Source organism: Saccostrea cucullata, unplaced genomic scaffold (genome assembly GCF_032062105.1).
Source record: "Saccostrea cucullata isolate Sc308-1 unplaced genomic scaffold, CSIRO_AGI_Scuc_v1 ctg373, whole genome shotgun sequence".
NCBI classification, from domain to species: Eukaryota; Metazoa; Mollusca; class Bivalvia; order Ostreida; family Ostreidae; genus Saccostrea; species Saccostrea cuccullata.
In genome coordinates, this window is record NW_026928348.1 from 199,928 (window position 1) to 264,148 (window position 64,221).

General features: G+C 31.0%; 3 protein-coding genes across 3 annotated transcripts; 1 reads left to right on the forward strand and 2 right to left on the reverse strand.

Moving 5' to 3' along the window:
* Nucleotides 1-4,487: 4,487 nt before the first annotated feature.
* Nucleotides 4,488-39,948, reverse strand: LOC134277289 (single-minded homolog 1-A-like). The gene is made up of 11 exons (XM_062759606.1): nt 39,495-39,948; nt 28,434-28,621; nt 14,758-14,858; nt 14,118-14,207; nt 12,613-12,748; nt 12,249-12,322; nt 11,852-12,039; nt 7,495-7,601; nt 6,470-6,611; nt 5,197-6,357; nt 4,488-5,083 (listed from the first exon to the last, which is right to left on the reverse strand). The coding sequence occupies exons 1-11, from the start codon at nt 39,530-39,532 to the stop codon at nt 4,879-4,881; spliced, it is 2,430 nt and encodes an 809-aa protein (XP_062615590.1). The 5' UTR covers nt 39,533-39,948; the 3' UTR covers nt 4,488-4,878.
* Nucleotides 39,949-50,948: 11,000 nt separating this feature from the next.
* On the reverse strand, nt 50,949-51,419 carry LOC134277281 (achaete-scute homolog 1a-like). The gene has a single exon (XM_062759596.1). The coding sequence runs from the start codon at nt 51,417-51,419 to the stop codon at nt 50,949-50,951; it is 471 nt and encodes a 156-aa protein (XP_062615580.1).
* A 6,964-nt stretch (nt 51,420-58,383) lies between these two features.
* LOC134277279 (dentin sialophosphoprotein-like) lies at nt 58,384-60,084 on the forward strand. The gene has a single exon (XM_062759593.1). The coding sequence runs from the start codon at nt 58,401-58,403 to the stop codon at nt 60,063-60,065; it is 1,665 nt and encodes a 554-aa protein (XP_062615577.1). The 5' UTR covers nt 58,384-58,400; the 3' UTR covers nt 60,066-60,084.
* Nucleotides 60,085-64,221: the final 4,137 nt, after the last annotated feature.

The following is a 64,221-nucleotide window of genomic DNA, read 5'->3' on the forward strand; positions in this document are numbered from 1 at the left end:
TGAAGGTCAAATGTCAAAAGAATCTGCACCAATCAGACTTGTCAAAGTTGCGGTCTTGTTGCATCACCTGAGCTTAAATCATTGTTTTCTTTTTGTAAGAATACCACCCAAACATTGCAGCTTATTTCCAGAGCATCTTACGCACCATTTTATGATCTTTATCTCAAGACATTTTAGAAGGAACAATGAAGTTCGATTGAAAAGTTATACACTTACTTCAGATTTTAGTCTATAGAAACTGTCAGATAATCACGCATGATAAACTTTAATTTGAAAAATACATTTCATTTATTTTTTTTTCTAAAAGTGTACAGATACAGCTTACATTTACGAGGCGAAGAATGTAAATAATTGGAAGAAATAACTTTTGGTGTTGCTTATATAAATAATAGAAATAAAAGTTTCTCGTAGAGATCAGTGAATTCATGAGAGATCTAGAGAAAAAAGTAGTTTTATTATGTTGTGTTTAAACAATATTATCAATGCATATATAATTGTAATATATAATTGTAATATATATTGTATACATATGAGAATGGAAAAAGTGTATATTGCTATCATTGACATTTTTAAGAATTGAATGATTATTTCTAGACTTCGGTCATCGGTCGTAAAAAGCCTCTATCTGCATTGTTATATGACCTACGACATCCAAAAAATAAATAAAGAAATAAATTTACTCCTGATATTTATGTTTTCTAATTTTCCTTCGTTATGAATGTTAATATTAATTTTTATTTAAATTTAGCGGCTTTCAGAACTTGTTAAAGTCTGGACTGATCGAAGAGATGTTAAACACGGGATAATTTATATAACGCAATATGTATGCTTTATCAATAAGAATAAAAAAAAAAACTTATGCCATAAATTTAATCGAATTGATAAAAAGAAAGAAATCTTCAACCGATAAAAATGTTTTCATTTTGCTTTTATGACTACGTTATAAAACGAGGGATGTAGCATTGTATCGGCATCAACAATCAACAACATGTATAGGTTTTTTTTCGGGAGGGGGCAATACTTCTGGTATAGTATAATATAAATAGTATAGTATAGAGGTGATCGTTAAGGGGGATAGGGGCTATTATTTTACACCAGATACGAGAACCTGGTCTTCTTTTACTCCAGTCTAGCCCTCATTTACTGCAATCGTTTCCAGACTCTTAAATACATTGAAGTGGTAAAAAATTCCGTTCGAATGGAACGTTTTCAGGTATCTTATGCACATAAATTGCCATGTGATGACACACTCATTTCTTAAAAAAGGTAGAAAACGGTAAAGTTGTTTATTTGAATACCTGTGGAACAGGTTTTCCATAGATATAATAGACAATAAGATTGGTCAACGGGCTAAATAAATACACAGTAAACACGTATTTGAATGGCACTCGTGTTGTAGTAACTCCATTAGACATGATAAGTTCAGGAATATGAACATATTCGTTGCAATTCGTGTTTTACAGAAGCGGGGAGTTTCTTGCTCTCTCTTCTAATTTTGAAAAGCTCTATTTAGTGCATCTCATTTTGCTAGTCACAAAGAGTGGGGTATCCTATAGCACTACCACGAATATTTCTTTGAAGTTTTGAAAGAAATGGACGTGTCATTAAGTAACAATTGACGTCCGAAAAAATGTACTACAACATAAGACAATCTCAATGGTAAACTGTAAGAAATTGACATGTATACATCTATTAATCGCGGACAAACAAACAAACGGGGAGTTTTTAGACCGAATAATTATTTGCGAGGGCTTATAATGGAGAATTCAACTACTATGTATGGTTCAAAAGTAGCCAAATATGATTCAAGTTTTGAGCAGGAAAAACCGAATAAAGAATTATGTCATAAGCATAAACTTTGTCGATGCATAAGATTAAGTTTTGCATTTAATATTGAAAAACCTTATCCACTGGCCAGTAAGACTTGTTGTCCTTAAAGACTGTTGGTGTAATATCCGAAGTCATCGAAATGATCTCTAACCAAGAGAAAAATGGCCGGAAAAATTCATATATATATCAGATAAACCGTTACATAATCGTTCTATAATGCTCCTGTTGGAGCTAGAGTCATGCACATGACATGCAATTAAATTATTTTAGATGAAATTAGGTTATGCTTGTGCGGTTTTTTGGCAATAGCGTTATCTGGTACTCAGTGTTAGACTGTACAAGACGAATATCTGACTGTCACGGCATGTCTGCATTTCGCTTTTTTTGAATATTAATTTCCACCGTTATACGCCATACTGTGATAATCCTACTGCAGCGAATTTCGTCCAATTTTCTTCCAAGATTGATGCGGTTTCTTGTAAATTAAGTACACCCAAGATGGTCAAATAATGATTTCTTTTCCCGTCGAAAAAATGCAATCAGTTCTTCGGGATGAAAGATAGAATTGTTATATTTGCTGCTCTTTGGAATACTATTTCTGTAATAACTCTATTCAATTTTAATTCAAAAGCGCTTCGTTTCCCATTTTTGCTCATGTCCCCCGAGTGAAAGAAAATTGATACAGGGTTACCAGTTATTATACACATATTAAGCCTTGCGTGCCAATTGAACAAAATTTATTCATCCGCGGCAACTCTGGGACTACATTCGCGTGTTAAGATACAGACGATCAGCTATGGCGGACGACAGCTGCCCAATATTCCATTGGTCTCGACAAAGTCGTTCGTCTCCCAATTTATTTTTGTCATTTTCTATGACTTTTTCCAGCTTTCCATCGGAAGAAAATGAAAAACCTAATGCGATGTTACGCCTAGCACCTTTTTATTTGTCGACTTCTTCCGATGAAATTTTTCACAATATTCCCGAATATTATACCCATCTTTTGTCACGATAACTTATCCAAAGGATTTCTGAGGATCGCTGATTAATTAGAGTAGTTTCTGTACTCAAACACCTCGAGTAATCAACACACACAATTTAACAAAATTATGTTGTAACTCAATTAAGCCTCACTATGTGTCAATAACGTTTACGTAACATCAAGAACAGTTTATTTACGGATGTCACTTTTCCATTGTAGGGTACAAAACGTTTCCTGAACTTATAATAATTGTGAACAACCAGGTATGCACACATATTAATTAATTATTACACACTGGATTTATTCTGGATTTCTTTTCCTTTTGTCATTGTTTAAAGCTGAAAAATCATTTTTAATTCTAGATAATGTCTCAGATATTAACGATTTCTTTGAAATTATTATTTAAAAAAATGTGTCGAAAATGAAAAGGTCTTACAGTCATAGAAAATTATCGTAGTAAATGTTAAAAGAAAATTTTATTAATTTTTCTATTATGATTATGCAAGATGTTTATTTATAGTCAATAAGATCAGTATCTTTGTAGAGAGCAGAACTACATGTATTAGTGGTGCAATATCAAATAGTATTTTCATTTTTGTTTACTTGACTTCTACAACATTTCATTACAAGCAGAAGTCCTTATTGATTTTTCTAGAGATGTATTTTAGAGAAAATGAGTTTCATGTACTTTTTATAAATAAAATAAATTTCTGTAAAAAATATGTTGATCGATAAAGTTACGTTTTTATGACTATTCTGTGAGCTTAAAAATATACGAAAGGGTTAGACAAAATTTATTGTGCTTAGGTATGAAAACGCCCTGGGAAAAATTTCTTAAAACTTGTGAATTTATTATTTTAAAAAATCAGTATAAATTATATTTTAATCCCTGGCCAGTATTTAAAGGTTGATATGCTTGTTAAAAGTAATGCTCAATAATATGAGAACATAAGCTGTAGGTGTGTGGAGGACCCTTAAGTTTAAGATCTTTCATGATCCCTGGGCAAGATCATCAATACAAAGCATACTTGTGATGTATAATTCAATCAGAAAATATGAAGACATTTTTGATAAAGAGTTTCAAAAATCTAAAAAATGTCTAGTTATTAGTCTTTGATTCCCAAATTGTTGAGCCACTAATTTTACTTTGACATAAAATTTCAAAGACCAAGAACTACAATTATTCCTTGGTCTTTACTACGCATTCCCTTCATTCAAAAATTACTTCTTGTAATGCTGGAAAAAATGAATGATTATCCGAATTCTAAATACACTTTCCAGTCACTGCCATAGAATATGACTATTTCTCGTATTTTGTAATATTTTATTTAGATACATATTTATTTCATATTGTTACGTATTTTATATGGCAATAAACATAAAAGGACAACAAAATATGCAATAAATTTCAACAATAAACGTTACGAAATATTTAGTACGTTTAATATCATTTATAGACATATACAATATTTTACTATAAATAAAAACACTAGTTTTTCAACAAAATAAATTACAAGGCGTTTTGTTAGATATTGAACAATATGATGGATTTACATTATGTTGATACTCCATGGATATGTATAAACTTAACAATCATGATAGCAAGTAATTTTATTATGAAATAACAATTTATGAAACTTGGAACATATTTATCTATTTTATTTTAACTTGCTATTTGAAATAACTTAAACTATAACAAATTAGTAATAACATGAACATTAATTATAGGTTAAATTTTTTTTTATTTATATATACCTGGTTTTTTAAAAAGTTTAAAAAACATATGAATAATTTCAAGAATTGCGCTTGCTAAATAAAACGTGTTTTGATATTTATTTCCTGTAATTGAATTGCTTTCCATACGTCACTTCTACTTAAGTATGCTGTACAAATATATAAAAGCTGATTTCATATCATGATGAACCAATGGCAAATCATACATTTACATGTTGGAATAGAAATAAACATCAATAAATGATCTTACCAAATTGACTTTATATGAGTGTGAACACATATTTATTCAATAAAACGTATAAGAAGCACATAAACAACAACTGACCCATCCATCATGTAATTGTGACTTTGGAAAGGTGAGACATATTATCAGAAATAATTCCACGTTTTTGATGACAAGAGTACATATCATCCGCTTGGAGTGACCAGTCCTTTGGATCGCCATATGCAGTGTGGGATGATGGGTATTGGTACCATGGTGATGTTTTAACAACGGGAACAGGTATTCCGCCTGTCATGGGCTGTTTGTCGTACATTCTGTAAAAAAAGGTGAAACCATTTAACTACTGTCAAGAGAACTACACATGATATAAAAAATCTCAATGTTTCCTTAATATTTTCTAGAAAATTGGGTTTCATCAAACACGAACCTAGGAGGTGTTCGATTTGAGATTGCTGAATGTATCACTGAGGCGGGGGTGGCGCCGGTGACGGGACTACTAGTAGAAAGCATGCCACTGTCATTCTTATTTACACAGTTCACTTTCGGACTCTCCACGGGGTCTGATCTAGGTGTAGAAATAGGGCTGGGGTGAACATTCTGGTTTGACTTTGTACAGTGCCATGAGGCTGTATTGTTTATTACGTTTACCCGCGTGGAGTTATTGTTGTATATATTCACAGGGGGACTTCCCATATGGTCCGAGTTCCTGGAGGATTGAAGAGACCTTGGACTAGCAGCGTTTTTGATCACTGAACTGTGATGTAATGGCATCGTTGCACTCATTCCCTGATTTGGTCCAATATCAGATGGAGAACATATCACTTTAGTTTCTTTAAACAAGGATGACGTCGTCGATAGACATGGATTATGCCCTACAATTCCGTCCACTCCATTATACATGGCTGACGATCTTAAATCGACAGGTTCAAGTGACCCATTTAGTCTTGTAGGGAGTCTCTCGTTGCCATACTCGTATGCATATTTTCTATAATCGTTGTCATAGCGACCGACATCTTCACCGTAATGGACCTTTTTGGCAATGTCCAAGTCATAAGAATTGAATCCGTATTTTGTCACATCGTAACCGAACTTTGTTGGCTGAGCCATCAAGTCTGAATAACCATTGCTCGGATAAGTTAGAGTATGCTGGTATTGTCTATGAGGATCTAAATAATATCCATTAGTGTAGGCGTGCTTTTCTGTGTCCGCCAGACGATAACTATCCGCTGTGGAATATACAGATCCAGGAAAACTAGCGTAACCTCGATAAATGTCGGGTTCGATTGGTGACGGATACGGGTATAAGATGTCGGGTTTGAAGTCTGCACCTTCGTATCCATTGTATTGTGGGTAGCCCGCATATCCATTTAGCACCGGTTCACGAGCACATTTTCGCTTTCGACCCGGACTTTGTATGTAGTTTTCACGCACACAATTTTTTTGCTTTTTGTTTTTCACATTCTTCATTTTTGAAGCGATTTCGTCATTTGGAAAGTCAAAACCTGAGCAAATATCTAAGTCTAGTAATGGATACGGCAATTTAAACTCGTTTCCTCTCTTGTGAAAAAGATCAGCTCCTTCATCGTCCCTATAAAGTGCCACAACAAAACAATAATCTCTTGTCTTGATACAAAGTAAATCAAATATAATAGATTATTTTATGCCAATTTTTCAATTTTCAGAGTTGGAGGTAAACTTACGTTAGTTGTCTATGAGTGCAAATCACGAAATCAGGTTTGCTGTTTTTGTAGATGACTTTGCAGCTAGACTGAAGCCATAGCCATCTAAACTCTTTTGTACACCAACGGTACGCAATTAAACCAGAACTACCAGTTTTAATCACTGGAAAGAAAGATAGATATAAGGATACATTTGAAATTTATACCATATATTTTATACTGGTATGTTGTAAACAGAATTAACATCATGCATGAACAAAATTTAAAATCAGTTATAAATTGTTAAACAGTTTATATGTACTGCACTGTGTTTCGTTCAAGTGTACTAAGATTTATGAAGTAAGTGCAACTTAATTTGTCCATATGTGAAAAAGTCAATGCCTAAACTACAGTAAAAAATAACTCAGTCAATAATACATGTACCATATTTTTTATTTTCAAGATTAGCAACCTGGATAAAACTTAATTGTTATAACAATAAAATAATTATCCAAATCCCTCTTACATAATATAAAGACAAAGTCAATCACATGCTACTATTTATGGACCATGGATCAATTTTCCCCTTACAAGAGAAATGTGTGACAAAGGGTGTCAGTCCTGTACTCTATACTGACTACTGGCGACAGCCTGGGAATCCCTTGTCTTCGTCGGGGGATACAGATACCAGTAAACAAAGACAAGGTGAAGCATGAAGTTCTACAATTAGCTGCCAGGTTGATTTTAAACAGCAACTGAGAGCAAAGGATATGTCAAATTGTCAAACGTCTGTCTTTCACGATATAGCATTTCAGTTTTATTTGAAATTTAATTCATTGTTTAGGATTATAATACGCTGGCAGTGATAAAAGGGGTATTTCATAGAAATTTTTTTAGTTGTAATTGCAGTGAAATAATCTTACAGTTCTAAAAACCAGGAAATTTGCTATATGAATTTAAGGTCTATTTTATATTTGAAACTCATGATATGGCTTAAAATAATACGTATTGAACATTTAAACATGTACTGGTAAACGACATCTGTAAATTTTTTTTGAAAAACTTACATTCTTGATGAGCAGAGGAGAAATAATTGAGGTCATCTGGATGAATAAGGTCATATCCAGATTTAGTGGCCAGTTCTCTATCTGAAAATCCAAACATGGCTTTTCCTCTGTAAATAAAAACAAAAACATGTATTCACTTGTAAATGGATTTTTTCTCTGAAATATTGTCATCATGTCTTTTTTATATTAAAAAAAAGACGACTAATGTATTCTTGAGGACTTTGATAGTCCTAACATAATTCAGAGCTGGGATCATGCGCCAAGTGCTTAGAAGGAGTAAATTCCCTTGAAGACCAAAGAAAAAAAATAAATACAAAAATAAAGAGAAAATTTAAAAAAGATCAATGCAAACCTTTCTTTAATTTTCCCCAAATGTTGTTGTTTTTTTTTTTTTTTTTATTTTACAATTTGTCATTAGTGGGTAAAGTAAAATGCATGAAGGTCATTTTATCATCTGCAAGAAACAGATGTACATAATTTTTTACCCAAATTTTAGGTAAAAGATATGTGACGCGTCAAAGGGGATGCTGAATCCTCCTAGGCATCTGGCCCAAAATCTTTACGAAATTCAGTTGGTAGATGTTTTATTACTATGTTGAAAAATTGTATTACTAGTATTTATATTTTGTAATCGATTGCTTTTAGTTATCTTCATTTACTATACTTAGTAGATCCTTGTCTTCATCTTTTTTTTTTAGAGAGAGAAACATATTATAACACAATAGAATTTCTTAGTTACAGTTTAAAAATCTATATAAAGGTAGGAATAGAATACTCCCATCTTTCTTTTTCAGATTGTAGGTTGATTCCGAAAAAAAATATCATTGCATAAATAAACTAAAACGTTTGCTTCTAAATCAAGGTTCTTTTCAGAAAGATAAGACTTTTTAGTATTTAATTTTTTTCTTAAAATCGTTACCAAAGCTTTTAAAAAAAAAACTGTGGCCAAAAGTTTCTTTGTCCATTTTTCACATTAAAATAAAAAATCTGAACCTTAGAGTGACGTAATAGAAGTTTAAGATTAGTTTGTTTTACAACCATTTTTATTTTGGTATTTTTGTAGTTTCGAAATTCTTAATGGAGTGTGGGAGGATATTAATATGTAAAAAAAAAAGTATTAAAAGTACCCTGCCTTTCAAATTTTGACAATATGTAAACATGTTTAAATTAAGATATTGAGGTCAGAATATTTAATTGCTTGTCTCACGTCAGCTGGTGAAATCACCGTTTTATTAGGTTACAAATTAAGAATATATTACAACATATCAAAATTTCAACAAAGTTAAACAACAATAGAAGTCACAAAAATATACGAAATGGGATCTGTTTAAAATAATTTGATTTACAAGTGCATAGTTTTCCCAAATATAAACAAACATATCACCAACAAAATTTAGCTGTGTCATAGTAAAAATAGAGCGCTATGATCTTATGTTACTATAGATCGACCTTGAGGGCGTTACAAAAATCTTCATATTCACATAAGAGATCAAGGTTTGAAACTTAAGTAAAGGTTTTAGAAAGACATAATATAATAATATATGAGAAAAATTTCAAGTTTTCAAATAAAATAAAAAACATGCTATAGACTCCTTGTGATGAAAATATTATAAACAAATTAAAAAATAAAGATATTAAGAAGATTGAATGGAAACAATCACATCTATTTAATTTGAAGCATGTCATTTGCTGACCTACAGATTCAGCTAATATATTTTAATATCAAGGATCTGTTTGATAATTTTGGTAAAAAAAAATATCATCTATAGGCGAATTCCAAAAAGACTGAAACTTCTAGCTCAACTTAATTTGACTATGTTAAATGACATCGGCATTCCTGGATGAATAATGTACAAATATATCGTTATTGTAGAAAGTTGTTATCAATATTGTTATCAATATTAAGATTCTATATAACTCGTAATTATATTTATAAAAAAAAATTAGATCAGAATAAAATAAAATCGTTATGATTACCCGGTATGTTGATCAATTTATTTTTGAGCAACATTGAACCTCTCCATTGAGGAATTTTTATAACTATTAGGAATTAAGAAGTTTCTCATGAGTCGATTTTCACTCAAATTAAAAGGAAACCCTTATCCTCTATGTTGCATTTTATATATATTAAGACTAACTGGACTTATTAAAAGACGTTTATTTCAATAGGAATAATCTTAATTAAGTTAATTTCTGATAGATTTACTTGTTGTAAACAGTTATATACACCTCAAGGATAAAAAAAAGCTTTCCTAAAGGGGCGGGTCTATTGATTAACCCTGGAGTTCATAATTACTGTCTCTTTTTAATTTTATTTATTCCATGTGGAGTAAGTAACGAGAACTATAAAATATCCATGACAGCTTTTTTGTGCATGTCTCTACCCATATGGGTCCATTTTTGCTAAGCTTTTAATATTACTCAGAAAAATGTAAATAAACCCTAAACGGGACCTTCCACTAAAAACAACAATGTAAAAAAAGTTGAAGAAATTTATGTCTGCTTAATTGATTATTTTAATTATATCTTCGAACATTTGCTTCCCTTTTTCATTTAGTCGGTAGAGTGAAAAATTTTATTTTAAAGACAAACGTTTAATTTATTCAGCAAAACTAGAAAATTCTTTTAGACATTAAAGACCATTTAGAAATAATTTTCATTATTTGATTCAAATTTTTAATGCCTACGAAGCACTGCTATCAACAAGCAAAGGTGCCGCAATCTTGGAGGGTCAATGCATTTCAATGCACTCTGAACTTGACTCTGTATTATATTTTAGGTGTATTTTTTCATAAAAGTTTCATGCAATTTGTAACAGCAAAGTAACAATATTTATTTGTTTGAAGTTGTTAATTATTAACACCTAGTATTGAGTTTGTAATTTGTATCTTACAGCTCGTAAAGTATTCATTATTTAGTCACTACATATCTCTTGCGTGATTCTTTTTTTAATTTTGCAGAAAGTGTTTCATCACCAAGTTGGCTACAATTTCCAACACTTTACCAACACCTATCATGTTGAAAAAGACTAGACGAATTAGACAGCTACAAGTCAACTACAAAGTCGTGACAGAAAACAATAGCGCGTGAGAAAAAAACACAGGTCACGAAAATTTCAATGTCAGTTACGACCTTCTTTACTACGACGCGAAAGTTTTCATTCATAAAATGCTCGTGTAACATTCCCGTGATCAAATTGCCAAAATGGACAGACAACAGGCGATAAATATCCCTAATTCATTCATAAAAATAACCCATCCTTCGTGTTTGTCGGACATGCTTGGACCCGTGAAAATTACTATATAATGCGGACAAGATACAAACATGCAATGTTATATCGCTTGAACGAATCTTGACAGTGTATCCCATACGTTCGATGTTTGTAGCCGAAAGTGGTTACACTTGTAGTATTTCGTCTTCATTTTCCCCGTCTTTGACTTTTTCTTTCATTGTTTGACGAGTATATCCGGTTTTCATTTCACTCTATAGAATTTTATTACAATTTGTATACACGATACATATCTATTATAATAGTGAAGATTAAAGTTTTCTAATGGCTGAGTTTCAATGCAATTATCTTCCCAGTAAACAGCCATTAATGTGAAAGTAACACTGTTTTTTAATATCAGATTTGAATGAATGTCTATTTAAAACATTTTGAATGTAATCCAAAATTTCTCAGCATTATCTTGGGTTCATAAAATCTTAAATCCGTTTAGCATAATTAACTTGTTCCATCGTTAAATCTGTAAAGTCATCATCACATAATGATAACAGATATCTGATATGGTCAAAGTTATAATAATTCACCATTTGAAGGATACGAGATGTCAAAGAAAAATAAATTAGAATGACAACCAATATAAAATACAGAAATTCAAAAAAGAATTTAAAGGATCGTGTTTGGAATTATGTCATCGAAAAGATATGATTAATGGCAAAGGTTACAGAAAGCAGCTTGCTAGTCTTTAAAACTGATATCTAAATCGCTGTTCCCTAGATTTAAATTTTGTAAACTACCCAACCTCTTTCCATATCAGCATTGAAAACTTCTGACCTCAAATTTGTAATATTTCTATAAAGTCTTCTTTTGTGGTATTTGGTTTAGAAATTGCACAATAGCACTGAAATTTTCATCTAATGAGTAATCTAATTTGTGCGGTTTGTGACCGTTGCTGTGTTCGAAAACAACCTTTTCTACTAGATAAGATGAATGGATTTTTCCAACAAGCACCTGTGCATGATTACACACATTCAAGGTACTTACTAGTCAAATAAAGATGCTCAAACCTTACCATATATTTTTACTCCAAAAGAAATACATCAGTATTAAAACAAAAAAGTATATAACACTTACCTATTGTCCATCGACATGGGAGAAAAGTCCATCTTATGTTTGGACTTAAAAGTGAGTTCTCGTGAAGGAATGTCCATGAGAGAGAGTGGACCGAAGGGACAGCACGTGGCAAATAAAGCCAGCTGTGGCTCTTCAGAACGTGCATTCTGTCCATGTAACATCCGTATCCATCCACTTATCTCTAAGGTCTATAGAAAAATTCAAACACACACTCTAAATGTTACATAAAATATTACAAGAAAGCTTATTTCAAATTTTGTTTTTCAATTGACATCAAATCTCAAAATTTGCATTTGAAAATAACATGTCACACAAAACAGGTATTGGAGATACACTGTATGTATATGAAATGCAAACACATTAATTGTTCTTAACATTGAAAGTGACAAAAACTTACAATGAATCCAGAGGTGTTGTCCAATAAACATCTAAACCTAACAGTGAACGATCTATGAAGGTGTCTAGAGTTTTCTAAAACAAAGAAGGAGAAAAATTAAACCAAGAGGTCTCTGTTTATATATATATATATATATATATATATATATATATATATATATATATATATATATATATATATATATATATATATATATATATATATATTTCATAATGTTTAAGTTTTCCATTTTTTGTTTATTCATTGCATGATAATTGTTGCATGCAAGCACTATATGTTTTGAATAAGATAAATATTAAACACCAATAATTAGATTTCAAAAGTAATGTTTAATTGTTGTGTTTGATACACTATAGAAACTAACCAGGCATCATGAGCTCGTGGAGGGACATGTTGGCTTTATCCTGGGGAAGAGCCGAGTTCCAGGAAAGCTGACGCTTGAATTCCTCCCTGTCCTCTGAATGGATGAGCTCCATAACACTTTGGTGGATGATGTCCGACTAAACGTGAAATGAATTTATATTGTACCAAAAAAATTATTTGCTAGCTATGAATTAATAGATGATCAGAGTGTAGAACATTTTAATTGATATTCAAATTTTATTATTATAAATATATTTCAATTTTACTTTTAAAAAATCGAATCATAAAATCAATTCTACATGTATAGTGAAAATAAAAAAAAAATTATAGTTTTTTCTTATGGGATAATCACATTTCTTTATCTTAACTTTTTCATTGTAAACTTACATATGGTGTTCACATTATTCAAAAATATGCCAATCAAGAAAAGAAAATTTTGACGAATTAAATGTCTCCTATAAGGTCAGTAAAAGAAATAACACAGGACGACTTTTCAGCAATATTAATGTTTGTGTTTCAAAACATCATTTTATATTTTTAAAAACCGATCCAAAATATCTGTTATTTAGATTTCGCTGATACAATGTACAATACAGGCCTTTTCTATAACAATATTACTTTTAATTTTTGCAATGACGATGCCAATGGCAATGATTTTAGTCTCATTAATGCACAAATATACATTGTAGAGAGGAGGGAAGAAAGTGACATCATATTCCACACTCGATTCTGAGGTCGCATTAGGAAAAATACTTCGCTCAAGGATCAAAGAAAAAGAAGGATTTAAATTTGCACGTTCATATCACCCAGTTGTAAATTTATGATTAGAAGATTTCCTTCGTTTTCAGCTCAATTTCCAGAGACTTAAAAGAGAATGGAACAAAGATGTTTATGACGATACAAAAACATTTAGGAAGATAATTACTGTCTTCAGAGGCCGTAGTTACATGACATTAAGTTAAATCATTTGGACGGTAAAAAGATATTACTTAAAGCGATTTTATCTGTTACTTCGAGGAGGATCGGAAAATTGAATTTTTGTTGGACAATGCCGTTAAATCGAGCATGAGCAAAAACAATTCAAAGAAGTTGTCACAAGATCGAGCTCAACATCTAATCGATAGTAAGTGCATTACAAACATACATTTATGGAATACACATGACGATTTTCTTTAATATGCCTAAGACTTATATAAAAACTTGTGCAATTATTATTTTGTTCTTTCATTTTCTATCATCAAAGAGGTAAATCCCATATATATTTAAATGTTTTTATGTACCTTAAACTTACTTGTTGGAAGAAATCCAACATAAAATAATTATAATCCCTATATTATATTCATGTGCATTCCTTTCCATTTTGGAGGGAGAAGAAACCTTATTTTGTTTCTCTGATATCTTAGTATGTCTGTATATTGCAAAGGAATAATTCATTTGATGTTTATAGTCTCTTCCTGCTACATGCTCCTTCTGTGTAAGTACATGTTATTATAAAAGTAAGCCTACCTGATGGAATCCCAGGTACTGTTCAACCGTTCTGGAGGCATAGAAAACCTCGCCATCACACGTGATAACTACCATGAAGCCATATAGCGCCTGTGGAAGGAAGGAAAAAGGTAGGTGATATTTTAAAATGACCCTTCTTGAAGTACATTTCCCTTTTATTAGGCATATTGTAATGAATTCAAATAACTATTTATTTGCAGACTTACATATTTGCACAATCAACTAAATATATTTGGAATATACTATTGTGTAAAATTAAAGTTTATTATCTAAGCTACCAAATTAACTGATTCTCACGATCCAAAAGTAAATATACATGTAACAACAGCAAAATAATTAAATTGTTTTCGATAGCTTTATTTTATCAATATCCTATATTGTATATTTAAAAATATCGTATAATAAAAAATCACTGCATAAAAAACTATAGTATAACTAACCAGGCCTAGACAACTTGTAAAAATTTATAAATATACATGTAACAATTAAATAATACCAAAAATTCTTCAGATAGATGTGCAAGTATTGTTTGAAATGCTTGTTTGACCGATATTCCAATAATGATAGAGTTTTTTACAGAACATGTAAAAGCAGCAGACTTTCTATCCTCATAAGGCCTACTCTACAAGCTGCTTAATACCTGTAAAATACTGTCTCCTTCAGAAAAGCCGGGTTCATGAAAGAGATGGGATCTTCCAATGATATGATGGCTATCCAAGTTGTATCGATCGGGTAACACTGCTACAACAAAAAAAAGTATTCAAATGAGATGATGATTTTATTTTATTTTTCAATAATAATTTCTTATGTCACATGAAGTAATTGAGCATGTATGCATTCGTTTAAATCAAACAAGTTTTATTGTATTATTTTTAATCATTTTGTTGGAGAGAAAAATCTTCCTAGTTTCGGTAAATTCTTTAACGAAGTTTATCTTGGCTTGTCTTTTTTAAAATAAATATTCTTCCCCTTTCATTGATGTTTATTTCAAAGGGGATTGGTATTAAGTATTAATTTGCAGTCACATTTTCAGGAATGCAACCCCTCAAATACCACCATATGAATATCAGTACATCAAAAATATTGGAGGAAAACTGATGCAGTGGATGAATATCAAGTAATTAAATACAATGTGATTCACCCAAACATCCAAAACCATATAAGGTTGTGCCATGGTCATTTACGACATTGTATTACCACTCCCCAAAGAAATACAGGGCGGATCAAATTTTACCAAGAGCGGATAAATCTTGTCTGAAATGAGGTGTAACAATTTAAAATGTTTATACCTGAGAAAATTTTAACAGAAAGTGGTTTGTCATAATGCAATTAGATCAGATTGGGGAACGAAGTTGATATCTGGACAGAATTCAGCTTGTTCTTATATCAAATTATGCGAAAGATAAAAATGGTAGCTGACATTATATCTACTGTGACAAACATGGTTTTGTTTGCTTCCTTAAACAGAGCAGCCGGGCCAAGAAATGGAAGGCCGTAGTTTCGCGCAAAGATAGACGCTTGTGTTTGTTCATTTAGACGGAAAATGCCCATAACCTCTGCTACAACCAGCGAGAAATCTTGAGAACTAATTATCCACAATTTTTTCAGAGTGTTGTTAAAGGTCAAGAATGAACGAGAGATACTCATATCTAGTTTCCATGGCTTTAGGTTTATTTGTAAAGTTGGAGGTTATAGAGATTATGCATTTTGTAGAAGGAAAGCTACTACAATGCATTATTGTTTGGTATAGAGAATATCGAGAGATATTATCTCTTGATATAAGATGTTCATCAGGTTTATATAGCATATTAAAGGATAAATGAAATAGTAAAGTGTAATCAGCTTTGAAATTCCAAGCATACATTACATGTATCTCTAAATTCATCATTTCTATACATGGAATAAAAAAACACATTAATTCTTTTCTTTTATATGCAGTATGTTATGGGGTTTAATCTTGTAATTTGTGGAACCAAGATTACAAGAACACTGTAATCCCGATTTGTTCATAAGGCAAAAATATTATATAAAATTCTTTAAAAATAAAATCGGAAATATAATGCTATGAACTATTTCACAGTCAACATAAGAAATGACCCTGGTAAATAAAAATGAAGATAATATAAAATATGTATTTATTTTCTTTTTATACATCTCAAAGTACTCTCTGATACTTTTACTAAATTGGAACACACTTTAAATGAATATTACTCCAATTGACTAAGAGAGTTCCAACACGCTAGCTTGATAAAAGTGATAACTATATCAAATAGCTTGAACTTTCTTACCACTGTTTGCGAGTCGTCATTATGACACATACATGCTGTTAACCCTTACAAATGCTATGGCAAATCATGATTTGTTGCAATCACGCAACTAGTTTCATTTTCCCGTTCACAACGTGTTACTATTGCACGCATAGTAATTTCAACTCTCTATAACGTTACACAAAAACATTTTAGCGGAATTTGAACTGCTGCATTGAAACCTTTTCCTATGATTTTATGCATGATAAATAAAATAATTATAGAAATTTGAAAAAAAATACTTTCTCTTAGTCATACGCCAAAAATACGCAATTCTATTGTATATAAAAAGGATAATTTGTCTTCAGCAAGGAACCTAGGAAAATTATATGCACTTTAATAGTACATGCATTTTAACCTTCTGCATCTCTCTGTTGCATTAAAAAATTACGTCACTTTATATCTTATTAAAAAAAGACAACTGAGATAGGGTAGAAGCAATGAATCTAATTAAACAACAATATAGAAAAAAAAAACAAATTATCGCATACATTATTCAGAAAAATTCTCAAAATGAAAAAAGAAGACAAGAAAATGTTCAAAGTAGAGGACTGCCGTCTTTGGTCGTTTCATCTACAACTTAATTACTTAATCAAAGACGAAAAACTAAGACAGCGAAATTATAGCAAGAAGACAATTCAAGCTTAAATTAAGGCAAGGCCGGCAATTTTGTCGATGGATTTAAAATCGGCTAGTAATAGAAAACCAAGATTGATGCTCGGCCGTCGTAATTATGCAATAAATCACAGACAAATTTCCGCGCCATTTAGTTATGACGGCTTTCGCCTTTTTTAATGTTGACTCTTTCGGTTCAAATTCATTTTCTACAATGAAAAAAGACACTGTGCCGATGTGTTTGTGTTCCTCTCTCAAAGTCTGACGTTCTTTTCTAATTTAATTTTGTTCTTGTTTTTCCCTTTTTGGGATCTCTGAATTTGTTTGTGATATGTATAGGGTACAAGCAAAACAGTCGAAAATCTTGTTCCTGTTTTAAAAATTGAATTTTATCGTGTGGTTGACTGCCGTATATGCATATGCTTGCACAACATTAATTGCAAATAATTTTTTTGATAAACAAAAAATTTTCTTTGTTTAGAGTTGTAACATAAGAGATAAGAAACTGAATTAGTTAGTTTTTCTTATGGCTTCATATGTCCTTTGCAACCACTGTGTCCTGTCAAAAGAAAGCCTCTGTATGTAATATAGTGATTTTAGATAATATCGAAATCAGATATCTCACAGTTATTTCGTGTCCAGTCAGCAACTTTCTTGGCATAAACATATCAAAACACCAAACACCATTCGTAAAAAAGACGTGATTACAGATCATTAAAACCAGCTTGTCACATGCTTATACTTTCTGTATCAATTTTTTAAAGGTGTATGAGAAATGTCATTATCAAAGATGCCTAATCAGTTTATATAATAGACATCAAAATGACAGATTTGAAGCTTTAAATCGTGAAACATTGTGTAATTATTTCATAGATAGTCATGAAGATGACTTAATACAAATGCCCTACATGTAGTTCATGCAATTTGCCTGACTAAGTCTGGTTGATGAGAATAAATTAGTTTTGATTTACCATTACACCAGCGACTTCTTTCATTTAATGTACAAAATTACGTAACTTTCTGGTAAGAACTTTAGACAAAAAATAATTAAAAAACCAGAAAGATTCTCCCAGATAATTAAACTAGGTAGTTTTCGGTAGTTGTTTTTCAAAGTACATTAAGATTTTTGTTATAAACAGTTTACATAAGAAAAAAAATAAATAGCATGTACACAGAAGGAAGTACATGAGGGAATAATGAAAATGTGTTATTAAAGATATTTAATAAACCTCATTACTTCCGTGAAACAAAACAAAAAAATTCAACAACAAAACAGCAAGAGGAAAAATCGTTATGATGAACTCCGACGTTCACGATCGATTAGATAATTAGCTTAGGATTTGTTAAATTTTCAGATGACCTACCAAGCAGAAAAATATGGCAATGAAGTCAAAATTTTTATGAGAGGTGGTGTATGGAAGTTCTGTTCGTCTCCACAAGATAAACATCTAATGTCAATAGTGTCTTTTGTGTTTGCTCTGATTTAGTAAACGCTAAACGTGCTCTAACTTTGACTAATTCTATTTTCATCATCCCAGTGTCGACTTCAAAGTCAGCCATCTTTAAGTCCCGGATGTTATGCAACATTTCATGGCGGTTTGGCAAATACAATTAATTCAACGACTCTAGAGTAAAAAAAAAGTTTGATATTATGGTTTTGATTAGACAATCAGTAAAACCTCTCTATGGACAAAATGCATAATGTTTTCTTTTTATTTTATGATGTGGTTTACTGAACTTATTAGAGGAAACAGCTAGCAGGTACCAAAAAATAAAAACTTATCTTAAAAATTAATTTCTGAATCATAAATTTTTAAACAATCTACATATTATATTTCTTCTTTAAAGATTTAAGAAAATAAGAGTTATAATTAAAATAACCCAAAATTTAAGTTTATTAATTGTAACAAAGGAGAAATGTAAAATCTAATTCCCTTTCGGGCATATTTACAGTTTAGAACTGGGACATGTACTTGCTTCCATCGATGCACAGACAACCGAGTCAAACATCTGTGGATAGTGTTTTGTGGGATATTTTCCGATTCCATTCGCTGAATTAGCACTCGTGCCAATTTCTACCAATTTCCTATAGCCACTTTAATAGAATTATCCCGAAATCAATTGCATCTTGCAATTGTAATGAAAAAGCAACGTAATTAATGTCAAACAGAGAATAAAAATGTACCATTAAAAGACAGGCTTTTCAACAAGAGGCCGAAACTTACACTTGAAAGGGAATTGTACATCACAGCCAAAACATCAATTATGCATAAACATGGCTTTTTATGTGTGTATATGTGGCTATTATCTTGATAAAAAAGAGAACAGTGTTGTAATCATTTGCTTTATTTATTTTAGGTTTTTAGCTTCAATAATTAATTGTAAAGATGGGGAAGGTTGATATATGATGCAGTTTAGGTGGAAGCGATCTACATTCCACCATATAGAATCAGTTCTAGTTCTAACTATTAACTTCAGAATATAATCCATAATAAGACACACTATGATGATTTGTTTTCATAAATGAGAGTGTTTTTTGGTAAGGACAAGTCCCGTTTCTTGAGAAATAGTGTGATCCATATAAATAAAAAGACTGGTATTGGACCTAAATGTTGTAAAACCTTTAGAAAGACCAAAGCATTTAAACACTACGCCACAGGAGTAAAATGATGTCAAATCAGAGTCTACCTATTTTGTTCGAAGCAAAGGTAACAGGAAATAATCTTTTAAAAGTATACACTGTTTAGCTCTATTAACTGATTGACATTTTTTAATTTTTTTTCAGAAACATTTCGTTACAATTAAACTTTATATTTCATTATTAAAATTTGAATACGATCATTTATGATTATAATAATGAATGCCAATGAAAAAAAATTCCAAAATTAATAATGTCGTAGATGTGAAGCCGGATAGCTAAAATTACTTTTTTAAAATGTATCAATGTTTCCCAAACAACAAAGAAAACAATGAATTAGAAGAAATCAATTGACAGGGTTATGTAATTGGTGCAATGATTAATCAAGAAAACGAGAAGGGTGCAAATTATTATATCGGATTTCACCTTCTGGGAGAAATAAAGTGACGTTGTCAATATGTTGCTGATATTTCTATTAATATACAGTATAAAGGAAAAAAACACTTTTTTCTTTATATTAACTTTAGCTATGTTAAGATATAAAGAAAGTAAGAGCAGAGACATGTTTACAAACAAGAACCTGGTCGATTAAATTTACGATCTATAAAAATATTGTTTGTGAGTTTGTAAACGAACCTTGTTAAATTGCGGTTTTTTATGTATACTTATATATATATGCATATAGATGTTCCACAAGGTAAACATCATTTAAAGGAAATAAGATACTGTAAGATATTAACCAATTCCATCTCAGTTAAGGTTCCTTTTGATAATCATAGATACAATGTACAAAAAATTCTAATATTTCAATGCCATTATGAAAAAACAGGAAAAAGATTTTCAAAAAAATGCACACTTAATATAAAAGAATAAGATATTTCACAACAAAGGCTGCATAGCAATTCATCACTTTTCTTGTAAATGTTCCTGCCTTATCCTCAGATATAAATCAACACCTTTAACAAGTGTCACCGAGCCACAAAAGTATCCCCTGGAGGACCATGTCTCCTCTCCAGCAATCTTAAATCAAAGAGCATTATATATTTTCTATCAGCTTTTCAATTAATTACACTTAATTACGGCAACAGTAATCCGGGGATCGATACAATACAACTGCCTCCGAGACATCTCCAAGCGGATCAGTGTTACCTTTACGAGGGATTTTATAAGGGTATATTTGTCGAGCAGAGACAAATCAGATGGAATCGTAAGGGTATGGCATCCCAGACTATGGCTGCAGGCTCTTTGACGGTGATAATGTCAGTCATAACTACTCATCGCGCGATTGATGCTGCTAAAGAATGGCACCGACATTTTTCTGGATTACATTGAGACAAAGAGAAAATTAGTATCTTGGATGGTGAATCTGATAATTAATAGAATTAGATTTCACTGTACTCAGACTTACGAGTATCATCTAACGTTTTATGGCCAGCTTTCATCATTGTGCTCATTTTCTGAATTGTTGTTGTTCTATCGTATTCAATGTCATTTTCAGAAATAGAGAGAATTAGCAATAATAAAAAAAATCCAAATGCTTGTTTCGTTGTGAGTAAGTTTATAGAAGAATTAATTAAATGAAAGCTTAAGGAAGACATGTATTACAAAGAATACAAAGAATAATTAAACGCAAAATCTCCAAGAAAAAGAAGAGTAAGTCTATTTATAGATTCGTAAGCACTGTAGATGCAGCCCAAGGACCGAATATCTTTTCTGAAGAAAACCCCCCTGGGAGCAATTCCTAGACTTAATCAACACCTTTCTTTGTTTCTATCTGAACAATTCTTGGTTCAGTATTACTTATAAATAATATCTAAAACAGTACTTTCGAATTCTTTAATCACAGCATGTTCTTTAAATATATATCGCACTTTCTCATAGTTATTTTCAAGCTTATTTCTAATAAAATAAATTGTGAACTTATATTATCCTCAAAAAGAAACAATTTCATCGCATAAATATATCTGTATACGATGGTTGATTAAAAGATGATGTAAAGATTGCATTTGAATTATTGATAAACGATTTTGTTTTTAACATAACTTTATATACCAATATCTTTATCTTGTATAACTCTTGTCCTTAAATTTCATTCAGATATATACACTTTCTTGTACATGTAAATACTGATCAGAAACAAACACGACATTTGGTATCGTTCATTGCTGATTGAACGGCAAGAATGTATCGATGTCGTAATGATGACTCAAAATCTATACAAAAAGGAACACTGTAAAATCATGTTTTTTCGTTGGGTCAACTTTTCGAGGTTTAAGAAAGAAAAAAATGGTTTGTGAACTTTGTGGGTATTTGATTTCGTGGTTGGAGAAGTTTTGAATAGTACACTGTAATGTATTTGAAATTTTACGTTTTATGGCCGTCATGAATCTGAGAGTTTCTCCATACCTCGATAACATGGGAAATTGGTGATTTTACAGTAAATTTAGAAATAAACTTTTGTCAAATTTAATCCTCTAACTTCGATCAAAACTGTTTTTATCATTTTGAGAGTAAACATTACTAAAAAAATGTTGAAACTGAACTGAAATTGAGTGTCTAGAGGTACCGTGACAATATTAATGAAGGCGATATCATTTTTTTTTTATATCATATAGAATTTTACGTTGATTTTTTAATATTATAAAAATGCTTCACAAAATCGAACGAGATTTTCAGACAAATGAAAACATTTACATTTTTTTAAGGATAACCTTTGATTTTTTAAAGATTTTATAGCAACTGTGACGTTACTTTTATCTAAAATCTCGTAGATAATGGTGTCCTTGTTTGCACATTCGTTGGTGTAGAGTATTTATCAAATTAACCCAGACTTATTTTGTAGAGTTTAATAAAATGCAAATTAAAATTAAGCTTATGTTATATATCAGATTGGAAGGATGAAGAAGTGAACTACACGGTCGGTGAATGATTCATAATCAATATAGAGAATTAATTATAATTAGACGTTTAATAAACAGGAAAAAAAATCATTGGGTTTTCGTTTATGTCTTTAATTTACTTTGCATAATTTTTGAAAAATGGATTATAAGTGAATGATTAAGAAAAGAAGCTATGAACATTTTTACTGTAATTTTACATTTTTTTTTTACAATTCCAGGTTCATATGAAATACAATTTGCAGAAGATTGAAAACAATTTTCAAAATATTGACAACTAAAAAGACACTTTCAATAACCAAAGTCATATCACCCACGTTTAAAACACCATGCATCAATAATTCCACAGCATTAAAGGGGTTGAGTGCATATCTGTCAATCAAGATTAATTCAGGTTCGTCATACACCCTAGCCATTATTGCCTCAGGAAAAGAAAGTGAGGCCTAAAATTAATTACGATTGACCAATGATAAGTCATCTTCAACAAGCTTTGAAAATTCTAGGTTTGCTAGAAGCTTGACATTAACATAAATCGTAATCACTATTGCAAACATCTGCTAAACCTTGTTTCTTTTGTGGCTTATTTGATCAAGCGTAAAAATTACAGATTAGGCACTGATGGTTGACAAGAGAATAATGAGAGAAACACTGCATTTTCTCTATTTTTCGAGTGGTGGCACTCGGAAGTCAAAATTATCAAGTTTGATCACATAATCGATATATTCAGGTAAATTAAAATTCAGAAAAATATTTTTTTAATGATTCTTAAATGTATTTTATATTCTATATAAGATATTAGATGAGGCATTATTCAAGTATTCAATAAAAAGCAAATGTACCCGAGTCTATGACAACAAACCAATAAGTGGTGCGGAATGCATTTTTTTAAACTTGAAGATTATTGAAATGTTCCAAATTGAAATACGTATAAGACTTGCAAACAGATAAATCTGAAAACATGTATATACAAATCGATGGTTTGATACATGTGAATTATTTGAATAGAAGGTGTCAGTTATAAATGTGACTATTTAAATAATCTCATTAAATTAAGATCTCATTTGGTGTATTATTTTTTTTAAAGTGCTTCTTCATTTGATGTTACCTTTCACATAGGCTTACATTGTATCACTCCACTTTTGGTTATATCCGATGAGATAAAGGAAAAAGCAAATAAAAGATTCACAATTTATGGCTAATATGTTTCGTTTACAAGATTTAATAAGAAATCAAGAGGAAATAATGCACATGATTAGGTTCATCTTCTCTAGAAATGTAAGTTGAAGATCAGGTTTAGAAAACAATTCAAAACAAGGCTATCGGGTGATGCAACAAATCCAAATATTTGCAGGTACATAGCTTTTAGCTGACATCAAGTCTAGCACAAGTTTAATTAATCCCATCCAGTAGTATCAGGTGACGGAAATTGAACCCTTATCTAACACCTTTGTACCCCGGATCGTTCCTTAGAGACTGACCTTAATGCTTGCCAATTTGGTGTGTCATTTGTATGGATCCAACTTTTCGCACCATCCAATGAAAAGGAAACTTAATTCTAACCCTTTTCTTGATTTTTTTTTAAATAAAGGAGATTATTTTATTTTTAAACTGTTAGAATTTTTAAAGGAAAAAAAAAGGAAATGTAATGTTTGTACTTTTTTTTTTAAAATTTCATATCATATACATTACCTTGTGGTTTGAGGTCATTTCCAGATGAAATTGTGAGTCATAATAAGTGAAAAGATATCTTTTTTCGTTAATAGAAACCTGGAATTCCCTTAAACCAAATGCAAAACGTGAAGGATAATGTACATGTATCAAAGTTTCTAAAAAAAAATTAAAGAATGTATAAAAGTTCCTATTTTGCCTTAAGAAAAACATGTTTTCAGAATTAAAAATATCAGAAAGAAATCTTTATGATAACAAATAAAAACTTTATGAAAATAATGAAAACCACGTATGAACCATCAAACTTATTGATTTGATTCTTACAAATAGAAGCCTGCATCTTCGACTGTCAAAATAAAAGAAACCACTATAATTTGCAGCCATCATCCTTCAAATTTATTGACAAAAGACTTCCTCAAAAAGCAAGTTATAAATTAGTATTCAAAACATTCCAATATTATGTTTGACAAGCAAAGGTTTCATTTCTTCTGAAAAACCTTGCAATTTTCATCCTAAAAATTTGTCTTTGTAGTAAATGTAATTATTGGAACGTACGCCGTCTTTTCATACAGCGCCCATTCAGTTTCCTTAAGGAAATGAGTTGTCCCAAAAATGCCTGTATAAATAATATTTCATCGCTACTATCCCCCCATAAAACGTGGACTCTGCCTTTCTCCATAATAGCATGTCTGCAGTGCATTATGGGAAAATAGGAAGTAATTAGTGTTCTTCAAAATGCGCTCTAAGAAGTACGCTGAAATAGATACTTAGTTGATTTTAATGTCTGTTGCAAGAAAATATGGTCAATTACACCTCAGATGCGTCGTAAATTTCTTCGGATGTCATTTTCTTGCTGCGTTTAAGTTTTGCGAGCTTTATTAGACATAAGAAAATGCTTCTTGAGTAGTTTCGAAAGTGGAAAATTGATGGAAAAGTGACTTATTGATTGGGTTTTTATTATAGATATAATATAACATGCTTTTAGCTAAAAACAAAATAGATTCGTCTAGAAAATATTATAAGGTATTTTCATCGTTTACTTTAGTCGTTTTAAAAACTTACTAGCAATTTGGTATCAAACGTTAAGTACCCTGCCAGATACATTCGATTTTTATTGCATTTTTTAAGAGAAGTATGTTTCAAAGAGTTTTGAATAGAAAACCAAAAGAAATGAACTCACCGCTACAGCAAATAGGGACAAACATACATGTTTTTTTAAAAACTACTTCTGATATAATATTATATAAACTTTTATATACAAAAGTTCTTAATAAATTACTAATCATTGTACATCAAACACCAGTCTTTATTATTTTTTTTATCTATTTGGAATATAAATTACAAAAATGTGAAAAGGATATTCTACACTGAACACGAAGACCAAACTAACGTCATTGCCAATCAAAGGAACTGTATGCCATAGATTTTGAAAAATCAGAGATTGATGTTGGTTATAAATTCTTGATGAGAAAACGAAATCTTCGTTAACAATATATATCTAAAGTTAGAATTGAAGACATGTACAAATCAGGAAAAAAGAAGAAACACCAACAGTAACGAAGAAAGAAAGAACCGAAATGGAAGATGGTTTGACATTAAAATATCCTCCGAGTAGCCATTGAAAATAATTGTTCTATAAATCACATGGAGCCCGACCATTAGGGACAAAGCATGAGACACTGCATATAATAAGGAACCGAATCCATTAATGAATAGGTAGCAAAAATCGGAAGTTACAGCGTGTAGTTGGCCAAACGAAGTGACAATATGAATAATGAATGTAATGCGCTTGTTTAAGGTATGAGTTATTACGATAATTGTGGAATATCTAGATTCGATATCAATCAATTTGGGTGCCAATTGAGTTTTTATGGTAGGATAACCTAAATACTCCGATTATTGCAGCAATGTCTGTTAGATGTGAGCATTACTGAATTGTTCTTACGTAACATAGATTAGTAAGTATTTGAGCTTAATATTCAGAAATGTAGATTACGCACATACATTTGCAAAAATGGCTATTGCATAAGATTACATACACTCCTCGTTTGTATTAACACTTCTATGTCACATCTCATATTTGCCCCCAAAAAATAAAAACAAGGAACAATAATATCACTTCTTAATAATATAAAGTTATATTTTTTCTAAAATAATAAATTTTTTTCAACGTTGGAGACATTCAAACTTTGAACGCAGTCACAAAATTTACACTGAAATTTGTCCCAGTGTGCTTAAAGTGAAATCAAGACATACATTGATTTTCTGCGAAATCAGCTTGTCAACGATTGAACTAAATTTTGTGATTCCTCGAAATTTTGAACCTGTGGAAAAAAGAACGTCTACAGAATTTAAAATGTCACTTTTTACTGGATATATATTACATGTACAAGCCATCTAGCTATAAAACATCTTATGTCCCTTTCATTTATTACAACAAGCCACTGGCTAACATAGCACATATTTCTATATTTCAACAATAATTTCTTCTTACATGTACTAGTTATCCTTTTCCCCAAATTGAGCCTTCTTTCAGTTTAAACTCATAAATCATGAAACATGAGTAACTGTATTATTTTGTTTAGCAAAGTATTTTATGCAATAAATACAAACTGCTCTTGACTACCAATACATCGAAAACAGTCAATTTGAGTGTGATATTATTTCTGAATCTAAAGCTAAACACATCCATCAAAAATGATTGCACCACTCTGGGTCTTACCATTTACATAATCACATTATCTTACTATTCTATATAATTGATGTGTTTTATAAACCATGCCCGTATTTGATAATCAAATTGGAGGTGCTATACGGTGACAATTTTGAACAAAATCAACTTCACACGTGTCCATAAGACAACATATCCCAGTATCAAGTAACGTTTACTATAGAAATGAGATAATCTCCTCATCCTCAAATAGTATACCCATATGAAAATAAAACATAGAAATGACGGAATGGAGACAGAAGATGGGGCATAATTATCCTTCATAAATTTCACCCTATACCAGGTCGAAAGAAAATGGCACCCGTAATTCGTATAATTTTCATACTAACTATGCCTGTCGACAATTTTCTCATTTTCAACATCTGTGTGGGACAAACTCGCAGTAAAGCCCCAACAATTAAAGAATATTTGCAATCTGCTCAGGTAGAGAGGAGATACAAACAGGTAAAGCACTACATTGATAATCAACGCAAGGAGACGGTCCATCTGTCTCTTGTCTGTTTCAATATCTTTCGCTAATCTGCACAACCTATAGTACCCGTCTACAATTTAATCAACAGGAAAATGTGTAGATTAAATCCTAACTGATTTGCATGGATTATTGATGATTTTCTTCTTTCTTTTCAATCTTATATTTGTTTGCTTCATACAACTGATCAATAGCAGGTTCGGAGGATCAGTGATAATTTGTTATCTGATTTCACAAATCATTGAATGATTTTGAATTTATTCGTCTTGCCCAAATGTCTTTTAAAATTTTGCTTGCTACAATGCAGAGAAGAATATTGATTAAACCAAAATTATTTTTTTTAAATCACGAAAACTAAACTTATGTTTTGACATTTTATGAAAAAAACAACACATTCCTTCAAATTAAAGTTGATATGCTCTGATGATTCAAATATGTACACAAAACTTACTTTCAGAAATATCTTTGATAATTAATTTGCTTTTCAAGTGATGTCAATTTAATTAAGCATTGGAATTGTGACTAAATACTTGAATTTTGAGTTAACATTTTTAGTTAGATCCTCGCCTGCGTGGTACAGTTGTAGGTAAAGCGTTTGCTCTAGAGTCGCAGAGTAGGGATTCGATCCTTATGTCGAAGGCTGAATCCCTGTGTGGCAGGGAGACCAGTACTTCGGACAAGAACGTTTAAACCGAGGTTGTTCTTTTTATCGCAGTAAGTGCTGATACGAAAAAGATCCCTTATACTGCTAAAGGTCGGTTATTGCTGCATGAACGCAGGTCGTCATTTGCAGTTCTTTACAGGCAAGTGATGGAGTCTCAGTATTTGTGAAAATTTCTCAGGGGGACATTGATCAAAAACAAAATATTGAAATATTTTGTTTTTATTATTATTTTTATGTATCTGATTATTCAATGTAAAGTTTTTAATTACATATATTTTGTTTAAATCAAAATCAATGAAAAAATTTCTTCCTCATTGGTTAAACTTACCTGCAAAATAGCTCTTTGTCCTAAGATAACTAACTGCCAGACGAAGAATTGAAAGTTTGTCTAATTTGGATATTACAGATTGCTCAAATGGCAGCAGGCTAGCAAGGTGATCAAGTTCTGAATTGAGTCTCTCTCTATGCCTTTTGCTTGGGTTACTTTTGGGAGGGTCTTTTACCGGTGTCTTTTGTCTACAAGAAACAATAAAAACTATTAGACAGAAATGATCCATTAAAAATTTACACTTTTAGTCTATACTGGCTGATAAACAATGAGATGAGAAGATCATAAATGTAGTGTTTCAGCAATACACGTGATATGATTGATATTTCATAGATGTCATGTTTTATATAATAATTTGCAATTCATTGTCTAGAAATTTTTGTAAAAAGAATATTAAGCATAAATTATATTTTGCTATAGACTAATAAGTAATTATGCAACTGTTTATAAAGTGTTGTCTCTCTGTTATATTGTTTGAAATCCTCTTCATGTATTTGGATAACATTTGGTTATAGTAAAGCATTATCGCCCTCTTAAGATATATTGTCAACGTAGGACCAACAACAGATAAATCATCTTTCAAAAACTTGTGAGTATTTACACATTATTCCTTCTTAATGAAATGCACACACAACATTGCCATCCAATGATGCAAGGACTCATTAAGACAGAACAATCATTCATGTTACCCTTAACGCTGCTAGTTAAACTCTCTGACAGGGATTAGCTCCCTTGAGTCTTCTAAGTTCGTTTGACAATGGGACTCCTACAGAGACCCAATTAAACGTTCATTATTCCCTGACTGTGTTGGTGGAAATGAAATGGCTTCTTCGCTGTGTAAATTTCATATTTTGCTTGGTGTCGGCTTCGACTTTTTGATGCATCTGTTACTGCGAGGAACCATTTAATAGGCATTATATAGAAATGTGTTTCTTAAACTCTAGAAATGATGTCCCTGTATTTTGCTCAATCCATTTATAATGTCGTAATGCGAATAGAATTTTATGACATGAATGTGAACAAACACATGCACTGCAGTTTTAAAAAGTATTTTATCTTTGGAAAATACACAATCGCATGTACTTTGGAAAATCCTTTTCAAGTAAAATCTTTTTGTACAGTCATTCTATTCATTGAGGTACAGAATGGTTACTTTTGTTTCCTGTTTTGAAAGATAAGATTCAACTGAGTTTTATTTACTCAACACTACAGGAAAACACAGTATGGCGTTTTCTAGGTTATCTGTGATAGTAATTATAAAGGTATGTTGATGTATTTTGAATGATGAAACAAAAGATAAATTCGAAAGCAATTAAATAGTTTTAAAAACTATTTATTGGAGGTGACGCTCATATCGTTAAAACAAAACATAGATTTGTTATATTCTCTAGTCATCCACAAGTAACCTCCGGGGCAGTCGTTTTTCTTTATAAATTAAATCAAACTTGCTAAATGATTACAGTAACTGAACAGAAGCAAAGTCATTCTAATCCCTTGATATTGACAATTACATGATTGTATCAAATTACGTCAAAATTGACTCGAAAGAATAACTCGAAATATTTAGAAACATTAACGGAGTAATTCACTTATAAGGGCAAAATAACAGTTATTTCTATGCGCAGGTTCATCAAATAATTCTCTTTCGCGCAGAAGAACCAGATGTGGAATATTGCATTAGGGAACTGTCAAATTGCCCCCGGGTTTCTATCCGCAGCCATCTACAACATCCCCCGAAAATTATTTGATATCGATGCATCATAAAGAAACAACTTAATTAAATTATTATATCTGATTGTTCGTTTTCTATGTTTTGTTTTTTCTTAATTAGAAACTTGTCAAAAATAGAAGTTTGTTCCGAATTCTGATAGTAAATCTTTTCTTCAACATGACTTACACATTGTACTGATCAGAGAATGTAATGTTAAAAAGTGATGTCATATAAATAAGTATAAATAGATAAATAAATAATTTAAATAAAATATCCACATCTTTATGTTCAAAAAGATGTAAAATAAAGTGTTTCATATTTATATTTGATTTTATTAAAATTTCAATTTTTGTTTCGATGTTAATGCAGTATAAGACAAAATAAGAGTTTAAGACATCAGAAAATACTTAAAATATTTTGCTGCTTAAGGTCATGTAAATGTTTCTTTCAGATATTCGTCGATAAGGCAATCAGATTTCAACACAAACGGTTGTTTAAGAAAACTGACCAGTGCGTGAAGAACCTTGATATTGCAGACAGGTCATTTCCTATCCAAATTGATGGCTTTATAACCAGAAAATGAGCTTGCTCATCTTCGGCGATATATGACGGTTATAAATATTCATATATATTTCACACCTTCTAGTGTTTCTATCAGTTCTGCAATTCATAAGGGAAAGCATTTTAGCAAGTACTTCTTAGCCATAAACATTTCTTTCAATAGCATTCAAACAATTTCGACTCTATTAAGCACATTTAATAAAGTTTTCCTTTAATTATTGAAATTCAAAATACTGTTTTCTTACTAATTTTTTCATCCTTAATTTTACTTAATTTTTTCCAAATAAGTTATTTACAAATCAAAATAATGAATGAAACTAGTTGTTAGAATGCTTAAGTACCCTCTCTATAAAAGGTAAATATTGATATAACAATTTTTGCATAAATGTAAACTTTACCACATCTTTTCATAGATATAAATAAAAAATATAAAAGTTCCTTAGGATTGAATATTTGACCCGGAAAAACATCAGGGCAAAATGAACAGTTAAAGTTTCAATTCAATTCCCTATAATCAAATTCATAAAATATTGTAGTCATACTCTAAAACCCTTTACTCAGAATCTCTCTGTCTAATTAACAACTGCCCATAAAATCAAGCAAATCAGTTCATTTAGTGCAAGAAGCAGTCTGTGTAGAAAAAGAATGGAAGTAAGCTATAATTAAAGTTTTATAGCTATGTTGTTAGACTCCAGCTTGTAGCTGACCTCTCAAATAAAATGTCCTGGTCGATGATTTTTTTAGGCCAGTAAATCTGCTCGCCCCCAAATTTTCGCTCAAACATACGAATTTAAAAGATATAAACTTGCTTTTATATGTTTGATGGGCAAGAAAGAGGCGTTCTATTAAAGTACATGAGTGTAAAATGAAAACTGATACTATAGTGTTATAAATTTTGCTGTCTAAAATCGATCGGACAAAAACGGTTCATTGAATACAGTAATGCATGTCATTGAGCAGAATTGTCCAGTCATTAAATCTTTTAGGCTTTAACAAGAGATGACCAGTGGTTGTTAGCCATTATATGTGTAGGAACCTCCTTCTGCAACGACATATCTGATCAAACTATCACTAAAGTAAACTAAAGTACACTTCTTGTATTTCATACGAGGGAGAACAATCCGGCAATATAAATGCTCTTTTGAACTTTGGAAGTGAAATCCATTTTGCTCACTTAAAAAGTGATTAAGCGAGAACAAAATATGGAGCTTGGTAAAAATTGTTGTTTTAATATTAACTTTTTTCAAAATCTGATCTCGAATATTTAAAATGCTTATCACCCATAAACTTACTCAAATTTCTACTTCACCACCGATTATTTTAATTAACTCGAATATTTGTTGAAAATCACTGACTTCATTGACATCATATTTAGGTTGTTTCAAATAAGTGAAACATGATCATGAAATGTAGCAAGAATTCAAAACAACAAGCAACCGTGAAGTTGTAGGTCCTCTAACTTTATGTCATTTAAAGTTCATTCAAATTTCACATAAAATTGACATCTGCCAATAACATGTTACATGGCTTGACATGTTCATTTGGTAGACCCAAGTTAAGGTAACCACACAGAAAAGGCAGCACATAAGCCATCAAACATAACTTTGACCGTATCAATTACAGAATAACCTTAGGCAAAGGAAGTCCAAGTCCTTTCTGGCACTCCTTTATGTTTAACAGTGAATAGAGAATTCTAAATATTGTCATATTGAGGAACATATTCCTTTTATTTTAGAGGACTCAATATAAAATCCGAAATTTATTTTATTTTATTTTTTTTAAGGTTTTCGTCATTTGCTTTCAGGCTTGTTGTTATACATGGTTTGAATGTGAGCAATAAGAGCATCTCACTCTTTCTCTCTCATAGTTTCCTATTTCAAATAATTTTCTATTTTTGAAAAATCAGTCATAAAAAAAACTCAGAAATAAACAAGTTGAAAAGCTATAAATCTAGCGATAAATCCTTTGTAGAGAAATAAATCAGTATTCAGTCAAAATTGGACAGGAAGGATATCATAACTAATGACTTTTGAACATATTCACACATTTATTGATAAATACATAAGCCAAGTTTAAAAGATCTTTAATCAGTCCAACTGCAGTTCATAGAATTCAAACGACCTGCTTTGCAATGCACACATGTAAAAGTGCTAGGTCCCCCTAGTGATGTGTTGTAAATTGTCCCTTTTCCAAAGAGATAGCATTGACACGGTTCCTTATCCGAACCCCAGGATCTTATAATTGAAGTAGATTTGAAAGAAACAGCATAAAGAACGGTAATTATGAAATAACTTCAAACAATTATATCTGGCCTGAGTTTCGGGCTTTCAATGCCATCGACTAAAAAGTTGTTTAGAACTACATCTGCTGAAGTAATCGCAGAGGAATGCGTGGTTGTGTAGAAAAGACATTCAAGAAATTGAAAAATGAATATGCAAGATCTTTGATTCATCTAGGTTTCAGCAAGATAGAATCAACCTTTAACTAAGGGAACTGTTTTACAAAAAGTCTATGATTAGAGATAATAATCTTCTAATACACAGTAAATATTTATTCTGGCTTTTGACATATAGAGAGGGCTTTTAGCGTTTGAGTTGTTAAAAGGCAAAGCTGCAAAACAATGCACCAGTTATGCAAATGTCAGATCTAAGAGAAGCATGCACAAAAATTGATGTAGGTAGCTGTTTGGGGGTATATAATTTATGAAGACTGTCATTGCTTAATGAACTGAAAGTGTCTCAAAGAGGAATAGATGTCATTAGAATGACCCCACAAATTGAAAGGCAGACTCTAAAATGAACTGTAATTCTACTAACCTTTGTGCAACGTTGACCTTCTCTCAAGAATATCGGTTAAACAAAATGAACATAATCTTAAGCTAGGAAATTAAATTGTAGTCTTTGTCCCTTTGAAGGATACCTCATTGCAATGTACTATATTAAAAGTTTGAAATAGCTATTCTAAATTGGGCTAAAAGAAAATCATCTCAGAAGGGCTTTTTACAATACCACACATTTTCAGTATTTTCTTATTGGATTGTGGTTGGAATTCCACCGTATATACAATCATGACATGAGTCATGGTTCACATGGATGTGACCATCTACATGGGATGCTTACTTCTCCATGATATCTGATTCAACCTCTGATGTTTAAAGGTGTTATGTTTGTTTTCTGTCCATTTATCTTAAATTATTTAATTATTTAATTGAAGGATTATTACAGTTGGTAATCAACATATTAAATTTTTGAGAAAAAAATAATTAACAAAATTAATTATTAATCCTCTTATACACCAATACACATAGACATACATGTGCACTGTGCTTCACTCAACTATAGTGGCTATCACGGATGTAAAAAGAACCTTTTCCGATTAAAATTTATTTTCTTTATCTTTAACTAAATGCATAAAGCTTATTGTATTTGGTCGATTTGGTTCATATTATATTGACGTGGTTTTTCTTGTCAAATCTGAATTTGTTTAAATTTTTCTGCTGAAAACACCTGTTGATGAATGATAATTACAGGTGCTTATATACTCTCTCAATATGTCAAATGTACCACACACTTTCAAGGTGAGGGCTCAGGGGACCACCTACTTAGAGGCCACAACCCACCTTTTATACAAAAATGACACTCAGGGTCACTAAAAATCCCATACTGATTCCCAGAGAAAAAAATATTATTTTAATAGAAATAGTATTTACATTATTTTAGTGGTGGATCCAGTACATTCATATATTCATTATTTACCGATTTAAAGTTTGTTTTTAAAATCAAATACCTGTTTAAATGTATGAAACATTGCAAATTCGTCGTTAGCTAGAAAGAACATTTTTTTAGGATTGCAAAGGGATTTTTTAAGTTTCTAAACACTCTTGCAGGTCTCAACACTTCAGGATCATTTTACATCAACAATTTTTTTTCTGTACCTTTAAATTCTTTATTCACAATGTGCCTTGACTGCAGTTTTAAAAAAATATATTTATTCAGAAACAAATTATTGCGAACTTCCATTCAGTGGAAGGTATTAGTTTACCTAATGTTTCAAGCATCTTGATGCCTCAATACCGTTTACAAAATTAATCATTGTCCATTGTCAGCTGCATAAAAGAAACGAAGCGACGAAACAATTAAACGTTGAAATAAGACATAAGTTTTTTATACGTCGAGTTGATCAAAATCTCGAGACGGACGAGATCTCGGGGAACCCGGTACGATCAGTGTTGGGTCGACATCACTTCACTGAACAAGAATAGAATAATTTAAATCTCAATTACACCTTACTAATTTTGAGGAGAGATTCTGGGTTGGGTGAAGGAAACCTACAGAATGTGGGTAGATTTTTCCATAAGTTTTGGTCTTGCTTTATCTGTCTCAGAATATTGAATAAAATTGTTTAGTGAATGTTCTTTATCTCTTCATTCATCCGGATCTGCACCTTTTCAACAAGGATTTAAAACATGTTAGTGCTCACATATAATTCTCATAATAAAACTTGAATATTAATCGAACACATGTATCGAGATACTTTGTTCTTACTGTTTATTACTGTCTGTTGCATCAATTGTTTAATTATTTCAAAACCAAACAAAGAATGGACTTGTTGTGAAAATGGGCAACATAACTTTGAACATCATTCGAATTTGCCTCCAAGAAAGTATCAGGTGTCGATCCCCCATTGATTAAGAACACTACAATATTTAGTATGTAAAAATAATGAAAATTTTGTTTTAATTTTTCTAAATTAACAATATCTTTTTCCGTCTTTCATAGATGGCTAATAAGCCATCGTATCACACCAATACAAATTATTTTATATTAATTAAGTTTTCGTTTAAATAAATGATATCAAAATATTACTGTATTGTTCTTCTTTTTGTGAAAAAATTTCGTTTCACTGAAAAGTATCTGGTATTCTGATATTTACATGTATTATATTGCCAAGAATCCTTGTATTCTTTAACAAAGCGCATACTCGCTAAAACATTAAAATAAAATAAATGATAATAATTCACCACAAGATACAAGTATATTCGTGAGACAATGCGACCCGAAAAGTATGAAATCTATATTAAATAAATAGAATTCAATCTCAAAATAAAAATTCTACTTACGGTGCATCCATATATACTATGGAATATTGAAAACTTTCTACAGAACAGTGACAAAAGTGAGTTTCAGCATCCTTTTATATAAATAATCTAAATTTGGTGGAAAATTATATAGGTACGTAAAAGAATCTAGCAGTGTCTATTTTTTGCTAAAAAGCAGAAATAGATTTGTTAATGTCACTAATGCAAAATATCTTTTGGTCCTCTGCTTAGAAAGAACTATATTCGAAAAAAAATTATACGTTCTGAAATGTTTAACGAGCGTTGAAAACGTATAAAAGGAGAAATGAAAAGGCAAAGAAATACTGTGATGAATGAAGCAAAAATGCTTTGCTTGAAATAAAAATCACTGAATGAACTTTAAGACGTTTTAACATTTTGAAGTTTAATCAACTTCAGCTTTAGAGAACAGAGAGAAAAAAGATCAACAAAACTTGCATGACAATGTGTACTAATGGAAAAATCAGGAGGTGCTTCCGTATTGCTGCACGCTATCTAGACAACCCAAAACAAGTCAGCATACAATGGGGGTCAAACGGCCCCATACAAATTTGCCTTAACAGATCGGCTCTCTAGGCGAACCTAACTCCGCCCATATAATTTGTAAAGAAAAGTAGCAAATGTTGTAAATTTCAGACACAAATCTAAAATGGATTCTGCCTGTACTCGTTATGTATTTTGTATATACCAGATTAGTATCTATGGAATGTATGCTTTGTGTCACCTTACTGGCTTTAAAATTTATCGAAAACTAAACAGTATAGTTTCAGAAGAACAAAGAGGTGATTTTGAAGCAAAGATTGGCATTGGCAGTTTGAAAAGTAATCAGAATTACAATAGGGTACATACATGTTTATTTTTTCATAAAAGTTTACCAATTATCAACACATTGATGGCATAACTTAAATAAAATACCTGTATAAAATACATATATATATTGCCTTCAGATGATTATATGTTATATCAGTTCAATAATGTACTTCTTTTAACATTATAAGAATAAAATCTAAATCCAGTTTGGTGAATTGTTAACGTTAATAATAGAATAATTAACATTTCTTGACAAAAATCGCTCCACATACAGTCATTCAATCAAAAAGAGATTCAAATTATACTAAAAACTTTTTGCGCATTGTATACTGTTTGATCAATGTATTTCCTTATAACACCATAGACCCATTCAAATCCAATCAACTAATTTAGCTTCATCTGGAAACCTTACACATAAAAACAGGATTATTGCCTTCAGTAATCAGCATTTTTTCCAATAATTGTTTTGATCTTAACATGTCTAGTTCAGTGAGAGTATGGTGTAAAAAATATGTATTAATTATCTGAAGTTTAATTATCTTGATTGAAATCAAGTTTTCAGCGCTGGAATAATCTTAAAGGACAGATGATACAAAGAATGGACACCTTGATTGGTATATATTTCTGTGCCAATTTTTGTGGCAAAGGATGCTCTTAATAAATTTCAAAAAAATATTAAGAAATTGTAAACCTTCTATGATGTTCATACATGTAATTCTAACCTCTTGCAGCCATCATTATAAATCTATGCAAATATCTTTCACTCTAAATTCCATTTCTGTGAAACTTTGAATGAAAAATAAAAAAAAAAAATACGCGGTTAAACATGTACATTTTATTCATTGATATATACATGTGACTCAGATTGTTATTTTCAATTTTTAATGACAAAAGTTTTTGTGTATCATCTGTCCTGAATACATGTAGAGTTTCTTTGGTCAAATGTGTCGAAAAAATATCTTTCTATTCGAGTTCAATCAGTTTCTGATAATTAAAAGCATTTTTATGTTAAATATATATATGATAAAGAAGTTTCTTCGAGCTTAAGAGTTCTTTTTTTATAATTTATTTACATATGTTATTTTTTTCCATTTTGCTACAAATATTTTTAATTGTTTAAATCAAAAGCGTGTAAAATGTATTAAGCTTTATATATAGCGTATAAATATTTAGGATATAAAATTTTTCAGACAGATTTTTTTCTTTGAATTCTTGTCAAAAAAAAAAAGAAGAAATTCATCCCCATAATGAACCAAAAGTAGATCTTTAAAAAGATAAGAAACAAACTGTATTGATTAAATTTTACGACATCTTTGATTATTCTTTAAATATAAAGACTGCTCCTATTAACCTTAAGACGGGGGTTATAATTACCCCTTGTTTATTAAGCTGGAATGCGTCCAGGTTTGTTTTAAAATTAGTGCTAAAATAATGACATTAACCCAATGTGATACTAACATTAGATTTAAACATTGCAGATAAAAATCCTTAGAAGTTTGTTTCTGTGATCATAACCTGTGCATTCTTAACATTAAAAAACACACATATTGTGATCTTAAGCTAGCTGACCAGTGTAGGCTTCAAGTACGGAAAATTGCTCTCCTGGAATAGTCAGCTTTATTTTTATTTAATTGTTCATATTTGCTTCCAATGATTTCATCAAGGCTGAACGACTGAGCACTTTTATTTTTTGTCATACGTCGACCAATAACAATTACATATAATTGATATTACCTTTTTATCGTTGATTTGATTACACATCTTGTTGTCACTGAAGATATGTTGATATGAGTGGATTCTTTGAACATTACATTTACAGCATCTTTGTTTCAATGATTGTGATATTATTTTATATTGCATGCATGATAATGAAGTAAACTGAAGATATTATGCGTACAAAAATCTAAATATATATTTGTATGTCATTTCTATCTCGAGTACTATATTTAATTTTGAATGAGAACAAACCAATAGCAGCAAATATATTCCCAGAAGTATTCTAAAATTATAACTCCCTGAAAACCTTTATACATTACTTTATGTTTGGATATCTTTTAGGTTTTTCTATTTTTCAACTAAAGACTTACTGAATTTGTTCATAAATTTTCTCTTTTGGGGAGGGGGTAAAATGCCTTAAAATATTTCATAAATATAAGGAGGTTACTAGCTAGACATATGACTTTTTGGTTATTCAAATTTGAGTGTACGGCGACTTATTTAATCCTAAGTATATTGTCAAGAATACACTAACTCTGAAACTTTATCCATTTCCTTATATGCTGCAATTTCTTAAGAGTTGTCGATTTGAGACGAGATTTGCATCGAAATAAAATAAAAGCTCTTTTGTCTTTCATTCTTTGTAAAGGTCTTCAGATGCAAGCTTTAGCTAAGCTAGATGTATTGTGACAAATCAGCTGTTTTGAGCCCCTAAAATATCGTACATGTTTAGTTGAGGTTAGTTTACCATTTTTACAAAAATCATTCTTATATATTTCATTTGAATATATTTGAACCAATTCACAACTTAAGAATCAACTCAAAACTGAACAAAATTTCATTTTCTTGCAAGAATTTATATTTTTGTGTTTATTTCAAGGGTTTGTCTTTTAGCTATAGATTCGACGTATAATTTTTGTGCACATAACATGTACTTACTTTACAATTTATTTATCTCAATCTTATAGAATAATTAGATATTACTCGTTATTTAATAATGCACTTTAATTACTCCTTTATGAATTATATGAAAGTGTTTACATTCATATTTATGCACATATGTACAGCAAATAGCCATTTTTGAAACAGTAAAACACATCCATATTTTGAAAATAGAACGAGAAAATGTAAAGCATGTTTTACGTACGTTTTGACTGTCCTCCGCCGCCGTTTAGTAGCATACATTTTGAACCCCCTCGTGTCATTTACTTCCAAGCACTAGTATAACCTAATCATATTCATTGTCTTTGGAACTTGTCCCTTAGAACCATGCTTCTTGAAAAAATTCTTGTCGTCAAAAATATTTCTGGATTTCACCAACGCCCTTTTCAGGTAAAAATGGAAATGCTCCTTGAATCAGAAAAATGTAAACAAATATTCCAAATGCATGCTTCTACTATACTAAAACAAAGTGAATGTTTATTGGACACGCATGTAGCGTGCAAGTCTTAAAAACTTAAATCAGTTCGCAAAAGTTCGTTTCAGGTTGTGAGATGTTCGTGTCACAGTAGTAATTAGGAAAACGCATACATTAGCTTTTGCCAGATTTGCTTTGCCTGGACATCGGTCCAACCAACATCGTTCAATGATTTTTTTCTTGCCCCCTCATAGAAGTGAACAAACTACTGTGTGCCACGCGACCCGTGAACTAATCAACATTACCCGCCTTTTAGATGTTACCTCCGCCCATTTGGAATGGAAGAACCAATGGGATCATGCCAGGGTATATTAGCACAATGCAGCAGACAAACGGGTGGTATTTAAAGTTGTAAAGCACCCCTGTGTGATAATGGGTTTAATGTGAAGATCCTACCGAGTTTTGTTTTCTCAAAGGGTCCTAAGCAAGACTTACTTCTAAATTTATCTGTCTTTTTATTCTCATCCGATAGAGAGAACACATTGAAAATAAATGAAGCAAGAGGAACTAAACAAGATAATTGTGAGATATTCTTCGAGTTAAAAAGTCAAGGATGTTTACCAAATTTGTCAATTACTATCACCACTTTTTTTTAAGAACTAGACTCTGGAACTAATTCTTTTTTACCCTTAAATATTCATGAAATTTAAAGTAATTACACATGATGGGAGCATAAAACATTTGCTTCAGAATTCTTCACTTTCTATAAAAAAAAAGAAAGAAGGATAATATTCCACTGATACTTATTTTAAGGCATGGCGTTTTACCCCTTTAATCCCAAACATGCCTTTATAAGAAGTTTGAAAGGCTAAAAAAGTCTGTTTGAGAAACTGGGTTAATAGTTTGCTAGAGGAATTACCATGAATAACAATTATGAAAGATAATTTGACATAATTTAAGGAAATTTTCTTCAAATTACATTTCCCTTACAAAAAACGTAATCCCACCAATAGCAAATTGAAGGAAAATTGTTTTCTCATTGATTGATTTCAAAAGGTAGCATGTTGAATTATTTAGCAAATCTGTCCCGTTAATAAGAGACACACTCTGTCCAAGTTTTGGGGAACAAAGACTAAGGTGTAAAAAACCAAATCGATAACTAAATGACCTGTTGCAGAAGAAATGAAAAATTCCCGCCACGAATCGCTGTCGTCTGTAATGCTTATTTAAATGATTAGTTTTAATACAATGCAAGTCAGCGACAGTGAAAAATCGACACTAGATAGGTTTATAAATCCTTATTATTCTTATAAAATCTAACAATACGTTGCGGTTTCAATCTCATCAATAGATGCATTGTAATGCTACATAACATTTAAGACAGTATAAGCTACATGGACTTCCAATCCCTAAATATCCAAATATATATTTTTTTAAATCTAGAAATCAATTTTCTCAGCGATTCGTGATTTTATTCACAAGAAATATTACAATTAATATATTCCCTAATGAATATAGACACCAATAAAGTAAAAAAAAAGATGCTATGATGCACTGAATTGTTTTAATTTTTATTCATATTTTTTTTTCCAAATAAATATACTTAAAATATTCCTTGGGATGTGTTGAGGAAATTTATATATTTGAATTAATTCAACTATGAATTTAACTTAACAATGTGTTCAAAAATTTCAAATAAGAAGTTTTAAATAAAGAGTGGGTACATATACTTGTATTTATAACAAATATAGAAAATATTCATCCGGAAGAAAAGACTGAAAATTTGAAATAGATACCTTTTTTCAAAATATTCATATCAAATAACCATTTCACAAAATATGGTCATGGCAGTCTGAATGTTTGCTGTTAGTTGTATTTTCTTTTCAGAACAGACGTGAAATTAAACTATGTGAAATATACTTCGTCATCAGCTGTTTAGCTTACTGCCATTTCAAGATAAACCTAAGATGATTTTTTCTAGTTGCCATACTAATAAATTATCTAAAGTCACGGTAAGTGTAAGCAGTTGTATGTATGGCGCATAACGACATACAATACCATTTATATACACAAAAGTAACAATATACTGATTTATAATAATATACTTATAAAACGTATGGAGATAACGAACAGCATTCAAGATCAAAAGTCCATAAAACAATACAAAACAGGAGCAGAGCAAACACAGACCTTCAAAACATCACAGGTGGGATCAAGTGCCATAGAGGAATGGGCATCCCCTGCCGACAAGTCACTGAGCAGCTTGATTGAAGACCTGGTACTCAGGCGTGATATAATACCCGATATTGCATATTAATTTTTTGAAATCAAAGAAACTCTTATAGATTAAAGAAGATGTCATTTCGTTGAGGTATTGAATATAAAAGCTAATAATATTTGATGCAATTTGTAACAATCTTATTCATTCTGATAAAGATAATGGAAAATATATATATACATTATTAAGAAGGACAATTTAAATGAATACAATACAGACAGCAAGAAGCAACAAATTAAAGACGATGCACATGAACATACAAGAACTGCTGGTCCACTCTTTATTTAGAACAATATTGAAACACAAGTTGAAAGATATCATTAAAATAAATGCCTTAATTATCGTACACTGCGAGCTTCAAGACACATGCATGATGTGTTGATGTGTATATAACTTACAATGTATGAGTAAAATATAATGTGCATACATGACGAGATACAGTGCTACAGGATATCATGTTATACATTCATGTATTACAGTCATTGATTTAAAAGAAAATTAAAAAAAATGTATAGTTTTATATAAAATTACAATTAAAATCAATGTACATGTGTAACAATACTAACAGACATTGGAGAAAAAAACAGATTATGTTTATGAAGGATATGGAGATAACGAACAGTATTCAATATTAAAGTCCATAAACAATAAAAAAAAAAATAGGAGCAGAGCAAATGAAACATATGGAGATAACAAACAGTATTCAAGATCAAAGGTACATAAAACAATACAAAATAGGAGCAGAGCAAACACGGACCTGAGCAAACACGGACCTCCAAAACATCAGAGGTGGGATCAGGTGCCATGGAGGAGTGAGCATCCCATGCCGACCGGTCACACCCGCCGTGTGCTCCTTGTCATGTTCGAGAAATGAAGTAAAAATCCGTCGTCAATTCAGTGTATAAATAATGGACTAACAATATATAAGAAAAACGTCAGTCAGCATTTGACTCAATGATAAATTGTATTTGCTGACAAGGTCATTGTATCGACCATAGAAATTATTTAATGATGAATTTAAACGAGACTGTTGAAATTCTTATTTTATCAACTTGTTTGTCAAAAATTTACCTCGTTTTAGAAATTGTCCATACCTTGAGCATGCTATTACGTATCGAATCAACTGAGGCATATAAACTCAGTATGCGTATGCAGGTGATGAAGGTATATTGCTGCATAAGTAAGGGAAGTTGACAATAGAAAAGTTAGAGTTTGGTTGTTAGATTACCATTAACGTCTTTTTAATTATTAAATAAATGTGTACAAAACTGTGACATTTGTATGTTAAAAGCAATAATGGCAGCAGCTTTATACATAGACATGTAGCAGATTTTCACATCTTATATTTCATTCTATATACCTCTCTGATAGCCTCCTTCCACTCTTCTCTTCTTTTCTACCTTTTTCTCTGCGCACGTTATTAAACGTATTTATAAACATTTTCGAAAAAAAAAATCTTGTGTACACCATTGGGGGGGGGGGGGGTGTAAATTATAACAATTCAAGTCAATTGGATATGTACAAAAATGTCTTTATTTTCATTACAATTAATGACAGGCTATATTTCATGTTTAATTGTCAATAAAACCACAATCAACACATTGTACATGTATTAAGTCCAACATTGATGCCCTTAATGCCCTTAACTCATTACCCACCTTTAAGACTTGCATAATTACCTATTTTTAGATTTAGTAGCATTTGGTCGTGCAAGTGGAGCCGAGACTGCTAACAAATAGAATACTTGGCGATGCATAGAGCGATATAAGCAAGGGTATTTTTACCAACGACATCATCTAAAAATAATATTTCATAGCTTATACTCTGAGTTCGTTTCTTTTTGAATTTTCATTCATCTATATTTTAGAATGAAGCAAATCAGAACTGGTATGGGTAAAAAAAAGTATTTTGAAAAGAAAGTTAAATAACGCAAATGAATATTGCTTAAATGAAAAATAAATTTAGACGTAATAATATTTCCAAATTTTTACGACACTTTAAATAAGGTAAATTATTTACCATTAAGTGAAAAAATAATACATATTATGAGGACATATAGTGTTCTAGAGTTCCAAATGTATCAAAAGTGTACATAAATTTGTATTCTAGGGCCTTGATAGATTGACAGTTGTTCTAAGGCATGCAATTGACCGTATAAGATAGCTGCAGAACAGTAACTGTCTGCTTGAGAAAATTCGGACAGATATAAATCATTATCTGTCCGAATTTTCTCAAGCAGAGAGCTACAGTTTTGCAACTACATATAAGATTGCAAATGGTTTTCACCGAAAAACAATACACGGATAAATTGAATGTCGGTCATTGAAATATACTTACCTTCCCCAATTTCTCTACACTGCCAGGATTATTAGATTCAAAAACATTTTTTTTTTCTTTTATCCAATACGAACCTGATGATTTATCAAAAATTATAAATGAAAGGTATGGAGATATCGAAAAGTGTTCAGACTGAAAAATCTAATCAAATTGAATACAATCCAAGAGCAAACACGAACATCTAAAACATCAGAGATGGGATCAGGTCCCATGGAGCAGTGACCATCCCCTGCCTACTGACAAGGTCATTGTATCGATTATAGAATTTAAAAAAAAAACTGATGTCTTTAACTGGACTGTAGATATTCTTTTCTTGTTTCTTCAACTTGTTTGTAAATAACTGAATTCGTTTTAGAATTTGTTCATAAGTACGTATATATAGAGCATGCTCTTGTGCATGGAATGAACTGAGAGATATAAACCCCGTTTGTGGGTGATATGGGTATACTGCTGCAAATTAAGTAAGAGAAGTTGATGATTGAAAAGAAAAAAAAGTTTTCACGTTTAAAATAAAGATTTGTGTTAGGTCACCTTTAACGTCTTTTTCTTGTAAAATTTCCAAATATGAAATAGAAGTGTCAGACTCTGGGATAATCTCAATTGCTAAAATTAACTTCTAAATTCATTTTAACAAAATGTAAGGGGTATATACATTTGCAGCAAAGACAACGATAAACATGTCAAGAAGAAAAAACAGAACTTGTGAGCAATTCATCGCTATACCCCCTCCATCGTCGCAAACCACTGCCATAATGTACGATCCTCTCCCATTCTGTAGAGATATATATGCGGACTCCGGACCGTGGCTCCAGACGATGACTCCCCTCCCGCCCCCAAAATAAATTTAAAAAATTAACCAATAAACTGAAATTTCATTAGAAATATTTCTCAAGGGTCAAATTGCATAGACTGACATTTTGATGAGATGGGTTGTTTCTATATAATTATCAGAGAAATTAGAGTTATATGCATGACTGATCATAAACTCCATGTTGTGGACTTGCGTACCCTTAAATTGAGGAAACAACATTCAGCGAGAATAAACTTTATAATTTGAAAAAATGCTTTAGATGAGGATCTAATGCCTATAGGATTTCCTTTGTTTCTAACATTATGATTATAGTAGGAATTAAAGCACCATGGATGTTCTATTTTAATCAGAAATTCAAAATGGACAGGTTTCTTTTCTTTTTTTTTTTGAATTTCTAATGTGTCGATATCTAGGATATGTATTGCTAATGACCACTGAATGATCACTGAAACCAAAAGATAGATAAAGATATTAAAACTATTATCGCTTTTTCTGTGACGAAAAGAAGCCGGTCGCGCGCCATTTGATGTGAGCTTCCGAATATAATACCAACAATCGTTAAGGTGTAAGAACATTATCACCTGGTCAATGGCGAGGCGTCTAAACTCGGTGGTCAAACATCCTATCTATCATCTAGACTAGAGTGGTCAATGGGACGTCCTCAATGTGTGATCTTTTGATGTCTTTTACAAATGGCCTCGAAGATGATGTCATGTCCAAATTAACATTTCACACGATTATCGTTCCGGTCTTGCGCTGTCAGGAAGTGTGAGTTATCGGCCCTCACTGATCAGAAGATAAAATTGTGTACTGGGCTTTTTATTACCCTTGAGGGTGATAATTCGAAAATGATCCTTTGTGGAAAAGAATTGAGCCACCCAGTTTAAAAAAATACGGGCATGTTTTTCATACCTTGTAAATACTTCTGTGGGGATATTCCCCTGAAAATAATATATAATAGGCTATTTGAGTTGATATATTTGTTATTCTTGAGGGGAAGATATTTATCTTATTTATCTTTTTAGCATCAGGGACCACACCAAAACATGGGCATTTGAAGAAAAGTAGGGAGGAGGTGTTAATATGTTTAATTGTAAATATCAAGGAAAAAGTCTTCAAAACAGATTTTTTTTTTGGGGGGGGGGGGTACAGTTTTCTTAGATTTTATCCAAATGTTTTTAAAGATGATGAATTAGAAAACATGACAGAAAAAAAAAATTAAATATGTTAAAATAGACATTTTCAAAAGAAATCAAGATTTCCTTATTCTGCACTGAGTGAACTATTTATTACTAAAGTGATATATCCAGAACTGTTACAAAAGATTTAACATTTCTATTTGTAAAAATCAAAAAATCAAAATAAATCTCTTTTTATCTAATGTATAGATGATTTGACGCTAAGATAAGGAAAGAGAAAGGCAAATATATGCTTACGGAATCGTACCGCGTTAAACATCATTTTTGTGATATGCACGACAACGCGGCGCGTCTAAAAAAGAGATGACAGAGGAAATATGAAATAATTAATGTTATTGAATCACTAACGATTACTCTTTGGGGAAATCTTCACCAGACAAGCTTTTATTTTCTGATCATTGAAGAAAGGTATGCACTCTATCCATCACTGCGTATGGAATTTTTTTCTCTATCTCTCTTTTTTTGCTTTTATTGCAAAAACTCCATACTGTTACTCAATTCTGATTTTTTTTTTTTTCAATTTTCTATTTGTATAATTAGAGTGTCATTAATGTTTTATTTCTATTGAACATTTGCATTTCTAGGATTATTGATGAAGTCCTAAAATACGACAAACCTTTGATTTATGGAATTGATGACTATGACACAATTGGGAATAATTTGTAAATTTTGATTTTATTTGAGACTTTATGACAAATAGATAACTTTTTTTTCTTTAATCATGCTCTATACTTTTACATTATCCAATCCAATATTACAAAAACTACATAAAGGGGAAAAAATATGAAAGAAAGATGTTGCACATACAAAAGGTGATATTTTCTAATTATTTTTTTTTTTTCATATTATTGGAATCTGGATGAAAATTGCAATTTGTATAGAAAGTGAAGAATGATCCCAACAAATCATTTCTTAAACATTAAACTTTCAGACTGCACTGTTGGGAAATCACCGTTATGATTTCTGAATCTTTGATAACCATAGCAAGAATAAATATTAATATGCACTATTCGAGTGATCTAGCTTCGTATTATCAAACAAATGACAAATTGCTCTTTCTTTAAAAAAAAAAGAAGAAGAAGAAAAAAAGACTAATTCTTCTGGTACATTTGAATAATTTATTTGAACGGATAAGATGATTTTATGTTAGATTCCCATTAACTTGATTAAAATCATTGTCTACTCAGACACTTTTGTTACAATATTAGATATCATTTTTTTTTTAAAAATGAATTTTATATATTTTAATGGGTCTAGAGCATGTTTGAAAGGATTAAGAATTTGTTTGAATGTAAATTTAGTCTGAATTATAAATGCTTTATATGAATAATTTTAACGACGTGCCTTTGCTCATTCCTCGCTCAACTTTGATGTGGTCTCTTGTTAAAATAAATGCGATATAATGGGTTTTTTTATATTATCAACAGTGTCCTAGATATGGGAGAACCCTAGATATGTATGCCTAGAAAATATTACCAAATCCCATTTGACACCTTAACACAAAATCGCACCCTTTATTCTTCTTTTAAAACACTTTTTAAAACAAATTTGATTGAATAAATCAAAGGGATTTGAACAACTCCTCCTTGTGATCAAAATTTTAATGTTTCCTCGCCCTATATATCATGGTTTTTTTAGGAACCGGAGGCACCCCCCCCCCCCCCGCCACCCATAAGTTTGCCGATATATACATGTAGGATAATATAGAAATATTTACCTACTGAATGCTTGTTTTTTAAATTCTGCCTGTCAAGGAATTCTGGTACTTGATAGTGGCTGATAACCATAGCAAGAATGAATATTGCTTCCTACGGGTCTGTATAGGATAATATTTCATGCAAATAACACATAAAAATGTAATTTTTGATAAAGTACTTTCTAGTTAAAATAGTTTTTACAGTCGCTTAACTTTTTCTTAAAATTATATTAGTCATTTTAAACAAGTATTAAAGACAGATGATACAAACAAAAAACTGATGCCTCGATTGGTATATATTTCTGGGCCTATTTTTGTTGCAAATGATGCAACTTATAAATTATAAAAAAAATTAAGAAAATGTAAACCTATGATGTTCAAAATTCTGCCTTTCTGCAACCATTCTTATAAATCTATACAATTTTTTTTAAAACTTCAAATCCCATTATTGTTAAACTTTAAATGAAAAATTAAAAACAACGCGATTGAGCTTATTTTTTATTATTTAAAGTTTATTTGAATTATCTTCGTTAAAAACGAAAAAAAAAAATTAATTCTGCTTTTTTATCAATTTTGATTATTTAAGAAATCGTATTGTTATAAATCGAAAAGTCATAAAGTTATAAATTTATAATAAATAGGAGAATAAAAATTATACATGTACATGTATATATTATACATATTTGAATTGTCTATTTATTACTTTTATAATTTCAAATTCTTATTTAACAGTGGCGGATCCAGGAATTTCTAAACGGGGCGCAGTAGAAAACAGGGGTCTGGCGGCTGTACTGAAGCCCCCAGTGGGTCTAAGGCAAGTCCTTTTTTGGGGTCGGGGGAGCCCCGGAAGCCGAGAATTTCTTACAAATAAGAAATGTTTTTCCTTGATTTTAGGATAATGGACACACAGGCACCTGACGTTACTTATTTTTCTTTTAATAAGAAAAAAAATATACACATGTTTATTATTCGGTATGTGTATATTTTTTTTATTAAAAGAAAAATAAGTAACGTCAGGTGCCTGTGAATGGACATGTAAATTTTACATACAAAAATTTCAAACGGAGGGGGGGGGGGGCACGCCCGGCGCGCTGGCCCCGCCTTTGTTTAAAATAAGGGTGTGTCAAGTTATTTGTGTTTTAGCGCTAGCACAGTGAAGTTCAGTAAGCGGTTTATGTATACAATTTAGGTATTTACCTCCGCCATGCTTTTGAAGTACGTGAAAGTGTCACAAAATCATTTTCTGTCTAAAGTATATGTGTATAAACTCTATATTGTTTATGTTTGTTACTATCTACCATTATATATATATATATATATATTATATATATATATATATATATATATATATATATATATATATATATATTATATATATATATATATATATATATATATATATATATATATATATATATATATATATATATATATATATATATATATATATATATATATATATATATATATATATATATATATATATATATATATATATATATATATATATATATATATATATATATATATATATATATATATATATATATATATATATATATATATATATATATATATATATATATATATATATATATATATATATATATATATATATATATATATATATATATATATATATATATATATATATATATATATATATATATATATATATATATATATATATATATATATATATATATATATATATATATATATATATATATATATATATATATATATATATATATATATATATATATATATATATATATATATATATATATATATATATATAATATATATATATATATATATATATATATATATATATATATATATATATATACTACATTTGTTTATATTACCATGCCACATAATGCCACTTATATTACCATGCCACATAACCTAGTATTTGATGTTTGTTATTTTTACTATAAGATGTATGTCTTGGGCAATAAAGATTATATATATGATGTGTATATTAAAGCAAGAGAGGTAATTCAAATTCACGGTAAGTTTTTTTTCATCAATATATGAAAAAGAGGAAGTTATCTTTCTTGAATAATGCGGTGCATGAAAAAATCTTTCTTTTGTAGCACTAGTGACTTTGTCAATGTACCATGTACATGTACCAATTATTTTAAATCATTAATAATTATATTGTCTAATGAATTTCAATGACATATGATGTAAGGTACACTTTTTCTAAGAGTGTCGTAATCAGTGACGTTTTGAAGTCTAAATTAACATTGTGATTCGATTTATCCGCAAAAGTATTCCTATTTTGGTATCCATAGTCCAAATACCTGGCATAACCACAATCTATGGTCGTTGAATCAAAGAATATAGATGTTGTTTTCGATTTAATAATATAGTTCTAAAATCAAAGACGATAAAATTGCAAGTAAAATTAGAAAAAAGTGCTTGTGTTCTCCCGGACCAAGTGACACCCCCAACCCCCCAAAAATCCTTCTTTTAACCTCCTCTTTTTTTAAAAAAAAATTCTCGTCCCATTAATTCTTATTTTAATATAGTATTCGCAAGTTTATCTTCATAAATAAAATTGTTCTACCTATTTACCGGGAGTCTATACAAAGTCATGTACTTTTATTATTCTGAGTCTGAGAGGGCAATCTAACATATTTTTAAAGATGGCTCTAGAGATTCACTTTTTAAAAATGAATTTGAGGGCTTTTTTGTTTAGCGACAGCGACATAAAATTTAAGCTGTTCTATTCAAATTTAAATTGTATTTGCATAAATCCATGTATTTACAACCATCACATTTTCGAGATGCTGGGAACAAAGTTTTATATGTACAATACAACCTTTATCAATAAAATAGAGTTATTCTACTTCACAAAGCATCAAACAATACAAAAAATCTAATTCACGAACATGTATATCTAGTATAAAAATCAAGTTCTGGAAAAGGTATCAACATGCATTAGTTCTTCTGATGTATTAAATTCATCGAATAAATTTCCGTGAAAATTTTCTCCGAAGTCCTCAGACGGCGTATCCACTACAGATCCATTCATATCATCCGATGAAACACTGCTCTCTTTCCGTACTCGAGCTAAAATAAACCCTCCTTCTGTAATATTGTTTTCGATCCCATTCGGTTCACCTTGTTGTTTTCCGGACGCTTGTTTCAGGTTCTCCGACACCGACTTTCTCGTGCCATATCTTTTATCAGTCTTCTTTACAAAAGAGTCGTCTTCTGCTAGCTCAGCTAGGCGACTGATATATAGAGTTGACTTCTTTAAAATTTCTAGTTTACTCATCTTTTTAGTTGTCCACTCTTCCGGTAATTTATCTCGGAGAATTTTCAACATGTCATTAATAACTCGAACTCTTCTCCGCTCCCTCGCGTTTCTCCTCGACATTCCGCAAATATTGAAAACATTTTAAATAAATGCACATAAAAATGCTCCTGATAATGATGATAAACGTAGTGATTTTTTTGTGAAAATTATTTTCACAAATGGTTGACCCTAATAATGCAAATTATCACCCAATAATAGGAGGGAACAAAAACACAATGAAAATAGAAGATTCAGACATCAGCTTAGGTCATACTATATATTTCATTTCTTAAATTTCTAGAATAACACGATAATCGTGAAATAAATTTGGAATGGTTGGCGTATTACAAAAGGATTTAGAAAAGTTTCCAAAAAGACTACATGCATAACTCGATCGCACCATCTAGGTTGTCTTTAAATTGTCTAAGGTGTAGAAATTTGAAATAAGAACTGAATTCAAAAGAAACTCAAATTAATCTCAGCCTGTTACGTAAAATACAGACAAAAATAGAATAGCATGCGGGGCAGTTTTGGACATAAAGACCCTTCGACAATTTTATAAAGGAAAAAGACATATTTATTTCATTAAGAGTTATTTCCCTTTTCACAATATCGATGGACCTTAAGTTATTGGTCAAGAGATCAATAAGTAGAACATAAGCATGTCATATTTTCGAAGCATACTTTTAAAAGAAATGTTGAAACGACTCAAACTTTTTGTTTTGAATGCAAAATCAAAGAAAAACTTGTGTAACCGGGGTAAACAACACTTAACACTATTGTAAACAGTAGCAGATAGCTATTGATCATGTCTTCTGAATAAGAAACAATTGTTTATCTGTTGACACGTGGATTTAGAGTATAGAATAAATGAATTTCTTTTATAAGTTTGGTTTGTCGAGTTGTCTTCAAAGAATTTAAGCATTTTCCTTTAAACAAAACTGAATGTGGGCGGATCCAGCACCGTGAAAAATTATTTTCAGGTTACATGGACGAAAATAAGAAAATTTTACGTTAAATCCATTCCTTTTGAATTGACTCTCATTTAAATCTTTAAATATCTAATATTACATAAAAATGATGCATACGTGTAAATAAGCCACCATACATAAAATTAAAAAGAAGAATTTTCAAGGAGTAATAATTATATATTTTTAATGAAATTCAAAGTAAAACAAAGGGAACATTGAATACGTGAGTTATTGAAGAAACTAAACGTCAATACTTCAAACAATACTTGGTGGTCCTATTTTCTTACCCCATTTCTATATATACACTAAAAAGGTAAAATGCATTTGTCAAATCAATGTCAGTCGACATACAAAGATATATTTGAACATGCAAGTTTTTTTTTTTAAAAATAAAATTGGAAACATAAAAACCTGCAGGAAATAAAGCAGATGGAATTGATACAAAGAGTAAATATATTGATTTTTTTTCTCTGTCATTCATTTTTTAGTTAACCCTTTTTAAAAATGAGTTTCTATTAAACAGGTTGGAACAATTCCCAGTAAAGTGTTAATTCGGTCAGGTATGGATATCGAGAAAAATTGTCAAAGGCATAAACTAGACCTTAAAGCTCTTATATACAATATCCATTAAAGATACAGCTAAAATCTACATTTCATCTTCGTTAAAAACATTTTATATTTTAAAGACAATCCGGAAACATTGTATTGTAGAAAGAGTATTCATAATTTTTACGTACTTGTATTTTAAATTCCCAATATTTGCAGATAAATAATATTTCTATCCGCAAACTTTATTGTCTTATTTTTTCAAGAGAAGATGGTCAGTTACCCTATATAAAAACAAACTACAGATAAATTCAAGAATGTAAAACAAAAATCAATATTTTTAAAAGCTTCCTTTTAAATTCTGATATATATTAAAAAGACAATCATTTCTGTAAAGGTTAAATGTATCAATCAGAACCTCTTTCTGGCTGATTTAACATGTAGCTGAACTGTTTAGGTTTATGAGGCATGGTCTATTATACTATTGCTTATTTCTCGACACGTGTATGTCAGATGGTCTCAGACCTGCTTTTGCTGGATTTTACTTTCATCCATTTCCACTTATAGGAAATATTTCACCATACACCAGGTGACTTTTATATAAATACATAATGTCAGCACTTGTACAATATTGATAATATTGTTTAAGAAAAAAATAAACTAAGAAATTCATGTACACAAACATTAATCTTTAAACAAATATACATTTAATATCAAACACTGCAATAGGGTTAAAAAAATACACGGTCTGACAATAAAAATTCTTTACCATGATAGAATTACAAGAAAAGCTTAAGTAAATTTCTTTTATTACAGACTCTGCATAAAAGCAAAACAATTGCATTACATGTAATGTCAATTATTTATATTAACTACACGGATATACAAACATGTAAATTAGCATAAACCCGTCGACGTCTTTATAATAACCAATTTACCGCTAAAAAATCCATGTTTTATCGATGACAAAATATTGACAATCACAGTAGCCAATAGCTTCGGGATTTCTAGCGTTCGATTTTCTGTTCCATTCAGAACAGGGGTTCTCTGTCAATTTACTTAGCATTTAAAATTCTATTTCAACTGTCGCTAAAAACTCGGACTTTTAAGAAGACCTTGTATTCCGATCATTCAAGGTTTGACAGCGACTGTAACGATTTAATTCCACAGTCCTTATTTTAATTTGTCTCTTAAGACTAGTCAGTGACATTTTTAGATAGTTTATTTTTAAGTGATTACTTAGCCCAATATGAGAAATCCTATAGGAAAACTGAAATAATGAAGTCGTTATTTGTGGGAAAAGATAGGTCATACTATCAATTTGACACGACGTAAGCTTCTAAACCTTTGGGAAAACTTTTCTGAAAGTGATTTGATATTTATGGCAATGAGGTATACATTTTACAGCCTAGTGGTGATCTTTATTGGAAGCAACTGGAAACTTTATAATCCGAGGTAAGAAAAAACTGCATGAATTGTTGAGAATAAAATAGATTTCTTTGAAGATGGATGCATATCACAAAATTTTGACTGATTTCAAATAGAAATGCTATAAAAGAATTAATTCTTAGAATATGAAAAATAATTGAGATTTCTCAGTATTTGAAAGACATACGAGGGCTGTTCAATAAATAATGTCCTCGGTGCTCAGAAAGAAGCAAAAGACGCTTTTCAATAATTTAGTCTTCATGATTTTACTAACTAATCTCTTTTAAGTAAAATACATGTCCGTAAATTTTTTATCCAATTTCTGATTGTTTTTAGAACTCATTTTTGGGTATGACCCTTAGTATACTGGAAAATGGCAAATCCAGTGATTTCCCGGACTTGTTTTTTCCCTCTGAAAGGTGTTTTTTTTCAAGTTTGGAAATAGAAACAGGTCAAAAGGTCAAAGATCTGGCGAATATTGTTAATGTGAAAAAACATTAACTTTCTGTTTAACCCGAAAACCCCTTTACTCTTCAGGGCATGCAGGTTTGGACGCTGTCTTGGAGAAATTCAATGTAGTGGATTCCTGATTCTGGGTCCTTCCTCTAATAAACCTTTTGATTTTTTTGCATAAAAATTGCTTTCTAGACTCCTCCAGAAATTAAACTGTCTCTCCGAATACGAATTTGAACAACAATACCACTAATTTTTTAAGAAAATTACATAAAAATCTGTCTTTGTGCTCTTGAATACCTGTGTTCTTGTCAGACATTCGCCGTTTTTATCAAGTACATCTTATGGTAAATTTTGTTTTGAGGGTTTTAATCAATAGATTCATGCTCCAATATCTGTTTGAAAATAAAACAAACTTGGATAACTAAAATTACTGATATTTTAAAATAATTGTTAAGAATTTCGTATACGCTGTCGTTTTCACTCATTTTTCAAAATATAGGGTGACCTTTGAGAACCAAGCTTTTTTTATCGTCAAACGTTTCTTAAAAACAGTGTAAACTACTCCCGATATGATGTCTATCAAAATTGCTATGTGTCTTAAAGTCAATCATACATCATCAAATATTATTTGTTGAAATTTGGCAACTAGTACATAAGTTGTTATAATTTTTGTTGGCAAGGAGGGTACCCATTTTTGATGCCCATTATATAATTTTTTATCATTGAAATCCACCCGCTCTTTTGTCTATAAAACAGGCATTGGTTGCTGTAAATGTCATATATTTCAGTGAATATTTCCTTGCGATTTGTGACAAGTTTTACGGCAGCTATAATGAAACTTTTATTTTCACTCTAGTTTACTGATACTTTACCATTCATTTATAATGCAGTGTCTCGAAAAGCCCTTGTTTCCCAGCTTTTCACGATGAAACTATGTGATGAAAAGTGGTCACATAAACTGTTATAAATTCATGAAAGATTCAATAATGAGAGAAAGTCAAGCTTAATGTCATATGATATCTGTAATGTATAATATATGTTCAGGACATTATTTATTGAACAGCCCTCGTATGCGACTTTTACTATATGCATATAAATAAAAAAAATTTAAAAAGGTTTTTCGACATATTGCAAAATCTTGCATATTTTCGAATTGCAAATTGTTGGCAAACAGCATGGTATCTATTGTTTTTTTTTTTAAAGTATCATATTCGAAGACTATAACAGTAGTAATATGCGTGTGTTTCATTTATACAAAAAGAAAGTCTAAGTACTAACTCAAACATTGGGATCTATAGAGTTGTGTTATGAAAAATCTTTACATTTTTTACCAGGATAAATACATGTACCTGTTTAAAAACATAAATATAAAAACAAACACATCAAAATTCATAAGTATATCTGTTAAAGCTTATATTACATGGGTCCCTATAGGAAGCAATTTCAGCTGGGGAGGGGGAAATTAACCTATCAAAATTATTTTTTTTGCAGACTCCCACCACAACCTCCTACCTCACCCCAGTTGTTTATGGTAAATGAAATAAGTTTATGAATTTAGGAATTTTCAGCGTTTTTTAAGTGTATAATTTGCCAATTTGTCTAACACTGACTCATTGTTTTGCACATAAAATTTTGGAAGGCAGAGCTTTTAGCGAATTTTCAGAGGGCTATAAAACATTTTTTTTCATCACAACTACATATAATGGCCTACGAGATTTTTCTCAACACTTCACCTTCACTTAACAGTAGATTGAGGTAGATCAGAGTGTTGAGGCAAATTTATGTCGAAGGGTTAAAAGGACTATTTCTTCTGAGGAAAAAAAATCAATTAAATGTTAAACTTTAAGTTAAAATCAATGCAGAAAAGAATTCAAATTTAGAGAGACTTTAATATATCATATATGAGTTTGATTAAATCGTTTTAAAAAATGAATTGATTTAAGTTGAGAAAATAACCTAAATTGATATTTATTTTCATTGAAACTGATATAATGCTTAATTGATAAACCATCTGCATTAAAGTTTGCCATGTTCAATATAATCCGATATCCTTAAGTTAGTTAATACTGGTCTTCTTAACAAACAAATAGTAAACATCTCAAATTTTAGAAAAATCCTAAATTAATCAGACTCGAGATGAAATGTAAATTGATGTATTTTTCCCCCTGACTAGATTTAAAATTGCATAATGTAATTCATATTTGCGAAGTAAATTAACTAAAAGAAATTCTTTTTTCATATTCGAACACTTGAAAAGAAGAGTCACTTAATCGTTGGTTTCTCATCTTAAAAGTATTGGAAAAAGACTGGTGACCCATGCACATTATGTGAAGAATCTTTAAATTATTCTTAAATAAATTAAGGATCTGTATACTTCATGCCAGATGTTTAAACAGCGTGATCATTCAAATTGCTTTTGGGATATATGTGTATTGAATGACCAATATGGGGAAGACCTTTTGACGAAAAGAATTTAGAAATCAAATTTTTATATCACATACATGACATAACGTTAATTTGTCTTTACATTTTTATACCACAGACTTTGAAATTCTAGAATACCGTGTAACCATTACTTGGTTGTAAACAAGTTTCTCAGATCAAATGTTGATCGTTACATGTGTATCACTTGAAATTAAGCAGCCAAAGTTATTTTTTTTTCCCTAGAGATTAAAATTTCGATAATCTCTCATTGTGTACAAGAAGTCAAGGGTATTCTTTCACAAACATGTATATAGTAGGCCGGAAGAGAGCGATTTTAAAAGCTTTTGACTTTTCAGACTGTCAATCTATTCCAATTAAATTTCCAAAAATTGCCTTGAAGTAACATTCCTTTTAACAACTAGAAGTAGTAGCACTCAACTAGATAATAAGGCATGACTCAATCGTGATATAAATCTGCATTAAAGGCACCATGAAAGAAATAATACTTTTGTATGGAAAGGATAAAAAATGTAAATGTTTTATCGCTCTCTGTTTTGCTTAAATGTACTCGGCAAAATCTTCTGTTCTTTCAAATGCAATACTATACAAAGGTTTGTAATGTTTAAACAAGTTGTTTAATTTCTCAAGGAAGCGTTATATTCAAAGATTGAGTTGTGGGTCTATATAATGAATACTGGACCTTTACAGATTGGAAGTCAAAGCGGAGCATGGCTTTGTGTCAGTGAAATCCTTATACACGTGAGTGCTGGGAAGTCAAAACAACAACAGCTGAAAATCTGAAGACATTATAGATTAGTAAGTTGCTTATACATATTATGTTTTTCTGTCAGTTTACGAAATTAATTCGAGATTTTTAAAATATAAATTCAGTGTTCTCCAATTAAAAAAAAAATGGCTGCAAATTTACATGATACATTGTATATGATCCACTTCGATGTTTAGCAAGTATTTTTAACATTCAAGGTAGTTTTGCTTTTATTCCCATTTGTGTTTTTTGTAACAAAAGGTAATATCAAATACTGTATCTCATAAATGAACTGTGTACTTTAAAATGTTGATATTTTGAATTTTGAGAACATATAGCAATAGACGTAGTTTTTCAGACTTCCTCTAATAGTGTTTAATCTTTGTGCTGACAGATTTGTCTTCCATGTTTGGCTGTGCTTAATTCATTGCTTTTTTTTTTATTACAGAACTTGCAAAAGAAAAAAAATATATGGAAATGCCTTCCAAACAGTCAAATGAGAGGTTTCTCAGAGCCGACAGACGAAATCAGCTCGAAAAAGTTAAACTAGAGAGAAAATTAAAAATCTACGATAAAGAGAAATGGTGCAAAGCCTTGGAAATTGACCGAGAGAAGAAAGCATTTGCTAAATCTTTGGACGCTGTTCGGAGAACCTCTGGATTTAGTGATCAAGGAATACCTCCGGATGGTAAGGGAGATACTGAATACCTGAGTGCACCTGTGTATCGAATGGGAGTACGACTTAGTGAACAGAGGTTAATGGGATGGCGATCTCAGGAAGAGGAGGAGAGGAAACGATCCTGGAGTTCGAATCGCTTATCGAGTCATCGAACGTCGAATACCATCGATAATCGTCGGCAAGAAAACGATGTCTTAAATTACGATAATGAGGTATATGATGACAATGTTTTCTCGGATGATGAATCTATTAAAGATTTGGCATTCGATCCTAAGCATATGGCTAAGCATATCATGGATAGCTATAAATCGTTGTTTAATCAAGATGACTTTAAACTTGATAAAGATAATGTAAAAAGAATACGATCGGCGAAATTCTGTCGCTCCGTAAGTGAAATCGATCTAGGTGTTGAGAAGAAATCTAAACAAAGACCTCATACGGCAGTATCGTCAGTAAAAAGAGGACGAGGTGCTTCTCTTCCTCTACCCCAAAGGCCTTCGACTGCCGCAGCATGCAGAACAACAAAAGATAATGTCGTGCTTTTGAAACCTCTGAGACCCAAGTTTTTAAGACATCATAATTCTAGTAACGATTTTGATTCAGATGGAACGGACGATGTCGATAGTTTGAACTTATCTTCTCAAAGTATTACAAACGCGAAAGACTCAGCAAAAGAAAACTCGGAGAGAAGTATAAAAGAGGAAAGTCATTTTGAAAACGGTTCTAGTAAGCAAACGCACAGAAAACTTCATCATCGTGTGTCATTATCAAGAATGAACGACGGGACAAATGCGGAACCCATTCCTGAAGATGGTATTCTGAAAACTACTTACGAAAATAACAAAATAAGAAAATCTTCAGAGTCACTTGGTTCAGACAAAGCTCAAAGGTGCAAGTCAGCCAAGCAGAGGAAAAACTCATCCGCAATTCCAATGCAATCTATACTGGAAAATGGGGAAATGAAGTACTCAAATTCTAGTGACGTAAACACAAGTGACTCTGAGTCCGACTTATCTAATTCTCGCAGAGCACGAATATCTTCATCAAGACAACGCCACCTTAGCGGAAGCACAGTGACGTCAGACAGCAGGGACTACTTTCCTGGTAGTAGCGTCTACAGTAGCATGAGTGATTTAAGTTTGGATTCCAATGGACAGAGACGACCTAGTAAATGGCGGGAATTTGTCTGTGCAGACAATGCTAATATTCCATCGTCGAAGACTCTGGTTTCTGTGACAACGGTTTTAAGGGCTGCTCTTGCTTTCTCCAAAACAGCAAGGAAGCGAGCTCTTGGTCAACTCGTACAAGAACAGAGTACAGACGCAAACGAAATCATTCGTCAGGAAAGGCTTCGAAGATTAGAGTCGAAAAACAGTATTTTAGCAGCTATATCTCAAAATTTTGCAATCAACGTTGACAAAATGAACCATGGGGAATCGCCCGATGCTTTTCATTGATTTGTCTTTTCTAATTTTTTTTTATTTTATATTATTATGCTTCCTGTCAGTTTGTCTCTATATAACCCCTACCCTACTATTCTCGCATAGTGGTCTAAGGATTTATATAGCGTAAGCATACTATGCTGAAATAGTGCACGGCTTTATTTATGGAAGAAAATTCTTCAATGCACACACCGGGGATCGTACTCACAACCATGAGAGTGTCGGTCCGATGCGTTATCGATTACGCCACAGAGACGATCACCAATTGGTAGAATTTTATTATATATATAATCTTAATTTATACAATTGACACAAGAAGGAGAAAATAGACTAATATTATTTGAAAACAGTTATATTATTCTAAGGAACCTTGGATTAATGTGTACAACAAAGATTCAAACTAATTACATACAGATCGTTAGATGAACTGATTTCATAGGATCATTAAAACGCTTTTTTATATGACGCTTGATTGAAGGATGTAAAAGAAAATTATCAATGAGAATCGACGTCTGCAAACAAATAAATCTTACTAACAAAACAGAAAATAAAGATGAGTTGCTTTGGGACAGAAAATCCCGACCTATTTAGAGAAAATACTAATAACCAAAATAAGTAAGCATGCAACCAATTTTAGCATGAAGATTTTGAATGAGTTCTTGCAAGTGCGCTGTGTTAGCACCGATATTTTCAGGAAAAAGTCAAATGGATTGCCGCATAAATAATTACAACAGTCAGCATAATAATAACAATAGTGTTGCATTATGTATGTACTATGCCTAAATAGTAGGCAGGGTTTGACACATAGTGCACTCGCCTCCGGCTCGTGCACCATGTGTCAAACCCTGCCTACTATTTAGGCATAGTACATGCATAATGCAACACTATTATATAAATATACGGTTGTGATATTCTTTCATTTCAGACAACGTAAATAAATTTCATTGCAATTATAACAAAGATATTGAATCATTTCCATTGAGACTATAGATTTAATTTAATCAAAGTAAGTTAAAGTATAGAACATATGTTGAAGAGAGAGAGATTCAGAAAAATGTTATTAATTTTGATCCCGAAGTTCACATAAATACTTCAAACAAAATATTAAAGGTATGCAGAATAGGTGACGTCAGAGAGAACAATTTCAGCATTTATAAAGTGGCATATTACAATATACACTGTGATGTCTATAAGCCCATAGTAAATATTCATTCACACAATTTCAAATTGAACAATTAGGACAAAATATTGACACAATTAAAAGCTCATCAAGTTCGATTCATCAGCCGGCATTTTATTATTCACCTACTTTAGTAGTAAGTTGATTGTTGATTCGTTAAAACACGATGAAGTGTAAAGCTTTTATATTTCTTTTGTTAATGACGTCAATTTGAGAAATTTTGTTAAATCCCCTTTAAAACAATATTGATTGACTATTTTTTTTAAAGGAGCAAACATTTAATTTAACTAGGTACGTTAGGGTTTCTTCTTTTGTTACTCATAAAGTAGGGCATGAATTTAAGAAGTTTCTTTAACTAATATTTCTTCTTTTAACTTGCACGATTAGCGAACAAATATTGATGAATTCGACATTGTGAAATGTATACAATAAAGTATGTCAATAGGTTCGTGCTAATTGGCGTAGCTATGGGTCCTCATTATTTTGTTCTCTGGTACTATGTACAAACAGATATCATATTATTTATATTGTTACATATGTACTTACCAAACAATAATTAGGGATTTTTTTTCAATATCAATGGACTTCAACGATTTGGAGATTATTTACCAGAGAGAGAGAGAGAGAGAGAGAGAGAGAGAGAGAGAGAGAGAGTTTTCTTGATAGGATGCAGCCAATATTTCAAGTAACAAAGAATAGTTCATTAGCCGTGTGGTTCCATTTAATCCCAAAGACGGATATATGTAGCTCTTGGCATTCAAAGTTAAAAAAAAACCGAACATGTACCTATTGAATGATTTTCCTCCATTTGTGATTCCCATATCATTATTTGTTGATTTGCCATTATAACATTATTTATAAATAGGTGTGTCTACCCTATCATGGATTATCAAAATAAAATCAAGAGAAGTTAATTGAAAACAAACATTCTATATTTTTCGTTGACGGGGAAGTGATTTATAAGAATTCAATGTTTAATCTAATTAAATCCTTAACTAATGCCTTCTCCTTTACTGTCTCCGATACTTAGACCTACTTTTTCTTTTCTTTTTAAACATTTTAAAGTCAACTAGATTTTTATCAATAAAAAGGACTGGTGTAATAAAATATTTATTAAACTCAGGATTTTTTCTTTGGGGTGTAAGAAATATATGGACGTAATTTACATGGTTACAGAGAGAGAGAGAGAGAGAGAGAGAGAGAGAGAGAGAGAGAGAGAGAGAGAGAGAGAGAGAGAGAGAGAGAGAGAGAGAGAGAGAGAGAGAGAGAGAGAGAGAGAGAGAGAGAGTAAAAAAGATAAAAAAAACTCTATTAATATTATACGGCATATCTTTACATGTAGAAAAGCACATATTTGATACGTATAGATACAGGCTCATGTGTAGCTATAGTCATCTTGCATAGCTCGCCACACGTAAAGAAATTAAGAGTCTGTTATTAATAAAATACCAAATTAGAATAATAAATACACTGTGTATAGACATATTTTTGTACATGTATAATAACTTATTTTCTAGCCTCATTAGAAAACATGCAAACAATCCATTTGACCACATGCTGTTCGATAGGAAAACACCAAGATAGTGTTCCTATTTCATGAGCTTCACGCTGGCGCCATTGTTTTTCACACGGTGTTCGAAGGCTCTTCTTATGTCGTGTGTTCGAGAGTCAAATTATGTATTTATCTCTTTATTTTTAGACCAAACTGTAGCTAATTTTCTTAAATCGGCAAAACGATTCTTTTTTCCGTGATAATTAAGCTACTTCTACTAACGGTAAATCGGAATCCATTCTTTGATCCATTTATGAAACTATCATAGATGCTAATGATGATCCCGAATTGCCTTCGATAATGATTATTTTTTGGGTATAAATATACAGTCAAGTTAAAAATCTTCATGATGAGAATTACAATGTCGACCACAATATGTAGCGTGAAACGTAATTCCAGGGAGAGAAAAAGAGTACAGCACATCAACGTTATAATCCAAAAACTCAAGGAAAAGCTTCCGGTTGAATGGACGAGTAAGAAAATGGGGAGACTGGAAATTCTTCAGAAGTCTACCTTGTATATAAAACATCTGATGTATGTACTAAATGACTGTCCAGAAAATGGAGCATGTACACCAACTGTAAAGGTAGATTGTGATATGGATAAAGAACGGAACAGGATACGTAATGTAGAAATAGCACCGGGTTCGGACCAACAATACATGTATCATCAGTTGGCACCAGGTGATGATGTAACAAAACTGAGTTGTGACAAGACAGTGTTGCCTCGTTTTTCACCAAGTAAAAGTGAAATAAACTTATTTGAGAACGAGGAATACGATAGGATTTTAATTCCTTCTTATCCTTCACGTAGACCAAGTTTTCATCAAGATTTAGAACCCATTGAAATGAAGGAGGGTAGCACGGAATGGACTTATTCTCAGTCTAACGAAAAATTAATACTCTGACTGTGTATATGAATCCGACAAAAAAATTCCTCGGACAGAGGGTTGGATTTTAAACTGATTTGTAAGAATTGTATAATTTAAATGCGGAGATATGAGCTTTCAAAATGAAGCAAAGACGAGTTATTCCCCTTAAAATGTGTTCTGGCGATCCGAAGATATGCATGTACTAGTCAATTTATGATATATTCAATTTTGATTTTTGAGTATTCTTTGCTATTGTACTTTGTATTACTTTGCTGTATACATTTACATAATATATTTACTTACAATAAAATATATAAAACAAAACAGTTCTAATATTTTTTTTATTAATGGTCTCATGTCTGAATTTAAATATCGAAATCAGTTGTAATTATTTGAGCTATTATTTTATTAATATTTTTCGTTTTGATTTTAAATTGTGTTTTATCTTTGTGTAAAATATATAATCATTTAAAAGGGATTTGAACACAGTTCTGAAGTAAGTTTTTTCCCCCTAAAAATTTAGTATCATATCATGACATATGTTTGACGAGAGAGCATTTTGATCACA

What these genes read in the sequence shown, in the direction of transcription:
- LOC134277289 (XM_062759606.1), bottom strand. Translation starts at nt 39,532, where the DNA reads ATGTATGCTACTAAACGGCGGCGGAGGACAGTCAAAAC. An exon ending in AGTACCTGGGATTCCATCAG is followed by an intron (nt 12,749 to 14,117) that starts GTAGGCTTACTT and finishes TTTCACGTTTAG; the next exon opens with TCGGACATCATCCACCAAAG. An exon ending in CCCATGTCGATGGACAATAG is followed by an intron (nt 7,602 to 11,851) that starts GTAAGTGTTATA and finishes TTTTATTTACAG; the next exon opens with AGGAAAAGCCATGTTTGGAT.
- LOC134277281 (XM_062759596.1), bottom strand. Translation starts at nt 51,419, where the DNA reads ATGTCGAGGAGAAACGCGAGGGAGCGGAGAAGAGTTCGAGTTATTAAT.
- LOC134277279 (XM_062759593.1), top strand. Translation starts at nt 58,401, where the DNA reads ATGGAAATGCCTTCCAAACAGTCAAATGAGAGGTTTCTCAGAGCCGAC.